This window comes from Corvus kubaryi, unplaced genomic scaffold (genome assembly GCF_017639235.1).
Source record: "Corvus kubaryi isolate FWS band 111438036 unplaced genomic scaffold, C.kubaryi_AGA036_p1.0 split3-37355, whole genome shotgun sequence".
NCBI classification, from domain to species: domain Eukaryota; kingdom Metazoa; phylum Chordata; class Aves; order Passeriformes; family Corvidae; genus Corvus; species Corvus kubaryi.
The window spans coordinates 516233-586708 of record NW_024582089.1 but is presented as its reverse complement, the minus strand read 5'-3'; the positions used below and the strand labels follow the sequence as shown (position 1 = coordinate 586708).

The following is a 70476-nucleotide window of genomic DNA, read 5'->3' as shown; positions in this document are numbered from 1 at the left end:
CCCTGTGCTCACTGCCATGCACTCGCTGCAATGCGCTCACGGCCATGCGCTCGCTGCCATGCGCTCGCTGCCATGGGCTCGCTGCCATGCGCTCACTGCCGTGTGCTCGCTGTCGTGTGCTCGCCTGTGCGGTGCAGCTCTGCCATGTACTCGCTGCCGTGTGCTCACTGCCATGTGCTCGCTATTGTGTGCTCGCCTGTGCGGTGCAGCTCTGCCATGTGCTCGCTGCCATGCGCTCGCTGCCATGTGCTCGCCTGTGAGGCGCAGCTCTGCCATGTGCTCACCGCTGTGGCTCGCTGCCATGCGCTCGCCGATGCCGCACGCTCGCTTTCCCCTCTGCCATATCTGCCGCCCCCACTGCACTCTCACAGAGGGCAAATGGAGAAGGAACACACTACCAGGAAAGGCCCCCCTGGCTCCAGCCGCTCGCCGTGACCAGGCTCCAGCTAATGCCGCGTGGCGCGGGGCGGCGCGAGCTCTTCTACGACACTGTCCGGCTCTCCTCCAGGGTCAAATGGGTCAGGGGACAAGGGGCCATCTTCTGGTTCTTCTCCCACAGCCCTGACAGACTTATGGTTTGCTGGCAGAGCAGAAGGGCTCGGCACAGCTGCCGCGGTGGCACAAGTGTCTTTCTTTGTCCGGTCTCTGGGTGCTGCATGCGCTGTGAGTGCCTTACACACTCTCCTCCACGGACACAAAAGCTTTGTCAGTACTGCTTCTAAAGCGTCCCATGACTGAGGATCAAAAATATTGGTACTATCTAAAGTTGAACCCCAGTTTTTTGCCCAGAACAAGAGTCTGTCCAAATCTGTAGACTCAACTTTCCTGCCGCGTTTCTTTAAAATCCGTTCCAACATCTCTGTGACGTTCTGTTTCTAGGATACACCATCCCCCATCGTCCCCCGTGGCTCACCTACAATTTGCAGGGATTAATCACTGGCCAGCTTTCCTGCTTCTTTCAGCAGCACTTCAAGTCCCAGGGGGCTCACTGACGGACGCACAGATAGATGTATAATAAATTCCTCACACGGGGCACCATTTGTCAGCGATTGAATCTCGGACCCAGACCGGCAGGGAATCGGAATCGTTTATTCAAAGCAGTGAGTTGGTTTCATACACTTTTCTAAGGCACAGTATTTCCCTGTATGGTGTGACCTGTCTCGTGTTGCCACAACAGCAACACACTTCGTAGGGGTCTGCCATGTGACACCTCCTCCCGCCAGGGCCCCTGGAGACAAGGGGCCCGCCGTGTGCTCTTTTGTGCTCTGTGCCACCGTGTGCTCCTTTGTGCTGCCATGTGCCTCTGCAGGCAGGTTTTACAGCTCACAGCTCAATTCTCTCTTATAATTCCCCACAAAAGGACCTCAAGGATCATCAGTTCCAACCCCTTGCCATGGGCAGGGACACCTTCCACGAGACCAGGTTGCTCCAAACAGGTGTCTGGGGGTATCACAGAGCATCTGAGGTTACGTGAGGAGTTTTCTGCCAGGATTTCCAGGAAGGAGGAGGCACAGGTAACTCAGGATGCCTGAGCTGCCTCTCCTGCAGGGAGCTGTGGAGCCAGCTCAGCTCAGCACGTTCCCCATGTTAATGGCCTGGGACTTCTCCAAACCCAGCAGAACAAACACCCAGGGGCCCAAACAGGCACCTGGAAAGGAAAGGAACCCACTCCTTGCTGGGCCTTGAATGCTGAAGGAAAGAGGCTGTCATGGTGCCAGCATCAGTATCTCTGCTTGTACCCACTCCTCTGCCTACTGTGATCCCAGGGGAGGGCAACAGGGTGGTGGCAACAGCCTGGGCATGGGCACCTCGTGTTCCTGGTGCTCCTGGGAAGGAGGAACAGCCCAGTGGCGCATCCATAAACATGGACAGAAATAGCCACAGTGCTCTCACATGGGTCTTGTCCCTGAAGCATCTTCCCAAAGGAAAGCTGGACACAACGACGACTTTGGCGTGGCTCCTCCTCAGGGCTTGGCCTTGGGCTGTGCCCCACTGGTGCTCCTGTGGCGAGCAGCCCAGCTCTGCACTGGAGATGTGGAGGAGCTGCCCTTGGACAACTCGTGGGCAGGCTGCATTCCCCTTTGGATAGTTCATGGAAGTGCCTGTGGCTCTGCTGCTGCCCCAATCACGGTCACCACCCTGTCCTTAGCATAGCCACGGGGCTGCAGGACAGTGCATGTGTCTCCTGCCACCATCTGCTCCTGTCCCCCAGCTCAGGTGGAGGGGAAAAGGGTCTTTCCCTCTGCCAAACCCCAGAAGATGTGTGGGACAAAGCCCCAGCCCTGGTTTCTGGGGATTGCACAGCCCCAGAAATGTGCTGGCACTTCCCCCTGCAGGGATGGTCCATGGCAGGAGGGTGGTGGCAGGGGACACTCATTGGGAAGATATTCCCACATCCCATGCTCTTGGCTCTGTCAGCACTGGGCTCTGCTTGACCTGTCCCAGGTAAAGGTAAGTAAAGGTGAGTAAAGGTATCTGCTCATCCCATCCCATCCCATCCCATCCCATCCCATCCCATCCCATCCCATCCCATCCCATCCCCTTCCTGAAGACCTGATAGCCACCATCAGCCTGTCCCTGCCTCAGTCGCTGGAGGAAAAGCTCGTCCATCCCTCCCCCCATCCATGCATCCATCCATGCATCCATCCATGCATCCATCCATGTATCCATGCATCCATCCATCCCTTCATCCATCCATCCCTTCATCCATCCATCCATCCATCCATCCATCCATCCATCCATCCATCCATGTATCCATGCATCCATCCCTCCATCCATCCCTCCATCCATCCCTCCATCCATTCCTCCAACCCTCCATCCATCCATCCCTTCATCCATCCATCCATCCCTTCATCCATCCATCCATCCATCCATCCATCCATCCATCCATCCATCCATCCATCCATTCCTCCCTCCCCGCCTCAGCCCATGGCTCCAGCCCATCCCATCGCAGTTCCCGGTGGTGGGGATGGTGCCTCTGAATCCCCCTCTCGTGCTCTGCCTGTTTTGGGAGCCTCTCCAGGCTCTCTCTGCCGCTTTCCCGCAGGGCGGGGCAGTGACTCAGCCCTGGCCGGGCTCAAGGTGGCTCTGCTCCTTTCCCACCATGCTGGCTGAGCCTGCAGAGGTGCTGCTGCTGCTCCCGGGAGCTTGGGGCAGGCTCGAGGGGCAGAGGGTACTGGGTGTGGGATTTGCTTGTGTACCAAAGAGCCGTCACTGCAAATACCACAAACACTCCCTGAGACATCTCCTCCTGCTCCCTCTGTCCTGGCTCCTCTTCTCCTGCTTCGGCGCCTCCTGTGGGAAATCATTTCTGTGTGACTTCTGGGTTACCCTTGGGAAAACAAAAGGAAAATATTTGGGATAGGCACAGCCAGTTTCTCATTGCACAGCCAAGAATGACAGAAGCCATTTAGGAGATGTGCTGCAGCCTGGGAAATCCAGGGTCCCACTGAAATCCTGCCAATGACCCTGCTCCAGTGATCCTTTCCAGTGTCTTTCCTCTCCTGGCTGCGTCTCCTCCCCTGGAAGGAAGCAGGAATTGATTTTCACCATGGGTAAAACGTGCTAAACAAAAGCTGAGGGTGGAACTCAAAGGCTCCCAGATAATCTGCAATTTTTCCCTTTACGTTTTTTGAGCATTTCTTTCAGCCCTGGGAAAATCAGTGGGACTGATTTTCCTGTTCTGCCAGGAGAGATCCCCGCTGATTGAAGCAGGAGTTACCGGTACTGGGAGAGAAAGGTAACTGGAGAAAGAGTAGAAAACATTGGGAAGAAAGCACTGAGATGCACAAAGCCAATCTCTGCTGCCCTTCATGGTACAGCACAGGCTGGGGCACCTCCCATGCTGAAACTTGGCCTGGGGAGCCAAAAGCAGTGACAGGGACTGCCTGAGCTCAGCTCTCTCAGTAAGATCCTTACCTTGTGAGGGTCTTTGTGGAGGCAAGTGTGGGGGTTCAGAGTGTGGCCATGGAGAACGGCTCTGTCTGGCGTGGGGCTTTGCGAGAGACGGGCGGGCCACGTTTGGCAGAGGCAAAAGAGCAGGAGGCGAAACAAGGAGCAGGATAGTTAACGGGAGATTGGGCGAGGAGATTGTAATCGGCGATGGTTGGACATGTAAAACATGTAACCTTAGAAAGTGAAGTTGTGTAGCTGCTGAACTGTTGGTTTGTAACGTATATAAAGATGTGCCTTGTACAATAAAATTTGGCTTTGCATGCACCCGGCGAAGTCCGTGCTCAATCACCGACAAGAAGCGCCAGGGAAAGGCAGGAGGAACTCTCCTTCCCTGGGAAAGTATTTGGTTTTGCAGTGCCAGAAACCTCCAATAGATTTATGACCTTTGAAAATTTCCACCTGTTCCTTTCCCATGGCATTCCCTGGGGAAGCCAGACCCACCTTGGACACGAGGGGGTTCTTCCCTGCTGCCCAGCCTGGGGGGGTTTGGCTGCTTTGCTCCTCATCTGCAGAAATGCAGCCAAGGCATGGCCCCTGCAGGCTCTGCACCCACACAATGCTGAGCTCTGGGACTGCTGCAGGAACTGCGCTCAGCTCCAGCCACCTCCCACCTTTGGGACACCCGAGATCTCATCCAGGACCTGAAATATTGATAAAAGTGTTGATCAAGACCAGATCTGCTTCCTAAAAATGCCTGTCAGCAGTTCCACCTTCCCAATGGCATTCCCTGGTGTCCTGCAAAGATTCCTGCAGTGCTCTTTTTGTGCTGAAACACTTTCTTGGTCTCCATCAGCTGGAATGAGGAGGCTGGGAGCACCAGGGATCTCATTTCTGCACCAGGGATCACATCTCATTCCTGCCACCGCATCCAGGAGGGGGTAAGAGGGAGGTAATTACACCACAATGTCAGGAAAATTAATCCACAAACACCAGAGGTTTATGTCCAAAGAGGAGACAGAGGAGTCCTGTTACTTTATTCGAATAAAGGGAGAGGCCATGGGGCATTCCCCCTGGGGTCTCTCAGATTTTTGGAGGGTACAGCCTCCTTTTAATCCGAATTTCCCGGCCGCATTTCCCTCTCTCTTTCCCCATTGGCTGAGGTACTTGAGAGGTACAGACTTCCCAGAATGCCTGATACCTAAGGTTCCCTTCTAAGGTATAACCCCCCTTTATTTTTAGTTCTTATTGAATTTTATGATTTTCCCATTGTTTCTTTCATCTCTCAATATCCAATTTCATTTATCAGCAGACCTACACATTGTTTGTAGAGACAAATCTCTTTCCATTCATCAATCAGTGGAACCCTTCTCATTGTTTCTTTTATGTCTCAGTACTAATTTCATCAACCAGCAGACCCAGAGCTTGTTTGTAGTCTCTCATTCCTTTCAACAACCTCTCATCAAAGCCTTTGCTGCATGAGAGGACCAAGCTGCAGAGAGTTGTGATGGGAGTCAGAGGAGCATTCCTGGGGCTCAGGAGTAGATGCCACATCCTGACAAACTGCTCTCAGTTTTCTTTATCTGGGAAATGTTGCTCTGGGTGTCACTGCTGCCCCCACCCTGATGGGAAGGTGCTGTGAAGGCTCAGGCAGAGCTGCAGCATTTTCTGCATCCCAGCAGTGCAGAGGAGAGGCTTCCTGGTGCTGGATGAGAGGGACACGGCCCTGTGCTTGGGCTGCCTCCTGGGGGTCCCTCAAAAAGCTCTCCTGAGACAAAGACAAGCTTAGGAAGCACTGAAAAAGGGGCCAAGAACACTCTGGGATCTGTAACAACTTCTGTGCAAGATGCAGCCTGCAAGGCCGGGTAACTGCGGGAGAGGTACCCCTGGGGGCTGTAGAGAGGAGCCCGAAGCCCTGCCCATTGCAGGGCAGGCAACAGGGAATGAGTCCCTGCGGGGCTGCTGCCTTGTCCCGAGCCAGCCCCACTCCCAGAGGAGCTGCCCTGGGGTGGGTGCTGGGGGGCTCTGGGTGCCAAACTCCTGTGCACTGGCACCTGTGGGGCAGGGCCTCCTGCCATGGGCTGCCATGTGTGCCCCACAGCGTGCCCTGTGGGGCTGTGGCACTGCCACTGTGTGTGGCCATGGGGCCACAGCAGAGCATGTGCTTGGGGTGATCCCACCCAGCACCCGGGAAACTGAGACAGAGGGACTTTGCTGAGCCAGCTTGTCCCAGCAGGAGCCTCATGTGTCCCTGCAGGAGGTGCTGGTGCTGTGGGGTCCTTGGGGCTGTTGAGGTTTCTGGCCTGGGCTTGGTGCTTCCTGCAGGTGCCCTGCACAGGTCAGGGTGGAATCTGGGCCATGGAATTCTCTTGGATGGGAAGTGGTGTGGCCTGGGAAAGTCGGGAAGTTCCGGTGCCTGGGACGTGTGGGACGGAATCCCATGGACCTGAATCCCATGGACCTCAAAATGAAGCGTGGGGGGTGCCCTGAAGTATCACAGGCAGAGCAAGAGGACTCAGACGTTGTGCTGTGGGATGGGAAGGGGCCGTGCCTGGGGCTGCCTGGCTGGTGGGATGAGGTTTTGCAGGTGGAGCCCTGTGGATTATTGCAGATCACAGGGGCTGTAAGACCTGTATGGTGTCCAAGGATTTAGTGCTTGCTCTCTTTGGGACAACGAGTGCTTCTGGGGGTGCTCTGCACCCTGTAGCACCCACTTTGTTCCCTTGAATCCTGCTGCAAGTCCCGTTACACCTGAGCTGAATCAGTGCATCTGTGAGTGTTGGAGCCGGGCTCTGGAGGGACACGTTCCACAGCACGGCTGAATCACACCTCAGTTGTCTTTTTCTTGCAACCTCCCCGTGGTCTTTGTGCATGTCCACAGAGCTCCCTATCCATAAATGGCTTTTGTCATGTGTCTACACACAGGATACAACCCCCAAAAGACCCAGTGGTTTCTTGGGATTCATTTCACCTCCGGCACACGGACAGAGACCCAAGCATGTGGTCGTCTGTTGGCTCCACTGGTGAGCAAGAATTCATTTCCCAGCTGGAGGTGTGTGCTGAGCCACAGTGCCACGTCCTGCCCTTCTCCAGTGTCCAGGGAGCTACTCAGGAATGGACAGGAGGACTCACCTGCATCCCTTGTAGACACTCCTGACTGGGTAGAAGGCAACTCACTCTTCCAGCCTGTCACTGATATGACCTTCCTTAGATGTGACTTCAGGTGGCATTCATGCCTGAAGAAGCTGCAGACTGGACATCCCCAGCTGGTGACGTTTGTGATGTCAAATTTAATCCTCCCAAGGACTGCTGGATGTGATGCTCCCTAAAGAGCTTTTATAAAACAATTACTGATGTACCACATTCAAAGCCAGTCACAAACACTCCTGCTGTGCCAGGGCCCAGGAGCAGTCTGAGGAAGGAGTGATCACAGCTGAAATGCAGTTAGGTTTTGAAGGGCTGTTGGGTCCACCCAAAGCTGGTTTAGACATTTGAGCTTGGGTGCTTTGCCTTTGTGCTTAATCCTTTAGCGCTCACCCACCCTTCAGCAGCCTGAGCAGAGCAGCAGAGGCTGCTCCTGGAAAGCAGCTCTGAGCCACGTGCAGGGGGTGGCCCCTGTCCCTTGTCCCTTGCACGGGCTCACAGACCATGCCCAGCCTGTCTGATGGGCTGCAGATCCTCTGTTCATGAGATCCTGGCAGTGGTACAGGATGATTCCTCAGCCTTGCCTCGAGTAAATACCAAACACAGCTCAGAGCTGAGCTCATTCCCCTTTGCCAGGTGTGTGCTTTGAAGAGTCTTCTGAAGGAGATCAAGTGGTGCTGCTTCCTTAATCCCTCTGTGAGGCTGCTGCAGTGCTTGCACACCCCAGTGTTCCCCAGCACTGGGAATCCAAAGCCCTTTGTTCATCCTGCACTTCAGCTCTCCCCTGGGCTCCTGTTCCTGCAGGGTCTAATGGAGAGACCAAATCCTTTGATGTTGTCAACAGCAATTCCATGGAGCAGGCTGGGAGTCCCCACAGGGCGCAGATGCAGCCTCCAATTTGGTCCTGACTAGCAGAAAAGCCTGGGCTCAATAAAAGCCTTCATATCCACCACCACAGGCTCATCCTCCAAAACAGCAACTGAGACGCAGATGCTTTTAAAGGGAAAAGGAAAGGGAGAGTTGAAGTTTCCAGGCAATGTGGGCTGCATTCATCATCCTGAAGCCCAATCCCAGCACACCCCAGCAGTGAGGAATTCCCTGAGGAAGGGCAGAAGGCAGCTGGCCTGGGTAAGCAGCAGGAGGAAAAGGTACCAGCGGGTGGTTTTCAAACAGCTGTTTTTATTTCTTTTTTGAAGACTGTTGGGGAAGATGAAACAGAAAAGCATTGTAAATATGATTGCCTGACAAAAGATTTTGGGAATATGAAAACTACAGGCAACATCGAAATGAAAGCCACTTTTGAAATACCAGGTCTTAGTTACTGAACAACTGGAAAACAATGGTATGGCCACTGAAGATAATCCCCTCTTGATGGAACAATACCCTCTGCTTGCAAACAGGTCCAAGGGTCAGAGCAGACCCTACTAGCTCAGCAGAAGGGGTCCAAAGAGTAGTTTTTAGAAGTTAAGATGTAACACTCTATGGTAATATAAGAACTCTTATAGGCTGTATGTAAATGCTATAGGATTTGTATCTTGTATTAGATTGGTTAGTGACAATTAGAATATTCAGTACAGAAGATGATTTATTGTATTGTAACCAGGACTTCAGACACTTCATTCCTTTCCTTCCTTACTTCCACTCTTGCTCTTACACCCTCTCTCTCTCTCACCTGCTTACTCTCTTGGGCCTGCTCAGAGCTGAGTCAGGCAGCTCTGAGCAGTGCCCCTATACCCACGCCTTTACAATAAACCGACTGTGTCCCAAGACCTGCCTATAGAGATCTCTCCGTCTCCGTCCTGACCGAACCCGTCAGTAACCTACAGAAGACAAAAATAGGAAAGGCTTCACAACCTCTTCCAAGTTCAACATAAACTACACCAAAGCTGCCAAAAGCAGTTGAAGGAACAACCAGCTGGAGCCAGAAGAATGAGCCAAAAAGTCAGAGCATCTCCCAGTAGAGGGGAACAACCTGCCAGGAGACGGGGGGGTCACGGGGTATCGGAAGAAGGAGCACTCAGGAAGGAGCAGAGCAGACGAGCAGGTATTTGCCTTTTCCATTTTGTGATGCCTGTGAGAAAGGGGGAGGATTCCTACAAGCTCCTGTACCTGACACATCAGTGACATTCCTGAGGATGGAGGAATTTTGGGGAACTAGAGACCAGTAAGGAAAGGGAGATAAATGACAGACAAACATCAGCACAGTGAAATGTTAAGTGATACACATGGCGTGAAATAATCTTACCTTTTGTGAGATGGGCATAGAGGTGACTCCATGGACCATTCATGGACAGCCCATCCCAGTGACGGCTCAAAAAAGACTCCAAGGGAACATCAGGTATGGACAGGGATGGAGCAGAGATCAGGAAGGGCTGTGATGTCCCAGCACAAGCCCAGGCTCACACGCCCTCGGCCCTGTGCTGTTCTGGGCTCCTCAGCCCAGGAAGGAAATCATTCCATGGGGCAGGGGCCAGAGGAGGTCACTGAGGGTCATGAGCTGCTGGCTCCGTGTGAGGAACTTCTGCAACCTGGCCCAGAGAGAAGCTGGGGAGGATCCCCTCGCCCTCACCACACCTCTGAAATAGCAGAACCAGGGAGCTTCAAACACAGCTCAGGTGGGGCAGGTCCGGAAGAAACGGGGGGGTTTTTGTAGGAACCCAGAGTGCCGAGAATATTTCTCTGCCTGTTTTTAAGGGTTCTTACCCCCCTGAACAACACTGTTTTAGCCTCCAACCTCGGAAAAAATTACCAACGATCAGACAAGAACTAGAAAATACAGTGGTGTGAATTAGGTGATAGACTGCTATGTAAGATTGTCACAGGATGAAAAATTTAGAGGTTTTGGGCTTCTCTTTGTAGTACATAGATAAGAGTAAAAAATATCAAAATGGAGGATTGTTGTTGTTCTCTAAACCTTCTTCTCCTTCTTCTACCACTCCACGTTCTGCAGTAAAAGTAGTTTGGAATGATTGGATAGAGAATTCCACAGTTCCTGCCCGTGTTACTGAATAATTGGTAGGAAAGTGAAAATAATGTACGTTTTTAGAAACCATTAGTTAAATTATCTTTAAAAGGCCATGTAAATCTTGATAATGAGAGCCCTCACTCCTGCCTTCTGTGCTCTATGCTGTACCTGGGTCACGCTGGTGGCTCTGTTCCTCTGATAAAACTTAATAAACAACTATCTGGCAGCATTGAAACTCCGGGAAAAGTCTCAGTTTATCTTTGAAACTCCTTGCAAGGACTTGTAGAAAATTCTCTCCCATCAGGAGGGATTTGATTTATGGCACGGTTCAGTGTCAGTTTTCCCTGCCACAGCCTTTGGATCCCTTCAGCAGTGACACAAATGACAGCAATGGTAATTAACTTCTTCATGGACTGAAGTGATGGCTGGGAAAGCTGCTGGGAGAGAAACCCACCGAGGACAAAATCATGGAGTCACAGAAGATCCTGGGCTGAAAGGGACCCACAGGGATCACTGATCCAAGCCCTGGCCCTGCCCAGACACCCCAGCAACCCCACCCTGGGCATCCCTGGGAGCGCTGTCCTGGGAGCGCCATCCTGGGAGCTCCTGGAGCTCTGGCAGCCTCGGGGCTGTGCCCATTCGTTCCCTGGTGAGCCTGGGCAGTGCCCAGCTGGAGGAAATGGGATTTACAGCTTCCTTACTCCTGTTGGATAAGGCAGAGCAGTCCAAGCTGATTCCTGCTGCAGGGTAACAGGGTTTTTTCAGACCTTTCAGACCTTTCTTATTTCCTACCACTGGCAAAACAACCAAAATAAAATCATCCAAACCAGGAAGCTTGAAGAAATTCCAGCAATTTTTATTGATTTCAGCTTTTCCAATGAAGCAAATACATACAGTGCAGCCAAAACAAAACTCTGAGACGTTTTTCTCACATACCTATATCTTACAGAATACACTGTAGAGCTACAGACTGGTAAGGCTGAGTTGGTCTCACAGTGGTGTGTGTTCAGAGAGGAATAAAACTGCCTTCGACTCATCCATGAGGCTTCTGAAATGCCAGGGTGGGATTGTACACACACAGAATAAACAAAGCATTTGTAAGAAAATAGACCAAAAAAGCTCTGCTGCACCCAGGACAATGAGGGTGGTGTTTATTTACACGGCTGGGTGTCCCATTGCTCCTGTTCCTGCTGCTGCTGGCGACGCTCCTTCTTCCCCCTCAGGAATTCTCCATCCCTGTGCCACAGACCTGCCCTGTCCCTGTCCTGGGGGTGTGCCCTACCCTGGCTCTTCAAGGAGCAAGGAACAGGAAACCAGCTCATCAGAGAGGATGGCACAGTTAAAATCACGCCTTAAAAAAAATACCTCCCCAGAATGCAAAAAAAATTATACTGGAGGTGAAAACAGCATTAATTTATGTTGGAGGGAACCTCACTGAGCTCCCAGAATTGCTGGTTATGAGCAACACCACTTATTCCAGTAAGTCTGATTTTCCCTTCGCTTCTCACAGCTGGGCATCAAAGCCACTTCACTGACTTGAGTGGAGTCTGGTGTCCAGATTTTAAAGAGAGACTGAGAGGAAAATAGAGGCTGCCAGAGAACTTCCCAGGGAAGATGCAGCTGCAGAACAGCCCTGGGATGGCAGAATGGTTGTGGTTCCTGCAGCCCACAGGTCTCCTGAGTGAGCTCTGCCGTGAGGTTTGCAAGCAGTGACAAACAGCATCCTAAAAACAGCTCCATGGGAGGAACCTCTGAGCTCAGGGCAGGGACAACATCCCAGCCAGGTGAGATTGCTCAGGGCTGTGCCCAGTCACGTTTGGAAGAGCTCTGAGCATGGAGACAGATTTTATTTTTATCATTTTGTTAGCTTTGAAAAAAAAAACTGTAATAAAAACAACTGTAACAATGGTTTTTGTAATAAAATTTATGTGAATGATGGATCTGTCTCCTGGAGTCCAATACTCACTAATGAAATCTCCAGTATCTGTAAATTTAATTGTGAGCAGATGATCATAAAGCTACGGCTCTTTGTGCCTTGTACCGTGACTCAGTAACTGCACTGGGGGTGAAAGCAGCTGCAGTGTTTTAAAATACAGCCTAAATCACAGCCAATTAGAGTGAATTTCCTAAACATTCCGTCATTCCATTTTGTAGTTGTTTCCCCGATTAGTTTTCCAGGGAAAAGCATTCGCTCCCAGGACTTGTGCTGGACGTGCCATTACAAAACAAACCTGAATGCAAAATTGCACCGAGCACTTCACACCCAAACGGAGCCAACCCTGTGGATGCTGCAGCCCTGGGGGACATCCACAGATGGGTCCTGCCCAAAGCACTTGGAACATTTTGCATCTGGGAATCCACATCCAGCAAGGGAACTGCTGGGGGGTGGAAGGGCTCTGCCCACGGGCTGGGGCTCTTTGCTCTGTTTAAATCCTCCTGAAACACTTCTGTGCTACTGGATTCTCCTGGTTCTGCCTCTCCACTTCAAAGGGGCTTTTTCCCCCTCTCTCATTTGGCTGCAGCTCAGCACAGAGAGCTCCCGACTGAACATGGGCAAAGAGTGGCTGCTCATTAAAGTGCAAAGGATGAAGCCACCCTTTGTAGCCCAAGAGGAAAAACAGCTGGAAATGATCTCCCTCTGTGGGCAGAGCTCCCTGTGCTCCAAATGGGGACCAACAAGGGCAACCTGGAGCTGCAGCAGAGCAAACCCGAACTTCACAGGCGGTTCTTTAGTGGGCACAAATCACCCCATGGATGTGAACTGAACATCCTGAGTCCCACCAATTTAGGAGCCTGACACTTGAAGTGAGACTGCTTTTCCATTTCCAGGCTCATAATCCATCCTTCCCAAGCACCTCCTTAACCCCCAATGTTTGAAAAACGGCCCTGTGCCCCTGCCCCCTTTGAGGAATAATAACCAGCACAACAATCCTGTGTATGGGACAGGCAGCAAACACAGCCTCAGCTGCTCCCTCCCCATGAGTCTGAGCTGTGTCCCCTCCACGGGGAGGATATTTTTCTTCTGGAGAGAAGAAGGTTGTAAGAATTGAGCTGCCCTGAAATGAGCTCAGCAGGCCCTCATCACAGCCTCAGCATCACAGGCAGATTAATGCAATTCAAGATCCCGAGAAATAAAACATTTCCAAACCTGACATCACACAAGTGCTCACATTCCTTTGCACATTAATACCAGTTCTTTACATTGATCAGTAAAAACAAAATAGGATTAAAGAGGCCACATCCCCCCTTCTTTCATTCCTGTGGCAGTCAATGATTCCAGTGGAAAAGCACTTGGCTTGTCCTGCTCAGCTTCTCAAATGCCACCTCTGTCCAGGTACAGTCAGGAACTGGAATTGTTCTGGTGCTCAGAATGGATCAGAACCTGGGAATGTTCGAGCTCTGCAGCTGTGTCCCGACTGTACCCTCACAAAGAGCTTCAGGGAAGGGTGACCGAGGCCTGGGAGAGAATCTGCAGGTGTCAATTTGCTTCTTGAGATAAAGAGTTCATGTGACAGGAAAGAAAATGCTAACAATTATCAGAGAAAAATCCTAAGCAGAGAAGAAGCCCTTGTTCATAACTGTTAGGAATAACCAGCCTTGGAAAGAAGAGCATCCTTGTGTGTAACTGTTAATTATGGCCAGATGCAAAGGGGCAACTTGACCTAAAATTGACTTTTTCTTGTGTTTGTGCATAAAAATATGCTGTGACAAATTTTTAGCATGGCAGTGTTTGATGCATGGATAGGGTGGAATTGGAATAAAACCCTGCAAGGGGTTAAACTGCACAATCACCCCAACTTTGGGTGGAAAACAGGGGACTAAGCTGGAGGAAGATCCTGCTCCTCACGTGTGCTCTGTATGTGCTGCCTGCACACACCTCCACATCACACCCAGAGTTACACAGACACACTCTTGGCAAAAAAATAATTATTGACATCGAGAAAGTATATCAAAGTCCCTTCTCCCCCCTAAAAAGAAGAAAATGCTTAAAAATATCAGTGTCATCCACATGAAATCCACGTGTTTGGTTTGCTTTACAGTTGAGTTGAACTCAGAAACTCTCTACATGTTTAACATCCTAAGGAATCGTGGAAGGGTTGTTCTTCCTGGACATGAACCAACTCCAAATTCTGAAATGGGAAAAAAAAAATAAAACAAAGAAAAAGCAACCCCCCAGATAATTAAAGCATTCAAGAGATCTTTTCATTACAGCAAACCCCAGCTTTTAATCTTTTCTCCAAGCCTGGCTGCAGTTTCTTGGGTGCCCACAGCTTTTCACCCTGGACTTCCATGCTCCTCGGAGTCCCAGTGAAAACATCCCAACAGAGCAGGAAGTGAAATCCATTCCTGGGCAGAGGGGAGGAAGCGGCTTTGGCACTGTTTCCTCTTGGTTTGATCAGAAGGCCCATGCTGGGGAAGGGAGCAAATCATTCCCTCTGCATAATCTCAGACACCACCCACAAGACCCCTGGTATTTGCAAAGTGTTTAAAGCTTTTCCCTTCAGTGGGAATCTTGAGTGAAAAGTGCCTGATGGCTTCAATCCTCATTTCACGCTGAATATAAACCCATAACGATGCCCTGGAAATTCTGCCCATGGTTCCTCTTCCCTGGATTCTCTATTGGAATTTTCAGTTGACAGAATGTGGTTCTCAATTCTGACCTGAGGCTGACAGCTGGATTAAGGGCTCAACCAATTGCTAAGGCTAATGGCTGAAGGCATGGCTGTGCTGGGGTTCACTGCAACACTACTGGCACTGTCTGGATAACGCCACTCAAAGTTCAGGAAAGAGGGCACTGCCAGGGAGAATCCCAGGAAGAGCCTCACCTCTGAGGGTTTGGAAAAATGCACTGAATCAGTGATTGCTTGGCAAAGGAAGTGAGAGGCACAGCCAAGCCCAGCAGCTTTGTCTGTCCTGTGCCATCTGTGCTGAGCATCTCCAAAATGCACAGCTGGGCAGTGGGGGCAACATCTGCCCTGGGCCTGGGGACAGCACAGCCCCCAACCTCTCTCAGATTGGGCTGGGAAGATTTGGGATGAAAATCTCACAAACACACTTTTGGGGTGATCAAAAGTAGCAACAATCTCAAAGGATTCCTGTGCCCCAAATCCACCACGAGGGCCATGTTCTCACCTGCAGCCTGAACGTGCACGGAGAGGCTCTAAAATCTGGAGGAGAGGGTCCTGAAGGTCGTTCCAGCTAAAGATCCCATCATGTTCTTATCAAACCCTTGCTGAAAAAGCAGAAACACAGGAAGTGCAGTGAGTGCATATCAGTTTCTACACTGAGAGCAGTTACTGAGCAAAGTGTGCTTCACTCTCAGCCAACCTCCTCTGTCAGCCCTCTGGGTGCCTTTGTCACCCTTGTTGATGAACTTCATAGAAACATAGAACCACGGAATGGTTTGGGTTAAAGGGACCTTAAAGCTCATCTCATTCCCCTCTCCCCTGCCATGTCCCCAGGGGACACCTTCCACTAGCCCAGGTTGCCTTTCCTTGCATTGCTTTCCATCAACCCAGAGCTGGACTCCAGGTTTTTGGAGGGAACTTTTATTTAATCATTTGCTGAGTATTGTTTCATTTAGCTCCTCATCCTGAAACAGGAGCAGAAGTCTTTGCATGCTGGATGTGCCCCTGCAGACTGCCACCCTCCTCCCCTGATGTTTAGCTATGCAATAAGCCTGTGTGTGAACGCCAGAGTGACTGAGTCACACCAAAATGAGCTGGCACAGGCTGTGAGCAGAGCCTGGCACAAAACTGCCCCAGCTCCTGTGCAGAGAGTCCCTCACTGTTAATATGGGAACAGTTTGGATGCTCTGCTCCTGCCCCCAGGTGCTCCCCTTTGTAGGCATTCCTCCTTCTCTTTAATTTGGCCCTTTACTCTCTGCAGGTGCTGCTGCTCTTGAGTTGGAAAAACCCAGCTTGTTCAAAGAAAGCCACTGGGAGAAGGAGCTGGGAGTTGGGAGTGGGAGCTGGAGTTGGGAGCTGGAGCTGGCTCAGTGCCTGTCTGGCTCTGCACTTTCCCAGCTTCTGTTGCAGGGAGCAAAACAAATCCCAGCTACTCCTCCTCTTGGTTTGAAAGCTTACCCTGACTGCAGGGGGGCTGTAACCACAGGGCAGGGCCGTGGACACAGAAGAAAATGGGGAGAAAGAGAGGAGGGACCTTGACAGGCACCTGTTGGGACCTGATGGACTGCAATGAAGGGAATCCCCTAAAGGAGGGGGAGACGCCCAGTGTGTCCCAGCCCCGAGCAAGGGCTGTGCTGGGGAGCATTCCAGCACCATCCCCAGTGAGGAAGGTGCCTGACACAGGCACGTCACCATCTGCTCCATCCCCACAGCGAGTCCCAGCAGCGACCCCCTGCCACTGCTCAGATCCCAGGCGGGTCCCCAAGTGCCCCGGGCTCCTCCTGGGCCCTGCCCTACTCAGGGCCTTTACCAGCTCCCCACTTCAGCAAGTGAGCAGCCCGGGGCTGTTCCTGACTCCCAGAAGCAGGAGTGTTGTCCTCACCTGCTTGAGCACACTCTGGAGCTCCCTGTTGGACCAAAGGTCTGTCAGGAGGAGTCGAGCAGCTTCGGCCGCTTTTGGACAGGAGCTGGGAAGATGAAAGCAACAGGAGGATTATGGCAGGAGCAGAGCAGCACCCCATGGACACTGCTGACCGCCTGGACAAACCCAGCTCCAGCTGGGAGCCTGGCCAGCCACGAGCAGGACTGTCAGTGACACCCTCCCTGCTCTCTCAGCAATATTGTGGGACAACAACTGTGACCAGAGCAGGGCAAATGAAGGAGAGGGGAGGATCTGAGTGGGAAAATGAGCTGAATGAAATGAAACTGAGCTGAGTGTGAAATTTGAGAGAGGGAAAGAGAAGGAAAATGGTGCCAACCCTTCGCTGGAGTCTGCAGGGACAGCGTGGGTGGATCTCCTGGGAGAGGGCAGAGGAGCGGGCTCGGAGCTGCCTGGAGAGGACAAGGGATGGGAGCCTTTGCAATAACAACATCTGCAAGCAGCCCAGAGCCCTTACTCAGCACAAGGGAACAGATACCTGCTCATGTAACAGCTCGAAACCGTGAGTCATCGCAGGACCTTTTATAATTTTGGAACATTTCATACCCAGATATCCCCTCCCTGCTGGCTCCCATCGCTGCTCCCGATCTCCTGGGCCTCCTCCTGGCTGTGGGAGACTCCTGCTCTGGGTTCAGGGCAGCAGCCCCAGCCTGTCCCACCCAGGGTGATGGAGAGGAACAGGACCAAGCTCATGACCCTCCCTGTCTAATACAGCTCTACAAAACCTCATGTCCTCAAAAATAGTCCCCAAAACATTCCTCAAAACAGTCCCCAAAAGCCTACAAGAAATGGGACCAATAGGTCGTGAGAAACCTGGGACATCAACTCCGCACTTTGAGTGTGGCAGGACAGGGATGGAACCACATCCAGTAAATTTTGGGGCATTTTTCTGACATACACAGCAGCTGTTACCAAAGAAATGATCGAGTTTAACTTGGTCATAAACTTCAAAGGGGTTGTGCAGCTCCTGGCTGGAGGAGAGCCAGAAATTCCTGAGCAATGCTTTGGGACAGAAAAAACAGGTTTTATTGCCCAATCTCTTCTCTAGTTATAACCACCCCACGCTCTGTCACCAGAATGACAATGCTGTAAAACATTTTTTGGCTGAAATGTTGTCTGTGGCTGAAAAGCCATTCAAGCCCTACAAACCCAAGGGTAGCTGTGACCAGACAGGCAGAACATGAACTGGACTCTCTCTTTCAAGGATTTGTAGTTTCAAGTTGTTTCTCTCTTTCTAAACTAGAGTAATTTTCTCTTATTTTAGAAATAATTTACTTCTAATGATGCTAAATATGTACTTTTTGTGACTGTCTCCAGAAAACACCTCAGAAGTTTTGTATTTTCAAGCCAAAATTACCAGCATTGGTACCTGAGTCATTTATGAATTCAGGCAGAATTTCTAAACTCTTCATTTGAAGGACTGGCACTGACTGTTTCATACAGCATTGACTGCTAGAAATTAGGTATAAAAAGCTCATTATGAACTGGTGGAGCTGTGATGCCAACTTCAGTAGGCAAACAGCATATCCCAAACAAAATAGTGTGAATATAGCAGTGGATAACACGGAGCAGAATATCAAGGACAGCTGATTTGGGGAAAAAATTCCTTAACAATAAATTGCCTGAAAATTAAAGTTGATTTTAAGGACAGTCTGTTTTTTACAAACAGAATTATTCATGAAAAAATGTGGAAAGGCAATGAGGGAGATGTCCCCTTGGTGGCAGTGGGAGGAGTCATCCAAAAAGCTACAGACTCAACAAAAACAAGACACAATCAGAAGGAGATGGTGGGGAATGGGGAGAAACAGAATGGCGGCAAGAAAGACAAGAATTTTGTCCATAAATATCAAATAATGGGGAGAAAGAATCCTTCCTCAAAGGACAAAAGTACAAAGAACTTTATGTGTGTCACAGAGAATGCCAAGGAGTTCCCAGAACGAGGATTTCTTCAGGATGTGAGAAAATTATAAGATTGATATCAAGGTGCAGTCTTCAGAAGAAATGGGAAATTGGAAATGTGTGGATGAGAAGAACCCTCTGGCACAGGGAATAATCAAAGGAAGACCTGAGTTTCTCGAAAGATTAATTTTGGTGAAATGCTGTGGTGGAATTCAACTGCAAAATAAAACTGCAATAGCAAAGGTGTGAAAAGTGAAGGAACAAAGAGAAACAGCAATAAATCCACGGTAAAGGGATGAACTCCAAATGTGATGCTCTAAATACAGGGAGAGGTTTTGGACAAAGCTTTGCGTGCAGTCAGTAGAATTAATGAGGAGAATTTAAATTTAATTAGTGAAATAATGTTGCTTGAAAATGAGCAGAGAAACGTTTTTCAGACAGTTGGAGAAGAAAAATGAAAAGGAAACCAAACACCCCAATAAATCAGGTCCAGTGGCTTGATTTTCAGAAACACCACCAAAATTTGAAGGAAATATTCAATATTTTGGCAACTTGGATTAAAAATAATGAAGAGTGAAGGAACCCCACATGACCATGAACCCCATACCATAGATGGGAGCATCTGCAGGAGACACAATTACTGAATTGGGATGCTCCAGGAAGAAGAAGAAACCACATCCATCAGATAAACTGCTGAACCCTTTCTGCCTCTCAGTCAGAATCCAGCTTTGAGAAACATGAGGAGAAAGAAACCTGGGAAGAGAGGAGGACATGGGAAAGGGTAAGATCCATAACTCACTGGTCTGGAACCTGGAGTCTCTTTCTAAGCTATGACTCTACAGCTGTTTGAGCAGGTTGAGCTCCTGGTTTGCTCCTGGTAACGCAGTGAGAGCCCAGCTCAGAAACACAGGGCAGGATCTGTGGGGGGCAGAGGAGACACGGGGAGGGAGCCCCAGACACCAACCCCAGCCTGGGGGCCAGGGAACGTCCACAGGGAACTGAGGCAGATTCAGAGAGAAAACTGCAAAATCCTGACAGGGTGCAGGGTGTCCCTGTGTCCTCCCTGGTGACTGGGTCACCCCTGAGCCCCCGTCCCCCCTCTCTCTGCTGCCTGCGGTGCTGAGGAAGAGGAGGAGGTTGATGATGTGGGACTCACCACATGCAGAACCCCAGTGGGGACCTGGGGGCCTCAGCCAGCCCCCAGGAGAGGTGGGGTACTTATTGATTTGCTAACTGGGGAGGGGGGAGGCTCCTTCTGATGTAGGACTGGACAAATCCCACCCTCATTTTTCTTGTTTATCTTCACAGGCAACACGTGACAGTGGGAAAATTTCACCTTGTGACCCAGCAAGAGTCCAAAGTCTCTCCAACATCTGCTCTACTGGAACAGCCTGAAATACTACAGCTTGAACAAGTAAGATTAGTCCTGGGTGGAAATTGTTCTCTTTTCTTTTTTCCTAAGAACTGAACAGCATAAAAATCTTCTGGGACAAAAATGAATAATGAAGGAAAAGGAACAACTCAAGTTTTGGACTTTGTAGGAACTGGGGAGTTTCTCGGGAGGACTTTGTGATCCAGGCAGGACTGGAGACATCTCCAGAGTTTGGTAACTCCTGACAGCTCAGTGAGTCACTTCCAACAAAGCTCATCCCCAGCAGCCAAGGCAATTAAAGTGTTCCCAGCCTGGGTTGTGCAAGGCTGTGCTGGAGCAGCAAATTACTGAGCACTGCTCTGAGGGAGCCACAGTGGGACTTCAGCACGAGTAAATGCCATTCAAAACAACGAGGGCTTAGGACAGGGCTGGGTTTCATGGTAATTGGGCTCGTTGAAGAGTGGAAGCAAATAAAAGCAGCAAATAGAGTGATGCTCCTTGGCCCAGGCCCAAACTAAACAAGGAGGCCCCGTGTAATGACTGAGAGTGTCTCTGCCATGGAACAAGAGGTGGATTGGAAGAACTTTATCAAAGGATGATGAAGGCATGCAAATGGCTTTTCACAACAGAAAACAATGGGTTACTTGTCTAAGGCATTTTAAAACAAAGACAGATGGCAGGAGAGATGAAAGCCTAGGAAGGACAGAACATGGTCAAAGATAATGGAAGTATAACACCAGTTTGGCCAGAAATGAACGCAGAACTTGGCAAGGCTTGACAGGCTTGTGCTGCAGGGAATATGGATAACAAACAGGACAGAATTCCTACCACCAAACCCCAAACCAAGTCCTAAAATAGAAAGTGGTAAAATATGATGAGATTGCTCAGCTGGTGTAAAATACAGGAGTAGACCAGGGAGGTACTTAAAATAATTCCTGTGTATGTTCCCTCAGAGCTGCGTCTTGAGGAGGATGATTCAACAAAAAGAGTAAGAGATTTGCACATAAAAGTTAAGGACAATCCTTGTGTACCTGCAGTGCTGAACCTCAGACCTGACCTTCATGACAAGGTTTGAGGGAAGCCCAGGAGCCAGGAAGTCACTGACATCCCCTGTTCTGAGGGCTGGAATTTTTCATAGATCACAGAATCCCAGAGTGGTTTGGGCTGGAAGGGACCTTAAAGCTCATCCAGTCCTACCCCCTGCCACGGGCAGGGACACCTTCTACTAGCCCAGGTTGCTCCAAGTCCCATCCAACCTGGCCTTGGACACTTCCAGGCATGGGACAGCCACAGCTTCTCTGGGTACCCTGTGCCAGGGCCTCTCCACCCTCACAGGGAAGAATTTATTCCTCATATCCAGTATAAATCTCTCCTCTTTTCGTTTGAAACCATTCCCCCTTGTCCTGTCACTATCTGCTTGTGTAAAAAGTCACTCCTCCTCTTTTTTATAACCTCTATAAGTACTATTTTTAAAAGACTTTAAGATATTGCTGCTTAAGTTCTTTTTAGAATTTCCTAAAATTCAATCAGAAAATTTCCAGAGGCCCCTTTGCAAATCCCACCCTGGATGGCTCCTGCCTGTTTCCAAGAAACCAATGCTGAGGATTTCTGCCCACCACCATGCCCAGTTCCTTTATTAGGAAGGAATAATGCTCTACTCTGGCTCCAAAGGGTGTTGGGAAGGCTCTGAGGTCAGTCTGTCGCTGCCCCTGCCTCATGCCCCACACTCACCCGTTCCGGCACAGGCTCACTACATTATTTAGCAAGTTGCTGGACAGGTAAGACTTTCCCAGGTGAGGGTTGGACATGATGAGGTTCCTCAGAGTGTAACAAGCTGATGTCATGATCTCCCCATAGCTGCTGGTGTTTCCAGACTGGAACGACAGGAGACGGGACACATCTGGGAGCACCTGGTGAGCTAAAGAGGTGGAGGAATGTTCCAATCAACAATCAAACACAATCTGGCACAAGTGAACGATGCTATTTGTGTTAACAGCAAGCAGAGTTATCTCTGCAGGGAGGCATCCAAGTGTTGGACAGCAATGGCATCAATGTCATCAGTGGGTTTTTCCAAGACAAAACGAGGACTGCAGGCCTTTGGAAGGGCAGTGCTGCTGGCCATGTGCACTCAAGTCCAACTCAGTTCCCAAAACACTGCCACCCTCGAGGTCCTGCAGGTTTGTCACTGTCTGTAAAGCATGGCCCGTGTCACACAGCACTGGGGACTGTCCTTGGGGCCAGAGGAAATGACACTGCTCTGCCCAGTTCTGGAGCTTGGCTAAGTCTCCTTATGGGGCTTACAAAGCGAGCTGGGCAGACCCCACAAAGCTGAAAGCTGGGATCCAGCATGGGGGAAGGACTTACCCATGGTTTTGTGGAGCACAGGATGCCTGGACATGTTGCTCAGCAGGGAGGCCCCGGACCGGACAACCTCGGAGCTGTTGGACTGGAGCAGCCGAGCGATGCGGGGCAACCCCTTCTCCTTCAGCCCAATCAACTGGCTCATGGCATTGGACATCTGAGGGAGAGCAGAGATGTCCATGACCTCCAGTGCCAGCGGGAAACAGCTGGGATGATGGTGAGGGCTGGAGGAATGTGACTATACCATAAAATGAGCACTGTACAATCCTTTCTCCTGCTGCCACAATCCCACTTTGTCAGTTTTACCTCTCTTCCCCACACTTACGGGAGCCTGGAGCAAAGGAGGCTCAGGAAGCACCTTCTGGCTCTCCTCAACTCCCTGACAGGAGGGTGCAGCCAGCAGGGGGTCAGGCTCTGCTCCCAGGGAACAAGGGACAGGACATGGGGAAATGGCCTCAAGCTGCCCCAGGGAAGGTTTAGATTGGATATTGGGGAAAATTCTTCACCAAAGCAGTTGCCGAGCAGTGGCACAGCTGTCCAGGGCAGCGGTGGAGTCACCATCCCTGGGAATGTTCCAAAAATACGTGGATGGGGCACTTGGGGACATGGATTAGTGGTGAACATGGGTGAACAGTTGGACTCAGTGATCTTAGAGGGCTTTTCCAAGCTTAATGATTCCATGATTCTGTGACATTTGAAAAGTCAGCCTCTCATCTGCTGTGATGCAGCTGGTTCTGCTGTCCTTTGGAGCCCCAGTGGAGCAGCTGATCACTCAACTGACATTCCAAAAGCTGGAGAAGTTTTGCTTTCATGTCCACGTTGCCCTCACCCTTCACAACCCCCTGGCAGCTCCCTGCCCTGGCCCTTCACAGCTCCCTGCCATGCCGCAGTGGGCTTTTGGGGAGCAGGAACAGACAATGGATGCCTTTAAAAAACAATCTGAGGACTAAAAATACTCATCTTGGATGTGATCTCATGCCTGTAAATGTAGAAAGTCCCAGGATGCAGCCAGGGCAGATGTTCAAGCACAGAGTTCAAGCACATCCCCTGAATAAACTGCCCTTATTGACAGAGCTTGAACTGAACTTCTCAGCTACTGCCCAGCAGAAAGGCTGCTGGAGACACATGTCCAGCAACAGTGACATGGGAATGGAGAGAAGGGGCTGGAATGTGCCCTGTTCCATGTTGACACCAGCAGGACTGGGGTGTGTAAAGTGAAGCTGAAGGACATTCAGAGCCATCCTCTAGAGCTAAAGGATCACAGCAAGCTCCTTAAGTTCTTCCCCAGATTCCCCTTCCATCAAATGACAGCAAACCCAGCAACTCCAGCTCCAGCTCTGAGCTGGAATGAGACCCTTGAAGGGAGGAGCCACTTCTGCACATCCAAATTTCAGCCATTCCATTCCAGGAGGCTGAATTAAGTTGTTCCAGCACTGTCAGAGCTGGGTTTGGTTGTTTTTCTCTTGTGCAATGTTGATTGCTGAAATTTTCTTTTCCCTGGAGCACAAAACTCCAGCCCCATTTCTCTGACCAGCTCTACCCATACGTGACAGCCTCTCTCCACCTTCTGGTTTGTGGCACTGCTTAGTTAAATTGCCAAAAGTCAAGGTGCACAATTATTTAGCATGGAAATCGTTGTGACAAAAGGAGATCAGAGCTGGCAGGTTAATGCCATCCCAGCAGGGAAGGCTCTGTGTGAGTCACCTGTGTCTCTGGGTGGGACACTCCCCACACGTGACACGCCTCTCCTACCTCTGGAATCGCTTTATCTCCCCATCCATCTTATTTAAATTGGGATTGATGGAGCTGGGCACAAACAGACAAGTCAGGGGCTGTCCCAGTGGAGGCAGCCTGCGAGGACCTGCCCAGGGCAGCAACGTGGGCCCACGGGGCCGTGGTTGTGACGTGTCCCTCACGGTGCCACAGCATCACCCAGCCCCTGGCACCGCCACACTGCCATGCCCACGGGTCAGGACATCTGTCACAGCTATTTTACAGGCAGCTCTGGGGTGTGGACAAGCCACAATCCACAGCACAACCCACCCTGTCATTAGAGCCACCTCCCCTTGGAGCACACGCACAGGCAGTGGCTCAGCCCTTCTCCCGCCTCTCATCACATCTGGCTACGGGTGCACATCTGGGTTCACCCTCACTGCTGCCCTGGGGAAGGGCGACCAACAGACTGAGGGAACTTGGAAACCCAACAAACTTGGAGCTTGGAAGTGTATGGGTCTGGAACAGATCCTTGGGATGCTGATTATAGTCCCCCAGGAGACCCTGAGTTTGGAGTTAATAAACACCCCACTGGATCAAACACTGCGGAAAGACTGGCTGTGGTGCCCTGAGGTTTAAGAAGGACATTTTCCTTTTTCATGGCTGAGAAGTGATGATGATCAGCGACCTTAGAGGTCTTCCCAACCTTACTGACTCTCTGATTCATGGAAGTGCTGACACATTTGGGTGCACACATGTGGAGGGGAGGGAAGCTCTTACCAGCCCTCGGCTCGCAGTGAGGTTCTGCAGAGCTCCAGCACAAGCTTCCAGGGTGGCATCCTTCTTGCTCTGATCCATCAGGGACAGGTACGTGCGGATGGCATCTGAGTGGTAGAGCCAGCTGGGGCCTTTGGGTTTGAAATCCTCCTCGGGAAGGGGGACCCCGTACTCATCATTCTACAAAGACATGAGAAACGGGGAGCTCAGATCCTGCTCTTCCCTTGCAGCCCCTGCGTGGGGCAGAGCATCCCATTCCCAATCCCTCTGTGGCACATCCTACCTCCATTTTCCCACTCCTGCTGTTGAAGCAGCCCGTGAGAGTTTTGTCCATGTAAACGCTCCGGGCCATGTGGTTGAGCTGGGTGTATCTGTTGGGAACTTCAGCATCCAGGCGGTAGGAGAGGTTGTGCAGGATGCAGATGCAGTTCTCCACAGACTGCATCACCCCCAGAAGAAAAACACAAACATCACATTAGGCAGAAAACTATGGAGCAGTACCAGAGAGGACATGGACTGGGCCATAATCAGCTTTTTTAGCACCACAGATGCTCCTGAGCCTGGTTCAGGGAGCGAGGGATGGGAGGGGAGGAGCTGGAATAGGTGTGAAGGAAGGGTCTCAGTGAGCTGCTGACCCAGAGAACTTTGGGAGGTCTCACTGCCACAGACAAGCTGGCGAACAGGAAAAGAGAGAGTGGTTGCATCAAATGATGAAATTCCAAATCTTGAAATCCCCCTCTTGCCAGAGTCAACTTCCAGTGACTCTGAGTCACAGGTACAGATCAGGTGACACTTTGCACCAAGAAGAGGCCTTAAGCCTCCTTTCCCTGGATGTCAGAGTGCCCAATGGGAAAAGCAAGGGAGAATTTTGGCTGGATACCCATAACCAACACCAGAACCTGTGGTTACATTTCCAAAGAGCTGTGTTGTGTGTGTGCTGCTGGAAAGGGGCTTCCTGCAAAAGCCATTCCCGAAAGAGGGTTTGCTCAATCCGGAGAGAATTCAAAATAACTTTGGTAGCTTTGAAGGTGTTGAACTCCCCAAAAGGTGTCTACAAACACTATTTTGTCAGTTCTGTTCACACACAGCCATCAGTCACAGTCAGGGGACTGGCAGAGAGATGCCAGCTCCTGGCTTCCTGCTGAACATGGTGCCAAGCTGGGGATTGTACACTTGAGTCCTGCCAGATGAGGAGATGTGGGGGGTAAAGAGCAAGAGATGGAGATTAGGATGCTGGAATGTTCCAGGGAAGGGAAGGGAAGGGAAGGGAAGGGAAGGGAAGGGAAGGGAAGGGAAGGGAAGGGAAGGGAAGGGAAGTATCCTGGGGACTCAGGAGCCAAAGTATTTTACTGTTCCTCTGTGTTTGTTACAGGGAAATTGTAAAGCCCAGCTCTACTTCAGGCCCAGAGCCCCAGGGACTTGCAACCTTCCAACAGATCCCACTGGGGCTTGGAAGGGCAAGAGCAGCCAGAGAGTGCAGCCCCCTCTTGTGTTTGTTGGAAAGGGATTTCGAGGTATTCCCAGGGTTGCAGTTGTTAACTGTGGGGCTGGACAGCCCAGGGCAGCAGCTGGTACCTTGTCATCGGGGCGGCTGGAGGCCACGCAGTTCTGGGCATAAGTCATGACAGAGTCGATCAGGCCGGGGTAATTCCTCATGGTCTGGCGCCCCATGTCTGCAGAGCTCAGGTTCCTGAGGAAGCCGTCGAGGAGCATGACAGGGGACAAGGAGGAGAGAGGGTGAGTTGGGCTCTGTTCTGGCTATGGTTGTCACTGAATTCAGGGATTTTTTGGCAGGTTCAGCAAGGCTGAAGAACTGCTCCCATTCTGGAGGCCTTTGGTGGGACTGCACCAGTGCACAGCTCTCTTGTTGCTCTTTAGGACTGGTTTCACCTGGAACATGTCCTGTAAGGAGCTCTGCATAGAAGACACCCTCCTAGGGACAGTCACCAGCAGGAGGTTGCCTCAGAGGCTCTGCATGTGCCGCTAGACAGACTCTGTCTCCTGAGAGGAGTTTCCAAAGGGAACACTGGCCAAAGACCATCTGGGGTTGTTGTGATCATCAGGAAGGTGCACAGGGCTGTAAGCACAGACCTAGCCATGGTCAGCAGCAATGTCTGTGTGGGAAACGGGGTGGAGAGGCTGGAGAGGAGCAGTGGCTCTGACCAGAGGGACTGACCCATCTGTGAGGCTGAAATGGGTTCCTGGACACCGGCGGCTGCCAGGACAGGGGAGTTTTTCCAGTAACAGGATATGGGGTTTGTTGTTTTGTTCTGATTTTTTTTTCTTCCCTATTTTATTGCCTTATAGCTTGCAAATGAAAAACAAAGAGAGGTTGGCAGTGGTTGTGAGATATTCACTGCAGGCGTTCCAGAACTGGATCTGATGTTCACTGTGATTTGCAGCCTCCTCATTAACATGGATTCATCTGCAATCCAGAAATGCTTGAGCAGCAATGGCTCGGGCCCAGGGCAAACCCAGGGCTGTTCTCATCCCTGTGTTCTGATGTGGCAGGGCAGTGACTCAGAGCAGTCCTGGCTCAGCCCTTGGAGCCGGGGCTCCGGATCCATCTCCCAGCTTCGCTCACTCTGCCTGCTCCCCAGTCCTGCTCCCTCGCTGATCTGCAGCTCGCACTCTTCTTGGGGGTGTTGGGCACTGCTGCCACAGGCTGGGATCAGTCTCAGGAGGCAGAACCTACTTTCAGTTAAACTCCACAGCGTTTTTACAAGCTGTTGCCATTGTCTTTCCCTCATTTTAATGGGATATTTTATGGTGTTGGTAGGTTGGGATGGCCTTAAAGCAGAGCACTCATACCCGCTGTACCCCACACATCCCTGCCTTCCAGGACAGGGAAGGAGGGAGCAGCACTCCCTATCTCCCAGACACGGTTCCCAGCCACTGAAGCTGATGGTATCAGGTCTCCAAAGGCCCTGCCATGATCAGCCTCTCGTTTCATAAGCAGCCCCAGCTCCTGCGAGCTGCATGTCTGGGAAGGGCGCGGCCGGCGCTGCCTCCCTCAGGGAGAGCTTCCCTTGATGAAAGTACCTCATTATACAGGGCAGGTTTTTGGCCCCACTTGTTTCCATTGAGACAAGGAGCTCACATCCAAGTGGAGGAGGAAGGTAGCAGAAACAGCAAGTCAGGACGAAGATCCTCTACAAAAGGGCTCTGGTTTCCCGTGAACAAAATAAACTACTCTGGGCTCAGCTGCACCTCCTGTTTTGTAGCTGAGTCTCCTGATGAAGTGAGCCAGGAAAAGTCCAGGACAATGGGACTGCTCTGTGCTAAAACAGTTATCAAAAGAAGTGGGAAAATGCTTGTTTTCCCCACACAGAGAAGTCTGTCTTTTTGTCACCTAGACCCTAAACCAGTTTGTTTTCTCTGGAAGCCTCAAAACTCTAAAGGCAAAATCTGTCCAGTTTCCTGGTCTGAGCTTAACACTGATGGGTTTCAGTGGTGCACAAAACAACTTACATATTATCTGAGAAGAGACTTAGCAAGAATAAAATTATTAAAAATAAAAAGCTACTAGAAAAGTATTTTACATGTAATTTTTTTCTGCACCTTCTCTTAGTCAGGAAAACTTTCTTAAGGAGAATTTTTCATTAACACAATTGTAATGAGCATGAATTCAGCTCATTGTAAGAGGATTTAGATGGCTTCAGCTTTTGCCCACAGACACAAGTTGCAGTCAGTCCCTCCCTGGTGACTCACCTCAAACACCCTGTGGCATTGAAGAACACTTCTGGGTCGATAATTTCTCGTGTCCTGTTGCAACTGCCATCAGACCAGCCCGAGAAAGGGATGATAACACAGTCTGTCAGCACAGGCAGAGCCTCCTGTATCAACTCTTCTTTTAGTTCATCAGTGGAGGAGAGGTTCCAGAGCAGTCCTAGGAAGGAGGTGGGAAACAAGCTCAAGCACAGGGTCATGTGCATGAGGGACTTTGTTTAGGTCGGGGTGATTCCTGCACCAAAATCCTCCTTCCCTTCACCCCTCTCAGCTGAGGGTGCAGAGACTGCCTGAAACCCCAGTCCCTGTCCACCCCTATGGGAGACAGGTAGGATGGGTCCATGTGGAGGTGAGCATTTAAGCATCCTCCTTCCTCCCAAAATTGCTGTTTATTGCCCTTGTTTATTGGCATCTCTCCAGGGATCTTGGAAAGGCTTGCACATAAAACCCGGGACACAGCTGAGGGTGACCTGCACCAAAAACCTCCCATCGATTCCTCAGGCAAAGGTGAGGCACCAATGAGAGAACCCAGCTCACCCTACTGGGGTTGGCAGCTCCCCTGGCCCTCCCTGGGGACAGCACGGGGGCCAGGGTGCAGGGAGGCGTGGGAATGGCAGGGTGACCATAACTGGGGGGGGACCTGGGGCAGGGGCTTCCCCAGCGGGCACTTAGGAAGTGAGGAACCCTTATGCAACATGGAAGGGCCAGGACCCCTCTGCCTTCTGATTTAGGTGCAAGAGGAGCATAAACCCCCCTCTCTGTGCTAGGCAATCACCAGGGCTACGGACCCCAGGCAAGGGGAGCCCGGGCCCTGCCGGGGCTGAGCAGGCTCCGGGTACCTGTGAGCTGTTTCTGAATCTCAGTGTTCCCCGTCCTGCGGAGGAGGCTCACGCACTCCCTGATCCCGTTCTGCCGCCGGGTTTCGATCTTGTTGGTGGGGTTCTTGAACACCAGGTTCCGGAGGGCTCCGGCTGCTGCCCGCTGCACGTTCTGGTTCTGGCTGCGGAGCAGCTCCACGAGCTTGGCAATGCCCCCCAGCCGATAGACCTGGCCAGGAGAGACATGGGAGAGACACGGGACATGAGCATGGAGCACCTGGAGAGACACAGGACAGACAGGGGACAGACAGGGGACAGACAGGGGACAGACAGGGGACAGACACCTGCCACAAGCACGGCACCAGGACAGACATGTACCATCAGCACAGGGCACAGGGCACTGCTGGGACAGGGACACTCAGAACTGCCCCAGCAGTGCCAGGGGTCAGACAGTCCATCCTGGGGGAGCTGGAGAAGCAGAGCTGCCAGGGAATGATGGCCAGAGATGACAAGTCTGGCTCAGGCCATAGGTCACGAGCACAAATGACCTGAGGCCTGAACCAGAACCTCCTTCTGGCCTGGAGGTTGGAGCCAAAAGCTTAAACAGCAGGAGTGGCTGCCCGTGAATAATGGCCATGGACAGAGTCCTTTGCTGATGGAAATGTGCTCCTGCAAACTTTCACCCACCTCCACAGTTTGCACCAGGTGGAAATGTTGCCCTGCCTATGTGCAGAGGTCATTTATATCCACCTAGTGACATGCTGTGGTCATTTATCTGCACCCTGAGATCACAGGCTGAGCTCAGAGGGATGGTCATGGCCAGTATCACCACCCTCGAGGTCAGCCAGAGGCAGTGGAGGGAGCCCAGACCTGCAGGACAGCACACACAGCACACGGAGCCTTGAAGGCAAATCCCTGCAGCTGGGCTCTCCAAATGCTGAGTGTTCCTGCTGTGGGACGTGCTCTGCACCGGCCGTGATCCCGCCCCGAGCCCATCTTGGCACAAACACCCCCTCGGCTGAGGTTTGCTGACAATGGACAATGAATGAGCAGCTTTCAGGAGGGAAGGAAAACAAGCGTGTGCTGGGATGAGTCACAGAACTGCTCTGGCACATCCTTCTGGGAAGGATGGGACAGCCCAGTGCTCAGAGAGGGCTTGCAACGGTAACAAAGGGTGTGGCCACCCCACAGTTGGCCACGTGAACGTGGGCTGGGCACCTGCACTCATCCAGGCGCAGCCAGGGCACAGGGACACAGCCCCACACCGGGCCAGCACTTCCAGCTCCACTGTTGTGTCAGGACAGGGAAAGCCACCTCCAAAGGGTTGGCATCTCAATAAATCCAGGGTGGGGATAAACTTTGGTGACATCCTTGCTGCAGCAGATCCTTCAGGCTGCCTCCTTTGCTGCATGTTGGCAAAGGAGCTGAGGAGTAAGAGCATCAGAAGAATAACCTGTGCTGTAAGAAGGGCTTCTCTGTGATCAAGCATCACAGGATCACAGAATGGTTTGGGTTGGAAGAGACCTTAAAACTCATCCTGTACCCCCCCCCCTGCCATGGGCAGGGACACCTTCCACTAGCCCAGGTTACTCCAAGCCCCGTCCAATCTGGCCTCGGACACTTCCAGGATGGGGCAGCCACTACTATAGATGTGCAAAATCATCTTAGTACATGATCATTAATTGACCCACTGGTTCAGGTGGCTGAAACAGTCTGGAAAAGGGCTGTGAAAAAGGCTGGCAAAGGGCTGCAGAGTCACCGAGCAATGCCCCACAAAGCTCACAGTGGGACTTGAGGCAGCTTTGTCTGGCTCTGACTCTGCAGCTCTGAGATAGTGAAAGATTGATGTGGAACTGGGTGCAGTTGCCCCCCAGGAGAGGACACTGGATGGCAGCTTCCACACTGCCAAACCCCATCACCCTGTGCCACGGCAGCTCGTGGTGACAACAGGAACACTCTCTCTGCTAGCCAGAAATTATTCAGGTGTTAAATCCTGACCAACTGCTGCTGTGAGAAAGTGGCCATTAATAGCTGAAAAATCTACTTAATTAATACTTGAGCCTGACTAATGAGGTATAAATCACCCTCATGAAAACCAAGGGAATGTATGGATCCCTGGCACTTAGGAAAACCAGTCCCACCCCTCTCTTGTGCCATCAGGTGTGGCAGCAGAGCACTGGAGGAGTCTCCTCACCTCCTGCTTGGCAGACTCATCCTGGAAGCAGGTGTGCTGCAGGTAGTAAGCCCCCATGGCCTGGTACTTGTCATCAGAGGAGCACAGGAGCTGGATGGCCTTCTGGATGGTCATGGTGCCAGCGTCAATCTCGTCACCACAGATCCTGTGTCAAAGAGAAATATGGAACTGGGTGACTGCTCAGCCAAAACAGCTGTGTCAGGACTGAGAGTCACTGCGGAGGAATCAATGACGAAACATAAACTATTATCACATTGCCACATAGAGCACACACAGTGCACCTCTAGTGGATCTCTCTGCCTCAAAAAAAGAGATGGTAAATGATGGAAAAGACACAGTGAAGAGCACTAAGGGTAATAAATTCCAGATCCAGTCTATTCACAAGCAAAGGAGACAGAAAATGAAAGCTGGGTTGGGGTGGTGGATGTCTGGTCATGTCCAAAGGGGAAGTTTAATGAACAGAGACCCAGTTCACTTTTCCCCAAATAAAGGAGTGAATGGACAGGAGTGAAACCATCTGCCAGGTCATGAAGACAAGGTAACACAGGCAGGTGATTTTCTCACAGCATGGGATCCTTTGATGTGAGAGGTGCTGGAAGCAGAAATGTGAGAGCAGTTGATGGTCTCGGGAAGCTCCAGCAGATCCCACAGGAAAAGGCCTGTCTGGAGTGATGGGATGGACAAACAGGCAGTTTATGACATGCTAATAATAGCTCTGAGACATCCTGCTCCCAGGGGGTGTTCACACTGGCTGTCTCCAAGCTCTTATAAAAGCTGACCACTGTCATCATCCCTGTTAGAGGTAAAGAATGTGCCTGCAACTCCAGAGGAAGGATATGAATTCCTCTGGCTTGGGGCAGGACTCCTCAGGAGAAATACAAACATCTGAAGGTTCTTCCACTTGTTTAGAAACGTGAAGGTCCTGCTCTTTTTGGCTTGTTCTTATTCAGTACCATCTGTGATGTTTTAACCACATAAAATTAGAAAAGGATCCAAACTTTCAGACTGATGAAGGGGGTCTGAACTGCAAAGCTTGTCTGTGCTTCCAGTTATAGAAATTAATGTAATTGGAAGTTCCTGTCTCCTCCCAGCACCCTTGCAGCTGAATCCTGCAGAGGCTGCATGGGGATCTCAGCTCACAGCAGTGGTGGCTGCATTAATTTGCAAAGTCCAGGACTGAGAGTCAAACGCAAGCTCCTGTTTGGTTTTACTGTCAGCAGTGACGGGATACAAATGGGAAAGGCTTCATCAGCAGTGGATGGAATCCAAAAGTGTGAGGGCTTTCCCAGGTCATGGCTATGCCTGGCTGATGTTATCCCCTGGGACTGACAAGGAGTTTTACCTGGAGATCAGGAAATCAGTCCCTGATTGAACCACATTTATTTATACACATTTTTGCTACATGTCACACCAGGGAGTGACTCTGTAGAAGGGCTGCTCATCTTCAGACAATGCCACAGGCCAACAGCATAGTGATTTTTAATAAGTTCTTTAAATGAACCCACTACATTTGAAGTGTTAAATATCACCACAGGACAGTAGCACTTCCAGGCATGGGATGGACAGAGTTGCTTTGACTGTGCCAAAGAAATGTAAAGAATAAAGGTCTTGAAAGGACACTTGGTCACCACCAGCAGCACTTACAGTGACATAAAACATTCATCCTTATGAACCCAAGGGTTCCCCTCCACACAGCACAGAGCAGTGAATAATCTGCACAGTTCCACAGGGAATTTCACACAAAAGGCAGCATGAAGGACTCTGGTCTCCACTGCCCTCACCGGCATAAAGTTACACCCAGTCTGCATCACTCATCCAAGCACCTGTGGAGTCAGTGGAGAGAAATCAGTGCTTCCAAAAACCACCTTGCCTTTTGTGTCTTGGACATTTTTCCTAGGAAAGGAAGCCCTGCCCTCTGGAGACACTTCTGCCTCTCTTGGTATGCAGGAATGAGAGACAACAGTCTGGGGTTGGACCTTAAGCATTCCATGTCTAAGGCTGGGTGAACCTCATTCCACTTTTATTTCTACACTGCAATAAAACATCTCTTCCTCATAAGACTTTTCATCAGTTTGAACCTCTATCAAAACCTGGCACCAAGGAACTTCCATTAAACTTGCAACAAGGAGACATGAAACTGGAAAGACAAAGTAAACTAGAAATTATGGAGCCCCAGAAATCCTTGGGTTGGATCCAGGATGTGATTTTCTCTCAGGTCTTTTTCATGCTTCTGAGACATAACTGAGCTGAGACCTGATGATTCCCACACCAGGGAGAGGCTTCTCCTTTGGGAATTGGGACCTGGACTGGCAGTGTGGGGAGAGAGGCAGATTAGTAAAAATACCAGGTCAGTGGCTGTATGATCATAGTGATTTCTTTTTCTTTATAATTATTAAATCAGATGCACTTTTTCTGAGACAGAAGGATGTCCACTTGGTCCAGCAGCTCAAGGAAGGCAATTTTCTTCACAACCACTCCACAGAGGGCCAATCCCTCCTTCAGCTGGGAAAAACTGGGGATGTAGGTATAGTTCTGTGGGAGAAGATGGGGAAGGTTCCCTTTTCCCTGCTGTCTCCTCTGCAGAAGTTCACAGGCTCAGTCACACTGCCCAGGAAGCAGCAGGGATTTCTCCTACCTGAGAATAAAATCACCCTGGCAAAGCCCAGCAAAGGGGAGATTGTTCCTCAGTCAGGGATATTCCCGACCAGATCCACACAGTGGGAACAACAACCTGCTTCAAGACAAACTCTTGGACTGAGCCATCTCCAGCCTGGGCAATGTGCCTGGTAGGAAGAGCTCCAGAGGTTGTTGCTCCACAGGAAAGCAGCAGGGTAGGAAGAGACCTCAGCTAGAAATGATTCAATGGAGACAAAGATGATCAGATTCTGCAGTGGAAGGGAAACAAATACTGAAGATGATCAGTATCAGAGAAAGGCAAATTCCCTCACGTTTCATGAGCAGATTGTTTTGTGTTAATTCCCATCTAAGTTTCCATCCTGCTTGTTCCAAGTTCCAAGTTCCAAGAGAGGAGGGAGCGAGAAAACTCTTAACAAATTCTACTGTTCATTAATAGAATCAGAGTAAAGACTCTCAAAACAGTGTTCAGCACATCCCAGCATTTCATCCCAAATAAAAACAAACCAAAATGAAGGTGCCTTTCATCGTATTCGGCTCTGCTTTCACTGCATGGCTTAGCCCTGAAGAATTAATGTTTTGAGATTGATCACGTTTAATTATCCCAAAAGACAAGAGATAGATCAGAAAACACACCTGGTACCTTTCCTGACTATTTCAATAACTCCTCTCTTCTCTCTGTTTGCAGTACTTCCAGGGAAGCTGAGCTCAGGAGGGAATGGTTGTAGGGGACACGTTGTCCCTGAGCTTCAGCCACAGCACAGAGACTGCTGCAGCTCAGGGGCAGGGCAGTGCCACATGTGACACTGAGAAATCCCAAAGGGTTGCCCCAGTCTTTACTGCCCCCTCCACAGCTGCCAACTGAGGCATCCAAGACCTCTCTGAGAGCAACTCCGAGATGGTACGGATTCCCAGGTGCCTGGAGAGACACTCGCTTCCACGTGGTCTCTAATGAGGGGTTTCAGTCTCTTTCTCCACACACAGAGAACTCCAAAGGGAAGAGCATCCACATCTCCCAACGGGGCCAAAGGTAAGTGTGGGTTTGCAGGTGGCCATTAAAGGCTCCTGATCAGATCAGCAAACCCTCAGCCAGGGACTGTCTGCAGACACCCAGCTCCCCATTCCATGCTCCCGAAGGAGAACAGCCCCAATCCTTCTCCAGGGGTGGGATGAGTCTGGGCTCTCAGTCATGCCTCCAGCTCAGCCATCTGGGGTTCCCTGAGATCAGCAAGAGGTGTTGGCTTTGTTAGGGGGGAACTCAGGGACCTGTCTCCGAATTCAGCCCTGGTGGCCACTGGGCACCTCAGCTCAGAGAGAGGCATCCCCTGAAGTGGTGTGACCAGCTCAGGCCACTGCAGGGCCACAGACACCACGGCCACCACCTTGTCCAGCCCTGTCTGTCCCGTGTGGCACCTGAAGCACAAAGTACGACAGCTCTAAGCAGAACTAATACAATGTCAGTCCTTGGTGGACACAGCTTTCTTGTACCTCGGGTTCCAGTTGGAGGGGCACAAAACTCCAAATTTCCCAGGAGAATTAAACATCCCATTGTTTGTTACTGCTTCTCATCATCGCTCCCTGATGACCAAGCAGGATGTAGAAACTTTTATCCTGAGTGGGCATAAATAACACCAATAACAACACCAATAACATTGCAACATTAATTTAGCCAAAAGCTGCCTGCTCAGGGTGCTACCCTCTCACCTGGAGCATGCTGCAAGTGCCACCCAGCAGAGGAAACGGTTAAAAGTGGGAAAATATGGTAGTCTCCACCAGCTGCTGAAACCACTGGTGCTGCAGCTTCCAGGGTGAAATGCTGCAGCTCTGAGGGATGTCACAAGAGATCAGGAAGGAGAAGGGTTCTGTGGAGGAGAGGGAGTCCTGGACACCGAGAAGATTCCTCCAGCTCTACCAGACTCCAGAGAGCTGCATTTTGGCAAAACATGAGTGCTGCTTATCGAGAGCAGCCTTTGGGCAGGAGCCACTGAGACAACCCTGAACGTCTGAGCCCAGGCCAAAGGTGCTGAGCTTGGAAATGTTAATCCAGATATGACATAATGATTACCAAGGCTCAAGTCCCTGAGTGGTTTCAGAGAAGTATGTCTGGAATCCCAGAATCACTGAGGTTGGAAAAGACCTCTGAGACCATCGGGTCCACCTGTGGATCCTCACCTTGTCACCCAGCCCAGAGCACTCAGTGCCACATCCAGGTGCTCCTTGGGCACCTCCAGGGATGGGGACTCCACCACCCCCTGGGCAGCCCTCTCCAATGTTTAACAACCCCTTCTGTGAAGAAATTCTTCATGGAAGAACTGGAAGGGACATGAGAAGGTCGCTCACTGAGACATGCTCTCTGCTCACTGATCATGACAACAGGGTTAGGGAGGAGAATAAACTGCATGAGGAGTTTTCAATAGTGTTCAACCTCCTGATCTGGCAAACAGTGCAGAACTCAGATTTCATCACCAGAACCAACAGCATGGGGTGAGCAAACCCTTGCGTCATGATTTAGTTCATCAGGGAATCACAGAATGGCTTTTCCTGAGCAACAGTTCAGTGTTACACTGCTCATCAGGCAGAAAAGGGGCTTTGGTCAGAGTTGCTGCTGTAAGAGGGAGACTGTGAGGGATATCAGTTATCAGGGGCAGCTCTTCCCTGTCTCACACAGCCAAAGCCGGTTCAATAAATGGCAGCAATCACATGATCAAGAAGAGCTGCAGAAATTAAATAACTTTGTCACCAAATGCAGAGGGACTGCTCAGCGCAGACAGTTTGACAGTTCTTGCACACTCAGAATTTTGATACCTGCACACCACTTTCACCATCTGAGAACACCCAGTGACCCATTTTTCCTCTCACACCATCTGGGGAGATTAGATCCACAGCAGAGGAGGCCTGAGAAGCACTGCTCCTGAGCTGGTACTGACACTGTCCATGGGCATTTCAGAGTTTTGTACGACAGACAGACCCACTGGATCACAGGTCCCACTGCAATCCCTCTCACAGCAATGGAAATCACCCCATGGATCACCTCAGAAAGCATGGAAAGCATCCAGCCCTCCCCTGGCTCTTGCAGGCTGTTTGCAAACCTGCAGACAAGATATCCAGCACATCCCTAAACAGGAGATCTGCAGCACAAAAACTGAACACATAATTCTCCATGTCACAAAGGTACAAACTCCACCTGGAGAATGACCAGAATGGAAGAACAGAGCCCCAAACTGGGAACTGGCAGCAGCTGTGACCCAGCTGAGCCCTGTCCCTGCATGTGGAGGTTAATAATGGGGCACCTACAAGCAAAGCTCTCCTTACCCAACATCGGGGGAGCCAAGCGAAGATTGAGATCTCCAGGTGGAGAATCCTCCAGACACAACAGCCCTACACAGCAAGGAGAGCCCAGACTTGGTCCTGACACACCTCTGAAGCCCCTCCCCAACAAAAGCACACTGAGAGCAAGGCCAATGGTGCCCTGCAAGACACTTCTGAGGGCTTAGAGTCATCCAAAAGAGTCATTTTTCCAAAGAGGACAACTCCTTTGTACATCTCCAAAGCTTTAAGGACAGCTACTGTCAACCTTCTCCCCTCTGAGCAGAACTCCTGCACCAGGTGCCCCCTGCACCAGTCCAGCTCTGCAGAGCTTCAGGCAGAGCAGGGGCTGTGCCACAGCCACATCAGATTCACCCAGGGGACACAGCCCCAGCTGAGCCCACGACTCAAAGCCCAGCTTGGAGCCCGACTTTGAGCCCGACGTTTCCACAGCAGAACCAGTTCTGCCAGATGAGCCGTGCCCCAAGCCAGGAGTGTGTAAATGGAGCCACTCCCTAACCAAGGGCAGCCAGAGCTGGAGAGGATCCCTCTCACAACAGCAGCTCTCCTCTCAGAAAATGCCATCATTCTTCAAGTGACCTCTCCAAAGCCACGACCAAGCCCCTGACTGTGGCTTTGGCCAGAGCCTGCCAGGACTAATAGCTCCAAAGCTTTGTCCTCCCTAGGAGAAGGGCATTCTGCCATCCCTCCCACTGCACCTTTCTGCTCTTCAGTCAGAAATTCCCTAAGTCACTTCCAGTTTGTGTAATGTCTCTGGTTCCTGTTCCAGAGGATTTACAGAGCTGCTGACAGCAGCAAGCCAAGGCCACCAGTGCTCGAGGCTGGCCAGGGCTAGTTTGGCGCGTGTCAAACATGGAGTAACTGGGCTCATGGGCAGCCAAGGGGTCATGGTAACATTCTAATGGGGCACTGACATTTCTTGGCATCCACGCTCTGGGACACACCCTCCTGCTCAATCCTAAAGGAGGGAGGCTTAGCCAGAGTAACCTGGGACATTCAGATGTGGAAAAGGGCATGGTTTGGCTCACACTGCTGACAGGGAAGGGGATTTTCTCAGTATCTCCATCATTCCTTGGGGAAACAGCTCAACAGTTTCAGGCCTTTGGTGGGAGTTTGACAAAGTCTATGAGTCCTGGTAAACAGCCTCACACTTATCCTGCAGTGTGAAATTTTTCCTTGGGAACAGAGACCACCAGGAATGAGTTTGGGAGCTTTTAGGGTTTGTGTGACAAAATTCCCCCTCTCTCAGGGAGTTGTGAGAGCTTCTGGGCTAGTGTAGAGCAAGTCCTGCGTGATGGTGATGCAGCATGGGAAGTGCAGCAGTCCTGGGGACTCTTGTGGAAGCTGCAGCCCCTCCTTCTTCAGCTTTCACTGCAATAGGTTCTGCAGTTCAAAACATGCAAAACATGGTCTTCCAAGGCTTCCAGGACTGTGATTTGTGCAGACCAAGTCTCTCCCAAGACTGCAGCAGAGCATGGTTGGTGCTTCAGAGCTGGAGGCAGCTTTCAGCCCCCACCCCTGTAACACCACCCAAACGAGGTGATTGTCAGTGGGAGCTCTGCTGCACTCACAGGTACGTCCTTGGGAGGCTCTGAGCTCACTGCTGTGTTTTACACGGCCTGTGCTTGTAGGCAACATCTACAAGAAGGGATCTGATGCTCAAACATGATGGACCATCCTCCACCCTTATATAATCCTACCCCAAATGGGACTGGATGCTCTGGACAGGAAGGAATTAAACACCTTCCACTGGCTTCTCTTTCCTGATTAGTCAGATTATTCCAATTAGGATATTTATTTCAATTTATGAGTCTGTTTTTTTCTGGAACCCAAATCAGACCTTTTGGGCAAACAGAGAAGGGGCTGGGTGGAGAGAAGAGAGGGAAACACCACTGCTCAGCAGGCTCTCAGCTCCACTCTGAGTCAGACCCTCAGGAACTGATTCCTTCCAAGACAGGTTTTTTTTGGGGTATGTTTTCTGCCAGACTGAAACAGCAGGACAGCCAGGAGAGACACCCTGACTGCACACCAGGCCTTCTGCTCTTCACCTCCCCACCCTCATATCACTGTGGGTTGATGCCACCACAGACACTGAGGGATTGTGTTGCCCAACATCACAGAGCTACAGCAGAGATATCTGCACCGAGTCAGCCCTATCAGTTCCCCTCCACAGCCCAGGAAAAGAAATAAAGCCCTTAAGAGTGACTCATCTGACCCACTTTGCTGCAGGATGCACCGGTAAGGGCTCTGCAGCGCCTCTAAGGCAGCTCAGGTGCCTGGCTCTGGTGGCCAGAGCTCCCCAGCACCGTCCACACTCCCTCAGGGGCAGAGCACTTACTTGGAGCTGGACTGGGCCTGTCCATAGACCCCGTCCTGCTTGCAGCTCATCATGGGCTGGGCATAGACCACGTCGGGCTTGTTGCTCGAGGGGCAGGACAGGGCCCGCGCTGGCATTTTTTTACTGGTCCTGCTGGTTCCCTGCTGGGTGCTGCAGCTGCTGTAGATGCTCTGGCGGTTGAGGGTGGCCTTGTGCTCGGCGCGGCCGCCGCCCTGGGCCTTGCGCAGGGTGCCGCGGGGCGGCTCGCAGTAGAGGTCGGGCTCGCTGCGGCTGCTCTTGATGTTCTGCACGAAGCAGTAGTCGCTGCCGGCGCGGGGGCTGCACACGGCCTTGCCGTGGGCCCGGCTGGCCCAGCCCTCCATCTGGCTGTAGGAGCTGTAGCGCCGGCTCTCCACGTCCCGCTTCAGCGTCCCGTTGTACAGCTGCAAACAGCAAACACAGCGGGTCAGGGCTGAGCTGCAGCTCGGCACCGCCAGGCCTGCCCTGGCTGGCTGTTACGGCCTTCCTGGGCCTCTCAGGCATTTTCGTGCCCAAAATTTATGGGAGGCTATCCAACCTGCAGCCCATACAAAGGAGCCAAACCCCACCTGGATATCAGGGATACTGAGGGATCAGGATGTGGGATCCAGGAGCTTTAAAGTAGAACTGAAAGCTCAAACGTGAGCTGGGCAATAGAGAAAGTGCTTTATTCCCAACACACGTGGTCTAACCCACCCTGTAACTACAGGAGCTCACTGCACATCTCTCACCATCGTGGAGCTTGATGCCCCATTCTGACCTTCCAGCAGTGCCTGCATTTATTTTTAATTTCCTTATGCTCTTTTCTTCCCCTCCCATCTATTAGTTTCTTAGAAAGGGAGTAAAGGGAGTGAAAAATGAGTAAGAAGGGATTCTGGAATCAAACTGTGCCAAGAAACAAGTGGAGACAATGCTTATGAGTTACAAGGTGTGTAGTATCTGCTCAGATAATGGGATGCTCTGGGAACAATGGGGAATGTGCAATAAAAACTGAGATGAGTAAGACAGGAAGTAAAAAAGAAAAGATAAAAGATGGTAAAATAAACCATCTACAATTAGCAAAACAAAAAGATGGCTTTAGCTGCCCTGCTGTCAGTTCAACATGCATTAACCACTCTACCAAAGTCCTCCAGATTTGCATCAAGTTTGCCACGCCAGAATTGAATTCGATCTTCTTCTGCAATGTTAAACCTTTGGGATGTCAGTGCTGGCCTGCAGGGTTATGTCCAAATGAGAGACAACTCACTCAGGTGTGTACTTCAGAAAGGAAAATAAATTACACTGTTTTAGTGCTGTTTGGCCCGTGGTGCTGAGTTTGTGCTCTGCATCCCCTCAGCAGTCTGGAAAAGAGAGCTCCAAGACATACAGCAAACAGGGATAAAAAGAACTAAGGAATAAAACTGTTTGCCCCATCCCCCTTTGGTTGTCCTGAAAAAGCTCATCCATGGTCTCCTGTTGGATCAAAGTGGGATTTTCTCATCTAACTCTAAGCACTGGCACTTTGGGTGCCGCTTTCTGCAAAGGCCACCCAAGGGTCCCTTTGGCTGGGAGACAAAAGTCAACACTGGCTCCTAATCATTTCCTTGGAAGTGTGAAAAGCCTGTGCCTGGTGTAATAGTTCATGTCACTAAAAAAAAATCCGTATTTCCTAACCTAGAAACACTCCATGACAGAGAAATGGGAATCCTCTGCCAGCTCACCCTGAGTCCCTCGGCTCTGCCCTAACTCCATCCCAGCCCCAGCACACTCAGCATCATTCCTGCCTCCAACACTCTGCAGAATTGTCATTATGTTAATTAATTAAGCCAAATATTTCCATTAACAAACTGATCTTCAGGAACGCAGGGAATCCTCTCGGCTGTGTCCCAGAGAGCTGCAGAGGTAACGGCTGAACCCCTTCCCAAGGGGCTGCCTGGCAGCACCTAGGTGGGACTAAACCCAGCTCTGCTGATGCCCAGATCACTGTTATTTGAGTAGTTTCCAGACCTTCAGGTGTGCACCTAGACAGGTGAATGGCTGCAAGGGGACAAAAGGGGAGCAAATTCTCTCTGTGTCTTCTCCAGAGGACACAGAACAAACCTGAGTGGGGCAGGGGCAGGTTTGGAGTCTCCTGCAGAGCTCCTGGGGTTTGGAAGGACAGGTTGCAGGTGAAAAGAAGAGCCAGGGTGAGGCACATCAGAGTGGAATGTGATGAGTCTCAGGGGCTCTCTGGCAGTGGGACAAGCCTTGTGCTGCCCAGGATAAAATCCAGGATGGCCACATACACAGGCTCTCTCCATCCCAGGTTTGCTTGGGATGCAGTGCACACTCAGCAGCAGCAAAGTGACCTTCCATGAAGTCATGATCTACCGTATATGTCCTTCTGAGGTGATATCATCCTCACTTCATTTTCCTGGGATCAGAAACCCTGGGGACAGTGAGGGACGGACAGGGCTGCAGTGGGAAGGTGCAGGGTGGACTTTGTGCTCAGTGGAGCTGCTGGCAGAGGCTGCAGGACAGAAAGCAGCTTGTTAGATGTGAGCCCTGCTGGTTTTCTTTATGAGTCAGTTTAAGCTGGGATTATTCTGTAGGGCTGTCAGAAGCTTGGCAGAGCTGTGGAGCCCCTGGGCATCTGCTGAAACTGACTCAGGGAAGCCTGGAAGAGGAACTTGTTTATCTAAAGCTGGGGTTTGCTCTGCAGTGCTCTCACCGAGGGGAGGGGGAGAGTGTCTCTGTTTACTGAAACAGAATCATCGGTTCTAGATTTCCTGCTGGGTTTTAGAGTGGCTGTAGCACTGTCCTCCTCCTTGGCAGCCCCGAGATGGGTGAAGCTGTTTGCAAAGACACCCTTCTGCAACACAGGAGCCCTGGGCTGCAAGTCCGAGCAGGTCCCGGCAGGGCGGGGGAGCCTTTTGCAAACTCATGGGAAAATCGTTCCCGTGTGATGTGAAGCTCATTACCAAAGGCAGTCCACAACTTTTATTGCTGATTCTACCAGATGCTTGGCTGAGCCCATTTTAATCTCTTTCAAGTGGCACGGACCTAATTGGTATCTCAGAATTCCTTTTTGCAGCAGGAGCCTGATCCAAAGGCTCCAGATCAATGAGGATCCTCCTGCCAGCTCCGGCAGATCTCAGACCTTGCCAAAGACTCTATGAATCCCTGCATGGCCAGGGCTGACCTGATCCCTTCCTGTTCCTGGCAAAGCGCCCTGTCTGTGCCACAGAGCAGCTTCCCCACACTAAAACCTAAATCCCTGTGTTGGATGCTGACCCAGCTAAGTCAGGGACCGTCACTTCTAGCACTGGAGCAAATGTGGCCAAGAGAATGGGACTCCCTGCAGCCATCAGTGAGATAGCATGCCCAGCAAGGAAGAAGGGAAGCACCCTCTGTCTGGAGAGATGCCATCTCTGAGGGTGAAGGTGATGCTGTCACACAGTCTATGGTTTAAAGTGCCACCTGACAACATCTCCCAACTTCTGCTGATGCCACTCCATGTGCAGGGAGTTCTCCCTGTGCAGAAGAGCAGCAGTGAAAGGAAAGAATCAATCTCTGGCCTTCAGACCTCATCAGTGCCCAGATTTCTGAATGCCCCGAATTGCCTCTGCCCACTGCCCGTGGGTGTGTGCATGGTGTGCCATCCACACCTCTGCCCTTTAGGAGTGTGGGCAAATGCTGGGAAAGACCGGGAAGTGCCTCAAAGTGCGGTGGAGACAGAAGGCAGTGATTCTCTCTGCACTGCAGGATCTGGGAAGCATTTTGAAGGGCTCAGACTGTCACTGAGGCTTCTCCCCACAAGAGCTGAGAAGCCAGGGCAGCTTGGAAGGTGTTTCTTTCCAGCACACGGCTCCTTGGCAACGTGCACTGGCAGCCCAGAAACCCATCCGTGTCCTGGGCTCATCCCCCAGCATGGGCTGCAGGGAGGGAGGGGATTCTCCCATCTCCTCTGCTCTTGTGACACCCCACCTGGAATACTCTGCACAGTTCTGGTGCTCCAAACATAAGGAGGACATGGAACTGTTGGAGCAAATCCAGAGGAAGCCACCAAGCTGATAAGGGGGCTGGAGCACCTCCCCAGTGGAGGCAGGCTGGGAGAGCTGGGAATGTTTATCCTGGAGAAGAGAAGATTGTGTGGAGACCTCAGAGCCCCTTCCAGGACCTTAAGGGGCTACAGAGAAGATAGAGAGGGACCCTTCATCAGGAACTGGAGTGCCAGGACAAGGGGAATGGCTTCCCACTGCCAGAGGGCAGGGATAGATGGGATATTGGGGAGAAGTTCCTTCCTGGGAGGGGGGAGAGGCCCTGGCTCAGGGTGCCCAGAGAAGCTGTGGCTGCCCCATCCCTGGAAGTGTCCACAGTCAGGAACACCCTGGGCTAGTGGAAGATGTCCCTGCCCATGGCAGGGGGTGGAATGAGATCTGTAGGGTCCCTTCCAACCCAAACCCTTCTGCAATCCTATGATTCTGATTCCAGCCATCCCATCAGGCCCTGGCAGTCCCCTGTGGCTTTAGGATGCAGGAAGATGCTCAGGTGCAGCCAGGCCACCTCACATACTGATTTTAGCCTGAACTTCTCCTCCCCACTGTGCAATGAGTCTGTGTGAGGCCAGGCTCCGGGAGCTGTTCATTCATACTCAGACAGGGAAGGCAGGGAGGGAGGAAAGGCACTGGAGATGGGCACTGGTGGCACTGGTGCTCCTGTCAGAGATAAGCACTGGTGGCACTGGTGCTGCTGTCAGGCCCAGGGAGGAAGTGTTTCCCTCCCTGGCAGTACAGACCTCCCTTTAAATTAATGAGCATTTGTGGATCTCCAGTTCTCAGCCTGCAATATGTTCTAGGAACAACAAGAGGAATATCCAACACACAAGACAGGTAAACAGACACCTTTAACCTCTTATTTCAGCTGCAATAAAACTGGTTCTAGAGAGAAAGTCAAAATGGCATTTTCCCAGCCATCAGCCATGAGTCCTTTTCTGGTTTTTTCTTCCATAAACCCTTTTGCTTGGCAGGAAAAGTCTCTGTGCTGCCCCTGCTTTCCAGAGAAGCAGAAGCACGGAGCAAGGTGCACCAGCCCGGGAATGGTGCCTGGATCCAGCTCTGCCTTCCCACGTCAGAGCCCTCCCAGAGAACTGGGTGGTTCTGATTCTGCATCTGAGGACGCCATCAGTTCATTACCTGCTGGATTTTTTTCCCTTGCAATTTGTTTGTTTCTAGAGCAGCAGACAGAGAAGTGAGGGCTCCGTATAAACACGTCAGGAGCAGGTTTCTCCCAGGCTGGAGGGCAAAGCACAGGAGATGCAACCTGAGCAGGTCCCACCCTGAGTGCTGGGTGGGGAGAACACCTCAAGCTCCTTGCGAAACCCTCCGACTGCTGCTCCCTCCATGGCAGCGAGAAAAATTGCAAAACCAGCAAATACGTTGTTTATCTATTTCTGAAATGCTCCTTCCCACCTCTCCCAGGAGCTGCCTTTCCCTATGATTTTTCATCTGTTTTTTTTTCATTCTGCTGAGATTTAGGTCTTGCTGGTTCAGTTTGTTCTGGCCAAGGAAGGCAATGTCCAACTTGCTGTTCCAAAGCCTAAAGCCTCGTGCAAACCTCCCAGGGACACCAGGCTCTGACCAAGCAATGATGTGCAGTGACTCTAAACCTTTGTTTTCTTTGGCACGATTATCCAAACCACTCTCTTTTGGGGTTCTTTTAAGCTTGGATAGGTCATCACAACAAATGACAAATTTTGACCTGAAATCCTTATGAACAAAGCTCCCATTGACAACGAGAGGTTTTGTCCAAAGAGGCAAAGACAGGCAGGGACAGCAGCGATCACCTCTTGTTCAGGTAACGCTCTTGGGAGAGAAAGCTCTGACACTTCCTCCCACAGAGGACTTTTGGTTAAAAATTTTCCTACAGTCTCTGGTGCAGAGGGATCACCGGTGTGTGTTTCTCATTAGTGCCATAACGGATGTAATTACTGCAGGTAACTGCTTCAATCCAGCACCACCAGCCCAGCCAAATATTCCTTGGTCTGGGAGCACAGCTGCTCCCAGGGGCATTGTTAAAGTAAAACCTGGGCCCCCCCAGAAGAGAGACATTGAGAGGCTGGAGCGTGTCCAGGGAAGGGAATGGAGCTGGGGAAGGGGCTGGAGCAGCAGGAGCAGCTGAGGGAGCTGGGAAAGGGGCTCAGCCTGGACAAAAGGAGGCTCAGGGGGGCCCTTGTGGCTCTGCACAAGTCCCTGACAGGAGGATGGAGCTAGGTGGGGGTCGGGCTCTGCTCCCAGGAACAGGGACAGGACAAGAGGAAGTGGCTTCAAGCTGTGCCAGAGGAGGGTCAGGTTGGACATCAGGAGGAATTTCTTCATGCAAAAGGTTGTTAAACACTGGAATGGTCTGCCCAGGGCAGTAGTGGAGTCACTGTCCCTGGACGTGTGCAAGAAATGACTGGACCTGGCACTCCGTGGTGATGGGTCAAAGGCTGGACTCGATGATCTCAGAGGCCTTTTCCAACCTCAATGATCCCATGATTCTGTGGAAGCCCCAGCTCAGCTCTGTGGGGATGAGGATCTGCTGGAGACAGGACACATCTGAGATTCCCTCCCCAGCACATCCAGGGTTTGTTTGCTCTCGCTGGGGGCAGTGCTGGGGGGACACGCTGTGGACAGACCCATGTCATGTGGGGGATTTCCTTCTTGTGGAAGCAGCAGCACGGAGAGCCAGGTGGGTTCTGCACCTTGTCCTGGTCCTGCCTCATCTTGGTCATGCTGTGGGACCTGGGAATGCCCCAACCCCCAGGCAGCGCTGGACCTGCCAACCCATGACCCAGGCAAGAGCAGGGTGGGAATTGAACCTCGGAGGTCTTTGCTGGTGGCACCCCAAGTGCTGCCCTCTGTGTGTGGGATTTGGTTGTGCCTCTCCAAAGCTGTGCCTGCAGTTGGGGTGAGCACCACAGTCCCTGCAGCCCATGGACCACCTGACTGTGGCTGTGGCTTTGCGACGCTGCTGGAGAGACCCCATTTTGGGGATGGAACTGAGCTGTCAGAGACAAGGGTGCAGCTCATGCTGAGGCTTCTGCCATGACTGCACTGCTCTAGGTGCCCAGTCCAGCTTCCTTAACTCTTCCCCAGGTTTGTCTGTGTAAATCGTGGTCACCACGGACCCTCCTGTGGGACCTGAGCTGTTGCTCATACCAGGACACAGTTCCTGAGGCTGGAGGGCTTTGGGAACTGCTGGCCACTCATAGCTCACAGTGGCAGTAGGGTGACAAGTGTCTCTAAGGCTCCACAGCACCTGGGCTGAGGTATCACCCTGACACAGAGGGCTTTGCAGTCACAGATCCTCCTGTTACTGCATCCCAGTGTGGTATCTGAGCAAAGGAATTCCCGAAGGCTGAACATCCTGGAGGGCTGAGCCAGCCCGTGACACACGAGCCAAGGAAATGCTGCAGCCAAGAGCAAACCCACTGCCCTCCAAGTGCCTCCAAGTTTCTGGGGTGGCCCTGCTGGCTCAGTGTTCCTTGCACTGGCAGTGAGAAGGTGCTCACTGGGGACAGCGAGGGTGCAAACGAGGCACCCCACAAGGGGAATTCATAGAAAATAATCTGTAGTAATGGGTGAATCAAAGGGTTTAATCCAAAGTGTTAGAAACAAAGAATCATGGAATCATTAAATTAGAAAAGCCCTCTAAGATCAAAGAGTCCAACCATTAACCCAACACTGCCACGTTCACCCAAAACCATATCCTCAAGAGCCACATCCACAAGTTTTTGAACACTTCCAGGGATGGGGACTCCACCACTGCCCTGGGCAGGCAGCCTGTTCCAAATTGACTGATCCAGAAAGAGCTCTTCCTTCAGATCCATCATTTCTCTTGCTCTAATATTTGAACATCAGTCTCACAAAGTTGGAAAGAAAACACAGAAATGAGAAGTTTGAAATTTCCAGGAAGACACAGAACAGGACAAAAGGAGGAAGTCAGGGACAGCAGCTTTTAGGAGCTGTGGGTGGAACAGGACACCTTTAGGGTCACCATCTGAGGCAGTGCCTTAGATTAAGGTGCTTCAAGAGCAGTGTCTCAGGTGCAGGTGCTGTGGAGCAACACCCTGGACATGGATTCCCTGCTGCACCTTTTTAACTCCAGGGGGACTGGGAGTCAGCCATGCCCCTCAATATTACACTGGGTCACTTCCCTGAAGTATCTGAGTTTGCCTGTGCACCTCAAAGGACTTTGCCACTTTCCAGACACATTCACAGCACGAGCTCCAGCTGGAAATAAGTTCAGCAACTTTGCCTTCAAAAGCAGATTTGCTTTATCTTTGGTTTCTTGTCTTACAACCCAGGAATTACAAACAGGAAACATTTTTTAGGAAGCCTGGAATCTGCACAGACTTCAAACAGGTCTGCAGACAAAAGCTGAAGTTATCCCAAGCTGGAGGCTGGTGGTGGATGTGTGGAACCTTTAACACTGTCTGGAAGAGGCAGAACGGAGGAGGCTGCTCAGTGTGGTTGGGGTGTCTGCTGTCTGTTGAGCTTGTTAAGCACATTTAGGCTTGAGGTTATGTGTTCCGAAGTGCCAGTGGCACCTGGGCCTGCTCGCCCCTGAGTGCAGTCATCTCCCTGTGCACTCATCCCCCTGCTCCATCCAGCTCCAGTGGCAGGAGATAGGGATCCAGGGGGGCTGATTCATCCTGACCTGACAGATGTCCCAGATAGAGGAGATGAATCACCTCCCCTACCTCTGTCTTTGCTGGCCAGGGGAGGAGTCAACAACTTGTCAGGACTAAATGGCTGATTCTCAGATAGACTCAGTTAGGTAACACAAATTTTACTGTGAATCCTTCACATGTCCCAGTCCTTTTTGCTAAAGTAACCCATGATCCTGAAGACCTTTACAAAAAATATTTAGAATTAAAGGCTTGCATGACACTTAAATTTGGAGGAAGACCTTCCCTTCTCAGTAAGTGCAGAGGAGTCTCTCAGAGAACAGACAGAGCTGCCTAAATCCCCGCTGAGCCAGAAGGGTCTGAACTGTTGTGTCCACAGGACTCTGGTGTCTAATGGAGGTCCTGACCTTCATCACCTTCATCACCACCTTCCAGCTGTTCCCCAGAACACCGACGCTGCTGACTGGAACCCCCAGCAGCCAGTGGCAGTCCCACCTAGCCAGCATTTGTCCAGCTGCCACAATGGTTTGGAACAAGATCAGGAATTAACAAGAGGAAGCAATAACTCTCACACCAGCAACAGGAGCTGCAGTAGCACCTTGCCAGCATGAGCAGAGCTGGGCCTTGGCTTCCTCCCTCTTTAACAAAAAAACCCATCTACAAACCCTTGGAATGGCTGAAACAGAGCAATTTTGCTTGGACAAAGCACAACAAACTCCATTCAGGAATCACAGTAGGCAAACAGCAATATATCATCAAAACAAAACATCCCAATTGTTTGACTTGTGAAGCTCAGATGCTCTGCCTCTGCTTCAGGAGCTGCCTCAGTTGTACTTTTCTGGTGGCCACGAAAACCCTGCCTTGTTACCGTGGCTGGACGCTCTGCAGGGCTCCACCACTGTCTTAGGGACGGAGACAGGACACCTGGATGGATGGAGCTGTGCTCTGACCCGTCACAGAATCCCAGAATGGTCTGGGTTGGAAGGGACCTTAAAGCCCATCCTGTTCCACCCCCTGCCATGGGCAGGGACACCTTCCACTGTCCCAGGCTGCTCCAAGCCCCATCCAACCTGGCCTTGGACACTGCCAGGGATGGGGCAGCCACAGCTGCTCTGGGCACCCTGTGCCAGGGCCTCCCCACCCTCACAGGGAAGAATTTCTTCCATCCCTCACAGGGAAGAATATCCCATCTATCCGTGCCCTCTGGCAGTGGGAAGCTGTTCCCCCTTCTCCTGTCACTCCACCCCTTGAAAATAATCTCTCTTCATCTTTCCTGTACCTCCTTCAGGTACTGCAAGGCCACAGTACAGTCACCCCAAAGCTTCTCTTCTCCAGGCTGAACAGTCCCAGCTCTCCCAGTCTTTCCTCACAGCAGAACTCTCCATCCCCCTGATCAACTTGGTGCCTCCTCTGGACTCGCTTTTCCCTTCTGGTGACAGAAGCCCCCTTGGCTGGGGTTTAACCAGCACAGCAAAGGACACTGAAATGGGCCAACAGACAGGCTGGAAATAAACATCTCAAAGACACTCCAGTGCTCCCAGTTTTCCTACTGAACACCCAGTGATGCAAACCCAGCAAGTGACACCACTGCCTTGAAGCCATCATGCTACAACAAAGCCATTAGGAAAGACCCAGATAAATCCTTCTGAAGCTGAGGAATGCTGGTGCTCTGAACAGGCAGAGGATCTGGCCACCATCAGGAAAAGCTGCAGCCCTGTCTGTGTGCTTGGAGCCACTAAAACCTTTCCTGGTTCAAGCCTTTGATGGCTGACACGGAGCTGCTTTGCAGTCCCAGAGTTGTTGAAAGGAGCCCTTTGCTTTTCTCATATTCAAATCCCAGATCTGTGAATTGCTCCTTTCTACTTTAGAGCTGATGAAAAGCAGGGAAGAGCAGAACACAGGTCTGAAGTGGAGGGGCAACATGAGCACAAGTTGTCCCAGTGGACTGTGGAGTGGTTTGGAGCGATTCCCTGGGTCCCAGGGGTCTGTCACCAAGGACCAGGAGCTCTGTGGGATGTCCAGACTCACAATGCACAAAGACAAGTACCATCTCACCTGTGCTTTTTCTGGAAATGTGCAATAATTTCTCTGGAAATCACTGTGGAAGAACTGGATCCTCTTTTTTGTGAGCATGGATTATATCTGGGAAGGGTCTGCAGTAGCACTGAGATTGGGAACAGCAGCACAGTTCTGATGCAAATCCCCTGATCCACATTCCCCAGCCACATTCGTGTCACTCACAGCCATGTTTTGGTGCACAGGAACAAAGATGGGAACTCCTCCAGGTGAGCACTGATGTGCTCCAGGCTTGAACTGAGCTCTGATAGTCTGAACCCAACTCTGATCCGTTGGGCAGCTTCCAAACTCTTGTGCCATTGGATATCAACCCACAAATCCAAACTAAATCTTGCCCACTCTAAAATCCCCACATGAAACAGCTGTGGGGCCCTCGATCCTCCTCCTCCACTGCACTGAATCCCTTGCTAAGAGAGCCAAGATCTCTCTTGGGCGAGTTTTTGAAGTACTGTGACCTCCCTGTGTGACTGTGAGAGGTTCTTCCTGTCCAGGTCACCTCAGACCATGCACAATTCCCAGATAAAGGAGTGTCTTACCGGGTATCCCCAGTTGCTGTTCCCTGTCTGGGTTTTGGTGTAGTAGCTGCCCCGGGATGTCCCGTAGCCATAACCATCAGCTAAACCATCATACATGGAACCTGCAAATGGAAAAGGCATGGTCAGCATGAGAAAGCATTCCCAGGAGAAAGCATTTGCAGAAGAAAGCATTCCCAGGAGAAAGCATTCCCAGCAGGCCCCTTTCAGAGCACAGAGCTCTTTTTTAACAGCAAGTTTAGTTATGGAAAAGTGTCAGAGTTCTAAATCTCAACAGGAACACAGGGAACACAGGCAGCAAGGGGAGCCCTTGTCACTGCTGGGAACTCCAGCCCTCAGACCACAGAGCCCCCAAACCACCCAAAGGTTTGCAGCACAAAAGACCAAGTGCCATAAAACCCAAAGCAGAGGAGCAGAAAGGGCCAGAGATGGGGCCAGTGTCTGAGGTCATGGAATCACAGAAGCCCAGAATGGTTTGGGGTGGAATGGACCTTAAAGCTCATCCTGTTCACACCTTCCACTAGCCCAGGTTGCTCCAAGCCCCGTCCAACCTGGCCTTGGACACTTCCAGGGATCCAGGGGCAGCCACAGCTTCTCTGGGCACCTTGTGCCAGGGCCTCGGCACGCTCACAGGGAAGAATTCCTTCCCAATATCCCATTTACCCCTGCTCTCTGGCAGTGGGAAGCCATTCCCTGTGTCCTGTCCCTCCAGGCCCTTGTAAATAATCTCTCCCCATGTTTCCTGTCAGTTCCTTCAGGTACTGGAAGGCCACAATTAGGTCACCCTGAGCTTCTCTTCTCCAGTCTGAGCAATCCCAGTTCTCTCAGCCTTTCCTCACAGGTGAGGGGTTCCTTTCCCCTGATTAACTTGATGGCCTCCTCGCTGTTGTACCAAAGAACCTGAGGGTATTTTGTGCTGCATGTCCCAGAATGTCTGGCCATGGAAGACTTGCAGTAAATAGAATTTCCCTCTCTGAAGGCAGAACCCACCCCAGCCCTTTCACCAGTCCACTCCATGACTGAATCCCACCAATCCCATCAGCACGAGCAGCCTGAGCAAGGCTTGCTAAACTCAATCAACAGTCACTGACAACCACCACGGACAAAGGACGATCCAGTCTATTTAACACCTGGGGATCTAAACCAGTCAAACTCCACAAAACCTCATCACACTCTTTGAATTCCGATCTTGTCTCTAAAAGATCACTTCGTGTGTCTATACTTTCTTTTCCTGAAAATGTATTGATCTCCATCATTATTTTGGGGATGCTGGAGGAATAAGTGAGACTGGCTCTCAGGTATGTTTTTTAAAGATGCAAATATCTTGGATCAGGAGGAACCCATCAGCCATTTTTCCTATTTCTCAGTGCTTTAACCACAGTTTGGATTTACCTATCCCAGCCCTTCCAAGAGCTCTCCCCGCAGTCTCTGGCACTGCAACATTTGGATCCCTCCTAAAAGTATTTTACTCAATGCCACGTTCATCACTACAAGACAAATGGAGTGAATCATTCTCTTTCCACAGTGGAATTCCCTTAACCCCCTTTGGATGGTCCAAAGGAGTTAAGGGTGATTCCAGTTTCATTTTCAGAAGTGCTCAATAATTGTGGCATCCCAGGTCCCGTTATGAGGAAGTGCAAACCCTACACCCCAATTAACTTCCAGGGGACACTCTGAATGTCTAACAAAGTACAAAATCAGGACTTACCTGTCCTAACTTATGCACCTAAACTGGTGGGTAATGTCAGAAATATCCTAATCCCTGTGATTGTTTGATAAGACTCATCTCTGAGATAAACTGGATAAGCTCGACCACAAAGGCCCCGGAGCCACTCAGGTCTCCTCCAGCCACTGATCCTTGGAATAAACCTAATTTATTGCCCTGCCTGAGGCACCCAGAACCTGTTATGGTGATTTGGTTTGTGGCTAAAAATTCTTGCATTTTCTCAGGAAGATGATTCCCGTGGATGTGGTGTAAATAATGAGATTTGCTTTCTATTGTCAGCGGGAGAGGAGTGGGACTGCACCTGGAGATCATCTCTGGATGGAGAACAGGCAACAGCCAGGCCAGCTCCCAGCCCTGCACCTGTGCAGGAAACCACAGGAGCTCCTTCTCTGTAGTCTGGAGACTCGGGGGGCACTGCTCCTCATCCTGATCTCCCCAGCCCCGAGTGCCTCATGCACATAAAGTTGCACAGAACTTGCTGATAAGGCAAGGAAGTGGCCATGGAAATGCAACAGGAGATTCAGCCATGTCCTTCACCCTGTGCTCCCTCTCCACCCTGGTGCCTCCCTTCAGCTCCACATCAGTGCTGGGCCTCAGCAGCAGCAAGGCAGTGCTGGAAGTGGCGAGTTTGGGCCAGGTGATTCCCCAGGACACAGAGTTATCTGATAACCATATATCTGAGCACGAAGGTAAAGCCATTCCATGGTAATTTCCTGGGAATTCCTTCTTCGAATCAGCCTCTTGTTCTCTGTAAACATCCTGTAACTGCAGGTGGGAGCACCTGGAGCATTTTCCTGGGTGAGCAGCTGTAAAAAGGGGTTCTGTGGCTGACTCACAGGTCCCTCTCACCAGTCCTGCCTGGGGACCACACTCTTCCTTTCAGGATCTGTTCCTGCCATGCACTCCACACTTTGGGGTTAGAGCAAAGAGACACCCAAAATACGCCAGTTTAGGCACATCTGTAATTTTCTTCGATAAATTCACCGCTAAGTGGCCAAATTCAGGGGATTAAGCAGTTGGTTCAAGTTTATGTTCTCCAGCTGTGGAAGGGTTGCCTTCACCTCCCAGAACTTGTACACAAGAGCTTATAAACACATAATTACACAGAACCTCAAATGTTCAAGGCATTTTGAAGTCGCCCTGCTGGTTGGAGAAGATGCTTCTCCTGCCACCACACAACTGGGATTTATTGCTTGGAGAGCTCAGTCTTGAGGCCAGGAAGAACCTGGGGACTTTCTGGTGAAGGTGGCTGAAGAAAACCTGATCTTTATTTGTACAGGTTTGGACACTTCTCTGCCTGGTTCATCTTGACAGCCAGCTGGGAGCTGTATCCCCAGCCCTCACGGACAGAAAGGAGATCCTTCTTTTCAAGCACCTCAAGAGTAAAGACCACACAACCTGGTCACAGGTCCTTGGAATTCGGGATAAACCCAGAAAATCTCAAAAAACCATTTGGGCCAGGGTGGAAATGCTCTTAGTGGGAGATGCCGCCCTCGTGCTTTTTTCTGGCTATGTCCCCATGGCTGTGTCCCAGTTGCTGTCACCCAAGCAGCTGTTTAGGTCCCCGAAGGGCCCACGTGCACTTGGGCAAGCACAGAGCCAATTCAAATCACTGCACTCAGAGCAGATAACACAGAACCATGGAATCACAGAGTCACTGAGGTTGGAAAAGCCCTCTGAGATCAAAGAGTCCAACCATTCCCCCAGCACTGCCATGTTCACCACTAAGCCATGCCCGAGGTGCCACATCCACACATCTTTTGAACACTCCCAGGGATGGTGACTCCACCACTGCCCTGGGTGGCTGTGCCAGGGCCTGACCACCCTTTCCATGAAGGAATTTTCCCCAATATCCAACCTGCCCCTCCCCTGGCACAGCCTGAGGCCGTTCCCTCTCCTCCTGTCCCTGTTCCCTGGCAGCAGAGCCCGACCCCCCCGGCTGCCCCCTCCTGTCAGGGACTTGTGCAGAGCCACAAGGTCCCCCCTGAGCCTCCTTTGCTCCAGGCTGAGCCTCCCCAGCTCCCTCAGCTTTTTCTCATGACAGAGGACCTTCAACAGCTGGGAAAGAGCCAGAAAAATGTGGTAGAACCCCACAGAGGAGGTGCAGCCTCTCAGTGACCCTGTGGGCAGAGAACACCCCTGAAGGCTGCTCAGATTCCCCCCTCCCCAAATTATCATTCCCCCATGGCATCTCCTTTAAAACTTAGACACTTTAAAATCTCTTTTCTCTTCAGTGGGACAAATCATGAGGGTAAAATCCAATTACAGCAGATAAGAAGAGCCAGACCTTGCAGTGCATCTCTGTGAGCCCCCTACGCTGCTCCCACTGCCCTCATCCCCTTCTCCATCCCTGTTATCCATCATTGCAGAGCAAACTGAGGCTGCCACCGAACCCAGTGTAGCTGTTCTTGATGAGTTATTTCCTTTCCTCAAAGGCAACTCTCCTCTCTTGGAGCTGGCACTGATGGCAGGAGGAGAGCTGGCTTCAAAGCGCCATTTTCCCAAAGCCAGCCAGACACACAGAGCCAACGTGGAGATTGTGGAAAAGGATGCCTGTTAATAAATATTAATCTGTGGCAGGGAACGGCAAGACAAGAACCAGGCACCTGCAGTGCAGGCTTGGCAAGTTAAATCATAAACTATGCACGGCTTTAAACAATAAGGATGATTAAACATAGGAAAAACACAGGGAGAGCAGAGGCCTGTGGGAGGCACAAAGCAAAGCCTGGGTGCCTTCTAGGAGAGAAGTATCAGTGAAATCCCAGACACTGAGATTCCTGCAGGAATGACAAAACTCCAGTTCTGCCTTCCAGCCTATGAGCTAATGGGCTTGGGGATTTTTTTGTATCCCAATAATCTGAGGTTTGTGGAAGAGTGGAACCTTTCACTGAATCATCTCATGCTGGGGGAAGTTACAGAAGTCTTCAAAAGATTTTTCATCCCCCAAATCTCCTCTTCCTTTCACATCAGAGTCCTGATCCCCACCAAAGCCAGGTGGGATCCCACCAGAGCTTGGTGCAATTTCTCTCCTCTTAGCCACAGCCAGCACAGAAGCTTCTCAATCCCAGCTCAGCCATAGGACAGTTGGATCTGACACTCCTTGGATGTGTCTCCTCAGTGACAAATCACTGGCAGAACTTTCCTTTAGCCAGAGGACTTTGCAGAGCAGAGCTGTTGGCTATGAGGAGCTGGTTCAGCCTGGCCTGGCCTTTTCCTCTGCCATGCCACTGAAATTAATTTTCCCTGGAAATTTGCATTACTCACAAATTCAGGGGGAGGCATCTAGTTTGGTATTGCTGTGGGGAGAAGGACAGATAAGCCCAGCAGCAGAGCCCACAGACCCAACCCCCAAGGAGGACAGACCCCACAGACCCCACAGACCCCACAGATGCCAGACTCCAGTCACCCTTGGCAGCAGCTGAAGCTGCTGTGCTGAGCCAAGGCTGCACTGGGTGCAGGAGTATTGTGCTGGCAGCAGGTTTCTGCTCACTGTCCCAGCCCAGTGCACACCAGTTTGGGCCCAGATTGGCCACCTTGCCCTGGGGGACACCAGATCTCCAAAGTGGCCACAACACCTTGACCTGCTGGACTCCAAATCACCAGTCATTTATGGCTCCATCAATCCCTGGGACACTGAGGGAGTGTGTGCCAAGCCCCTAAAGGAACTCCAGTGATGGGATACAACACCCCCACCCTGCTGTGTGCATGAGGGCTCCGTGTCCATGTTCCCCATCCTACACACACCAGGACATGGTTTCTGCAGCTGGGGGAAGCTCTGGGCCCTGCTCCAGCTCCAGCTCAAACCACAGCTCCAAACACAGCAATAAACCTGGACACGGCCCAACCCCTGCCCAGCCCCACTGTGGGACTGTCTGGGAGCAGAGGGAACGAAGCACTCAGGCACTTGTCAGGGGGCTTTGGGAATTCCCCAGCTTGTGCTGCCTCTGAGGAGCATCCTGAGAAATCCCAGGGAATGCAGGGAGCTCAAGCTGGAGGAGGGTTTGGACAAGCAGAATCCACACAGCCTCTCTGTAGGAAGAACTAATTTTTCTCATCGGGGCTGCCCAGCTGATCTTTGGGCAAGAGCAGTAAAACCCAACACCTGAAAGCTGAGCCTGACTCTCTCCAACACCAAGCAGGAGACAACCCTGGGAACAAACAGCAACTTCTCACCCTCCTGGGATTCCATCCAGGAATGCACTGGGATGAATCAGCCCAGGCCAATCACCCCCCAGTGGGAACTGGGGGAGGGGGGCCCTGGGCCCTGTGCTTGGAGGCAACTCCTGGGAGTGGGATGTGACTCAGCTTCCCTGGGACACAGAAACCAGAGCTGCACATCTCCACGCAATTCCCATTCCCAGACATTCCCCAAAGTGTCTGGAGGAGGGGTTTAGCTTGCTGAGCAGAAACAGGCAGTTTGGGAATGTGCCTGTTTTTTTTCCCTTTTCCCTTTCCCCAGGTTTCGCCTGGGCTCCTCTCCAAGCAGGATAATCCCCCTCTGCCTCCCTTCCTTCCTGCGTATGGATCCCTCTGCCCGCTTCCCTCTCCGTCCAGAGCCCCTCAGCTCATCCTGCTGTGTATTTTATTTTGTCAGGTCTGGTACTGTGACACCTTAAGCAACAAACCCTCCAGAGGTGGGAAGAGATCCCCATCTTCCACTTTGGTGGCAGAGGAAAGCTCTCCTTGCCCCAGTCCCCCCTCACCCGTTGGAGTCTGTGTCCACAAAACCAGAGGAAGCAGGGATTTGTTCCTGGCAGAGCCCCCCTGCCCTTGCTGTGGAGCTGCTCCACTCTCTCTGTTCCAGCAACTGCAATTCCCAGAGCAGGGATGGCTCCCGTGGAGGCACCACCTCCACACTTCCCCCAGCAGCCTACAGCCACCCAGCCCCTCTTGGTAATCCAGCCCCAAACACGTCCCTGGACCATGGCACCTCACCAGCACAGGGTTCAGCTTCACAATCCAGCTTGAAGAGCTGCTGGACAAGGCACAGCTCCTGGAGGAGGTATCAGAGCCTGGCCCAGCTCACCCAGCACCCCTCTCCACGCTGCTCACTCCAGACTCTTCTGAATGCTCAGTCCCAGATCCAGCACCCCCATGACCCCCACAGCCTCGGGATTTCCTCTCCCTGGCGGACTCAGCCAGGCCAGAGGTCTGTGGCTGCTGGAGAAACCTCCAAGAGCCAGGAGGTTTTGCGCAGAGGTTGTCACAACCCTCTGGGTTTGCAGATTCCAGCTGGGGAAAGTTGGGCTTTACCTCCAGCCCAGATTTCTCCAGACACAAGGATGGCAGAGACAACCATTTGCCAAGCCTTGATCCAAAGAGGAAGGGGTTCCAGCGGGACACCAGGCTGCAGGGCTCAGCTGATTGCTCCTTTCCGTGGCACAGACTCAGTGCACAGAGGTGGAACGGCCGCCTGCACCCCAACAGTGGCAAAGTGGAGGGGGCTGTGAGACACCCCCACCAACCAACACCAGGGACACTTCTCCCAACTCATCTCCTTCCTACCACTCCCACCAGGCTCCCAGAGACTCCACACTTCTCAGCCTGCAAATGGGAGATGCGCTGGGATTCCAGAGGCAAGTCCCGAGCCGAGGTCTGTGTCCTGTGTGTGGGCACAGCCTCCTCCTCTGCAGCTGCCCACCGCTCAGGAGGCAGCAAAGCCCCAGCTCCAGCCCATGGCAGGGTGGAGGAGGAGCACTGCCAGCTTTGCCCATGCACGGGAGGGGGTGCTGGGGAATTCCAGCCATGGGGGCACTTGCAGAGGAAGGATCTGCAAAACCAGACAGCTACTCCAGCTTTAGAGCCAGGGAAAAATTGGTTATCGCACCACACTGAAATGTCCAAGTGCCTCAGGGATGTGGAGCAGAGCAGCACTCCCAGCGATCAGCTCCAGCCAGGAAGGAGTTGATGCATCCAGCTCTGTGTCCTGTCCTAAACCCTTCCATCCAGTGCAAGAGATCTTGGCACCGCCTGCCTGAGGTGACCCAGAAGAGAAGCAAAGCGGTCTGTCCCCTCCCCACAAACCCCACCACAGCACCCCAGAGCACCAACCCTGTCCCAGAGGGCCCCTCTCGCCGTGGGACTTTACCTCGGTTGGAGTGGCCCACGCTTGATGACACTGACGACTTTTGCTTCTGCCTCTTGACCGTCATCATCACCTGCTCCTGGACCCGCTGCTTCCCCGTGCCCTTGGTTTTCAGCTTGTGGTCCGAGGGCAGGGCCAGCGTGGAGCTGGCCTGGTCCTGGAAGCACTCGTAGGCCAGCGCGGTTTTCAGCGGGGAGTGGAGCATGGCTGGAGAGCGCGGGCACAGGGGCTGCACGTCACTCACACGGACAACACGAGGCCGCCAAACACCGTCTGTGCTGGGCTTAGTCCCCCAAACCCCTCCTTGCCATACGTCCCCTGGCCCAGGGTGTCTCAGGGCTGCTGCTCGCAGCTCGGCTCCCCGGCGTGTGAGCAGTCACACCCTCTGCCAGACTGGATATACAGCCCTGCCCGCACACACCCACGCGCTCCCCGCCAGCCCCGGCACCCCCGCGCCGCTGCGGGGCAGCTCCCGGACCTCCCCCAGCCCCTGCCCAGCCCCGCGGGGCCCGCGGCACGTGGAGGGGCCAGTGGGGAGTGGGCGAGGTGGGGGCTCGAGGGCTGGGCACGGACGTGGTCCCTGCGCAGGGTCCGGGGTGAGGCTCAGTGGGTCTGGGTAGGAAACGGTGCTCCCCGGCTGCCGGGGGGCTGGGGCATCTCCCACACGGCTCCTCTTGGGTTCCAGTCTTTCCCTCAGTCCAAACTGCACCAACCCCGTGTCACAGTGGCAAGAGGTGGCCCTGCCTGTAGGAGCAACACTGCCCACAGCACCCATTCCAGATCCCAGCTCTACCTGCACAGGTTGCAAATCCACCCCTCTGAGCCCAGGAATGCAGGATTCCTGCAGAACACCGGCTCTAGGGGTCAGGGAGGATCCTGATGAAGTGCCCTGGAGAGTCAAGGACCTCTCCCTAAAGGGTGTCCCACTCGTCTGAGGGACGGGCCTATGAAGAAATTGGGGCACAATCGGGGCAATCTTTGCATGCAGCTTGGGGTAGCAGGGAGGAAAAGAGGACATTTAGCAAGAGTAGGAGATAAAATGGCTGTGCAAGAAATGACACGCCAGGCTATGACTGCGAGCAGAGAGCTCTCCCTCTGCCAAGCCACACTGCAGCAACTCGTCTGCAGAGAACTGAGCACCTCGCTGCTGGTGTGACCAGTTTCAGGTCACAGCAAGTGCTGACAAAGCTCCTGCCAAGCCACAAGAGGCTGATACAGGAGAAAAGGAACAGTCCCCATCAGGAGGGTGGCCGAGGGGAAGATGCCCAGGGCAGAGGCTTCCTGAGTGTCCCAGGACCAGGAGCTGGGTGTTTGTGCCAACACTCAGCCAGAGGAGCAGAGCCCTTCGTGCTGCCAGATGGATCAGCTGTGGGAGAAAGGACGTGTGGAGTTTCTCTCCAGTGGGCATCAGCAGTGTCCAGGGTCTGGCTGCCTTCAGGCCTGGTGCTTTATTTCACTCCCATCCATCAGGTTTTGTGTTTCCCTGGTGATTTGTGTCCCCATTTCATGTTTTATAGGAACAAGAGCAGCATCAGAAAGCACAGAGCAGGGTCCTGGGAAAGATAAGCTTTGGCACTGTCCTTTTCCATGCTCCAGGATGCTCCTCCCATGAAACCCAGGAGTAGAAAGCCAGGTTTTGTCAGTAAGACACAGTAGAGCAACTGGAGGGTATTTATTTGCCTTTGGTCCCCTCTCCCCACCTTGACACCTCACCAAGGTGAGGCTTTACTCTGCTCCATCACCCAACCAGGCAGGACTTTTAGACCATGTCCAGGCAAGGCCAGCCTGGAGGAGGGTGGGTGCTGCCCAGGGCCGGGTGGGTGCTGCCCAGTGGGATGGAGTGGATGGAGCGAGTGGGTGCCCTCCTTTCCCGCTGCTCCTGAGCGTTTCACGAGGTGGGGATCAGGCCGTGCTCTCCCGGTGCGGGCAGGAGCAGCGCAGCCAAGCCCAGCTGTTGTTTTCCTCTGCCCCACTTGTTTCTCCTGAAAGCTCGATATCGATGCCAAGCGGTGTTTTCGCAAATCAATGACAGGCTGTCAGCGTCAGGTGGCTCCTGCACAACAAAGTGCCAGCTCTCGCAAACCTGTAATGTCACTTGGCCCGGGGCGAGGAACAGCCCTGTCCCTGTCCCCGCGAGGGAGAGCCGCGTGTTTATCGCATCCCGTCACTGCGCTCTGGCATCTCCCTGTTTCATAACTCGCCCAAAATGCTGAGCTGGGCTGCGGAGCTGCGGACAGGGAGCTTAGGGAGGCTTTCAGGAAACAATGGTTTCTTGGGGCGAGTTCGCACGGTTTAGCCCAAGGGAGGGAATCTCCCAGGATTCTTCAACAGATTCCAAACCCGCATCTGGAAGAGCAAAAGGTGCCCAAACAAAGGCTTTTATTGCAGTCCTGTGCAAACTGCGGTTCTGGTGTCGGGCTGGGGGTGTCTCTGAGCGGGGCACGGGGAACATCAGCCCAGCCAGCCCAGCGCAGCCCCGGCGCAGCAGCAGCAGCAGCAGCAGCAGAGCTTTCATCCAGCAGCGCCCCGAGCGAATTCCCTGTCTGCCTTTGTGTCTGGAGCTCACGGGCAGAGCGGGCAAGGCTGACAGGGACGCACCCCCCGTGCCGCACTCGGGGTGCGATGGGCAGAGATGGGAGGCTCGATGGAAGCGCTGCCATCGGGACGCGGGCGGTGCTCTGGGGGCTCGGGGGTCGCGGCGCTGCCCGAGAGCGGCCAGCAGCGCTGGCGAGGCTGTGACTCACGCTCCGCACCCACTCCGGGACACGCCCTGTGCATCTGGGCTCTTCAAAGCATTTTTGTGCGAGTTCCTGGGATTCCTGCCAGCTGCCTGATCGCAATCAAAGCGCTCGCTGGCCCAATGCTGCTCCCAGAGAGGCGCAGGTTCCCTGTTCAAACTTGTCGGGCGCTCCTGAGCTGAAGTGTCTGCGGAGCGCTCGAATTCTGCTGGGGGGAATGACTGCCCCCAGCCCTGCTGTCAGGAAGTCCAGCTCTTGGGGCCTATTTCAGCACTGAGGGTTGATCCTTCCTCCGGGCAGGTGGTCGCCAGGAGGGGCAGAGGTGCGGATGCTGGGAATTTCTTGTATTTCCCAGGATAATGCCATTTTCTGAGCAGTGATTCATCCTCGCCCCAGCACAGCTGAGACTTAACAGAGCCTGGCAAAGTTTCTCCAGGAGGAAACCTGCCCTTCAGATTTGCACACCTTGGTTTCACTCTGCCTGCCTTGAAAGTGTCTCTTTTGTGGGACCAGAAAGCACCACAGGAAGGGGGCAGATGGAGAGCTCAGATCCAACAGAGTAACAGGATCCAGCTGGAAGGGAACAGAGAGCTGCCATGGTGAGGAAAGCCAGGCAGAAGCCTGCTGAGACTTGTGGCCAGGTTGTTCTTGAGCAAAACCTCCCCTCCACTCCTTGCACACGTGTGGCACTGAGAGGTTTTTGGGGTGGTGCTGTGGGAGGACAAGAAGGCAACAGTGCCAGGCAGGTCATGGGCTGGCCCCTGGCAAAGCAGGGACACTTCTCCAGCCCCAGAGATCTCCCAGTGTGCATGGGAGCTTGGAAAGTAAGGAAATCCTTGATTTCTTCCCAAAACAGAAGGATGCCTCAGGCAGAGCAGCTACATCTGGCCAGCTGAAAGCCTGGGCTGTGCAGGGGAGATAAAAGACCCAGGAACATCACTGGGGTGTCCCCTGACAGAAACATGGAATGAGTGAGTTAGGAAGGGGCTGCCCCTCTGCCCAGCACAGGGCTGAACCAAGTTAGGGCCCAGTTGCTCCAGACCTTGTCCTGGGGAGGTTTGATGGACATTCCACAGCCTCTCAGGCCTCTCTCCCAGTATTTGACTGTCCTCATGGTGAGGACATGTCCTTTCAGGTATTGAAAAGGAATTTCCCATGTCCCAGCTTGTTCCAGTTGTCTCTCCTCTCCCCATGCACCTTGGAAGGTGTGACTCCATCATCAGAGAATCCCAGAATGGATTGATTGTCTTGGAAGGGACCTCAAAGCTCATCCTGTTCCACCCCCTTCCACTATCCCAGGCTGCTCCAAGCCCAGTCCAGCCTGGCCTTGGACACTCCCAGGGATGGGGCAGCCACAGCTGCTCTGGGCTCCCAGGAACAATTCCTTCCCAAAATCCCATCTAACCCTGCCCTCTGGCAGTGGGAAGCCATTCCCCCTTGGGAATGGTCCTGTCCCTCCAGGCCCTTGTCCCCTGTCCCTCTCCAGCTCTCTTGGGGCCCCTTTAGGCACTGGAAGGAGCTCTGAGGTGGAGCCTCCTCTTCTTCAGGTCTACATCCCCATCTCTCCCAGCCTGGCTCCAGACCAGAGGGGCTTCAGCCCTTGGGGTATCTCCATGGCCTCTTGCTCCATCTTCTCTGTCAACTCTGTTACTTGGCTGCAGAGAGCTGTAAGATCTCTCCAAACTTTCCCTTCTCCAATTTGAGCAAACCCAGCTCTCCTAGCCTTTCCTTTGTTTCCTGTTTTCCAGTCCTGACCACCTGGGGGCTGAAGGGCAGGCCAAGCCCTTGCCCTTGTCAGCTGGACCTCCATGGGCTCACATTCCTGGTTCCCTGCCTTTGCTGCCCCTTTTGGTGGCAAGTGTAGGGGACAGGGGGACACCAGGCAGGACAGGGTGGCTCTGGGTTGGAGAGCATCCTTAGAGCTCAGTGGTGAAAGGGCCTGACAGCAGCTCCAGACTCAGCACTGTCACAGCTGAGGACACAGATTGTCCCCTCTGCCCCTCCCTATGCTTGGACATCCCCTGACAAACAGGTCCCACCTCTGATGAGCAACAACATCACAACTCTGAACTGCTGAAAGCGCCAAGGGCTGTGCAGGCCTGACAGCAGGGAAAAAGGGATGTGGTCAGCAGGGAATAAAAAAAGATGTGGTCAGCAGGCAATAAAAAAGGATGTGGTCAGCAGGGAAAAAGGAACATGGTCAGCAGGTCACTCTGGAAACAGGCACCAGGAGTGGCCATGCAGCTGCCAGGGAAGGGCAGGCCCCAGGGAGGTGCCCTGGGAGGTGGGGATGGTGATGGAGCAGGAAGGATCTCTGCTTCCCCTCCAGGACAAGGCCAACCCACACAGTTTTCATCTCCTTGTGTCCCCATCTCACTTGAGGAGCCTCTCCAGAACAGGCCAAGGAGCTGCTGCTCTCTCCCATCTCTTCCCAGTCCTCTCTGCCTGGGCTGTGCACAGGTCAGGGGCAGCTGCCCCTGCTCTGTCTCCTGTCCCAGCTCTGGGAAGGAGCTGCCCCGGGAGGAGATGCTGCACACCCAGACTGGCCTGGGGACCCTGCTGGCAAAGCCCCTCCTTGCTACAGACCTGGCCCAGCAGCCCAAGGGCAAAGCCTGAGGTGGAATTTGAGTCTGGGAACAAAGACCCAGATTGAGCCCCAGGACACTGCACAGAGAGCCCAGCCCAGGATCCCTGGAGCTGGCCTGTCCCAGGGACTTCCTTGGTGCCAGTGACACCTCCGTGGCAGGGTGTGACATCCTCAGAGAGGACATGTGGGAGGGCATGGGTGCAAGGAGGAACTCGGTGTGCTCGTGGCACAGCCGGGGGTGCAGCCTGTGCTTGGGGCCGGGATTGCTGCAAGAGCCTTCCCTTGACAGTGGGCCCTGCTGGGAGGCTGCTCTGAGCACCTGGCTCAGACGCATGCCCTGTGCTGGCCCCCCTCAGGGCTGGGGTCTCGTGGCTGCCTGTGGGGACGTGCCAGCCCCTCAGCAGGGTTGTGTCCCCACAACAGGCTGCCAAGTGACACTGCCATGTTTGTCCTGTCACGGGGAGGAGCAGAGCATTGGGATCACAGCTTTGCAGCGATGCCATCTCCAGGCCTGGTCTCCTGCCCTCCTGAATCCAGGAGGATTTTTCTGCCACTGCTGACACAGGTGAGTCCTTTCCAGATGAAAATGTCGGGCTGACCCCATGCCCACCGTGTCCTGGCATCAGCACTGCCTGGCACTGCTGCCCACCGGGTCGTGCCATGGGAGACGAGTCACACTGAATCCATGGTCATCCCCTCCTCTGGAAAAGCAGCTGCTCCAGGATTTTGCCTCTCCATCCTCCTTGCTGTTTGCCCTGGGAATGCTCCGATTCCTGCACAGCACCTGTCCCTCCCTGGGGTGGGATACACCAGGCTACACTGATGGGGACCTTCCTCCCCCTGCGTGCATCCTGTGGCATCCCACTGCAATCCCTGAGAGCCTCTGCTGCCATGAGGAGCCCTGGGAAAAGGAGCAGGAGAGAAGATGGTTGAGAAGAGAGCACAGATAGATTCCCAAGGTACTCCCAGGACCAACTGAGCAGCACCAGACTTCCACCAGGGAAGGCTCTGGATGCCAAGGGCTGTGGCAGCACCACTCTGGGGACACTCAGTGGGTGGGACACACAGAGCAGGGCTGACCCATGGGGCTCATTCTCCACCCCACTCCACTCCAGAGGCCCAGGGCTCCTGTGGTGCCAGGAGCAAACCCAAGGAGGAGGGGATGAAGACAGCACTGGATGCCAAGTGTGGGACAGAGCTGCTTCTCCCTGGTTGTATTTACTCCCTTGGCACCCACTGAGGGCTGCAGGGAAGGACTTTGGTGGTAACAATCCCAGCAGGAAAGGATGAACAGGAAAACCTGGAAGCTCATTCTGTTTTCTAAATAACCATTGAAACCCTGTTAAATAAAAACTACTCTGAACCACTCCATAGGTTTATGCAAATGATGCTACTGACACGATTTCTGAAGGGTATCTTTTATTTTAACACTGAAACCCAACACCAGGGATTAGAGATCACATTTGAGGCCAATCAGCATGGCCTGCAGAGGTTCTCTGTTTCCTTCCTGCTTTCCAGGAACAGTCCATCCTGGATTGGCTTTGCAAGGTGGACAAGTATCCACATGTTCACCTTCAGACTGAACAGGGAAACACAGATTTTCCAAGAGAATTTATGACCTGGCACCTGAACCATCATCAGGGAACAGTGCTAGAGATGAGCAAGGAGCTTGCCTGACATCCAAGGGGATCTTCAAGCATCCACGTCATTCCTGCACAGTCCTGTCTCTGGGTGTGAGGGGAGGTGGGGGTGCTGTGGGAAGCTGAGCATTGCCAGGGCAGCCCCTCTCCCTGTGGCTGCACATCCCAGGGACTGAGCACGGACACCCCAGGCTGGGACAGCCTGACCGGGCTCCGACCTGCGGCCGCAGGGGCTCGGGGCAGGGCAGGTGTGACCTCCCCTTGGCCTCGCTTTAGGGATCGATTCCATCTCCCAGGTGCTTGGCTGAGCTCCTGCTCCACATCCCAGCAGCCCCAAGCACTGCAAAGGGAGCTGGTGGCACTCGCTGGCAAATCCAAAGTGGAGTCAGAAGCAGAAAAGGCATTTGCTCCTCAGGCAGGGTCTGATGTTTGACCATGGCACAAAGCCAAGGAGAACAAGAGGAGGCTCACGCTCCAGGAGCACATCCCTGCCCTCCTGCCACACATCTCTTGGAATGGAGAAGCCATTCCAAGTCATCTGTGCAGGAATGTCCCACCCAGCCTTGTCCTGGGGCAGGGAAAGCAGCTTCCAGGCAGCCAAAGCCAAGGAAGAATTGTCACTGCCAGGGGACATCTCCCTCTCTTGTGTCTCCTGCAGGATGCAAGGAGCTCCACATGTGGGAACTGCCAGTGCCCTTCAGGTCAGGGAAATCAGGAAAGGTCCTGGTCGGAAGGGCTCCAGGAGGTCCTGAGCCCCAGGTTGTGTTCAAAGCAGGGCTCAGTGCAAGGCCAGCTCAAGGGACTCCAGTCCTTGCCCTGGTGAGTTCTGAGAAGATCCCATCCTAAGGCTGCACAGCTCCCATGGGAAAGGCTTTTTCCTTATGGACAGATGGAATTGTCCCTCTTGCAGAGTCACTTGTCCTTTTCCAGAGCACCCTGAAAGGCTCTGGGCCTTCCCCAGAGGGACGAGGAAACCTCTGGGGAGTCTCTGGGGAACTTTTGGGGAACCTCTGCATCTCCAGGCTGGCATCACCTCCTCCCTCAGCCCTGGGTTTGGTTTCCCCTGGCACCAAAGGTCTCTCCTGAGAAGGGAAAAATGGAGGTTTAAGCAAATTAACCAACAACTCCATGCACTTAGAGAGAGTTTCTGTGCACAGACCAGGAGTGAACATCGTACAACCAAAATTGGCCAAGTAGAGCCATTTTAAACTCCAAACTCACAACATCCAGAGGACTGCAAACCTCCCTGTGAGAGGGGGGCATTGAGGGATCTGACAGCAAAACACAGCTGGTTCGGGGCTTATTGTGGTTTTTTTGCCATTTCTGAAAACTTGAGGCTCCTGCTGGGCAGTGGAAGCTGCCAAGGCTGCAGAGGAGCTTCACCCCCTCTGTGGCACCGAGGAGCAATTTCTCTGTGCTTTACAGACACTGCAGCTGCTGAGGGTGGAATACACAGGTAATTCCATTGAAATCAACTCCTTAGGGACTGCTCTGCTGCTTAGGGATGGCTGAAAAGGAAATCTTGCATTGCTTCTGTAGATCAAAGTGCCTCATGCTCCTCCTGTAACCACACCAGGCTGACATTTGTCCAATGTTTGCTCTGGAGAACCAGGGAGGTTTCAGGAGTGACTGAGTAGCAGCTATTCTGAATGATTTAAGTTGATTCGACAAAATACAATAAAATTTAGAGTCTTCTGGGCAGAAAAGGGGTTTAGCACAAGTTTTCCAGACACTTCTACTCCATATTCCACTTGAGGCCTCATGTCCTGGGAATTTCCTGCCCTTGTGGGGAACTGAACAGGAGAGGAAAGCAGCAGCTTTGGGAGGAGGGAACCTCCTGGGGAAGAGAAACTTCTTGTTCTTGGCACAGCACACAGCATCCAAAGCATTTGCCCCAGCTGTGGGAAGGCAAAGAGGACAAATTTTCAACTGGGACACTTTTTCAACATTGGCCAGGATGAGAAGTCCTGTCCCAGTGGCTGGGACAAGGAAACGCTGACCAAAGGGACCTCCACCCACCCATGGGTGTGCTGAGGGTCTGCCCTGCTCAGCAACATTGGAAGAGCCATCTCATCAAGAGGCACAGAGACTGCTCAGGGGTCCTTGGGACATCCACCATCCATCCATGGATGGGCTCCCAGCCCCCCTGCTTTGGGACATCCCTCCTCAGAGCAGGTTGTGTCCGTGCATCCTGCTCTCAGACCCTCCTGGTGGCCTGTGACATGATTATTGTTCTCAGAGGGGTTTTTCCTGTGTCAGAAATAACTGGAGGGAAGGTGAGGTGGGTTTTCACAGCACAAACCCCAGGCTTTGTCCTGGAGAGAGCTGGGTGGAACAGCTCAGAAAAAGCTGCAGAGGGAGCTGATGGTGGAGGAGCCTGGGCTGGGCTGGAGCTGCTCCCTGAACCCTCCCTGCAGCACAGGGACACCAGGACAGGGACGTCACACGCTCGAGGCACCCGCAGAGGATCGAGCGTGGGGCAGTTTTCTCCAAGGCCCCCAGAAAGCCCAAAAGCCCAAGGCAGCTGCTGGAACGGCCTGGGCAGCACCACAGCACCTTCCCTCAGTGCCTGACCCCACAGCACCGTCCCTCAGTGCCTGGCCCCACAGCACCTTCCCTCAGTGCCTGGCCCCACAGCGCCTTCCCTCAGTGCCGGACCCCACAGCACCGTCCCTCAGTGCCTGGCCCCACAGCGCCTTCCCTCAGTGCCTGGCCCCACAGCACCGTCCCTCAGTGCCTGGCCCCACAGCACCGTCCCTCGGTGCCTGACCCCACAGCGCCTTCCCTCAGTGCCTGGCCCCACAGCACCGTCCCTCAGTGCCTGACCCCACAGCGCCTTCCCTCAGTGCCTGGCCCCACAGCGCCTTCTCTCAGTGCCTGGCCCCACAGCACCTTCCCTCAGTGCCTGGCCCCACAGCACCGTCCCTCAGTGCCTGACCCCACAGCGCCTTCCCTCAGTGCCTGACCCCACAGCACCTTCCCTCAGTGCCTGGCCATTCCCACAGGGAACAGCGGTGTCCCACAGGCTCCCGGGGTTTCACAGCCCGTGTTGCCCTGTGGGCAGGAGGCTGCACCTGAACTCCCACCTGTCCTGGCTGCTGGGGGTGGTTCCTGGGGAGGACAATTCCTGGACTCTTCCTATCCCTGAAAAAGGGGGTCTGAAGGAGAAAAAAGGAGCCATTGATGATTTGAGGCAAGTGCCCCATGGAACTGCTGCACTGGAGCCTTCAAGGAGAAGACAGACCCCCCCCCCCCCTTTTGGGGGGGCACAGTATCCTGCACTGGGGCAGGGGAAGGACCCAGAGACCTTTTGTGCTTCCCTCCCACCCTGGACCATTCAAATCCTGCACTTCCTCAAGCACCAAGAGATTCCCTGCAGCACAGAGGGCCTGCAGCCAGGAGAGTGGCACCTCACAGCAGAGACAGGGGGTGACAGGGAAGCTCTGGACGCTGCCCTGTGACCAGTTTGGATGTGGCCAGCTGTGCCCTGTGGTCTGTGGTCCCTGCTGGCTCCTCACACGTGTCCAGGGCTCTGGGCTCAGCTCTCAGGGCAGGGAGGAACAGTCAGGTCAGGCACTGCCAGGCACTGCCCAGGCAGCAGCAGGTCAGTGCTGGCCACAATTCCTGCTGCCCACAGGTCCCAGGGCCATCGGCATGGGACTGACTCTCATTTGGGATTGTGCTAAAGGCAATGAGCTGCTCTCTGGGCACTTTTCCAGAAGGTGGCACAGGGAGGTGGTGCAGCCCTGCTGAGCCAGGTGCCCTCTCCTCAGCCTGGCTCCCTCTGGACAAGGCTCCAGCAGCTGGACTCCAGAGTTCCTGGCTGGACAAGTTCTAAAATCCAGCTCTCAGCTCCTTCTCCCAAACACGTGTCCCTGTAATAGAGGAGTTTATCCTCTGCTGGAATGAAGCAACTCAGCCCTCCCCTTGCATTGCTGAGCCTTTCAAGCATCCTTTGATAAGCAGTGGCAATCCCTGGGCATTGCCACATCTCCTGGCGTGCTCTGCCCTGCCAAAGCTGAGTTCCAAGCTGGTTATAAATTAGGCACCACGCTCGGCTTTCATCTGCTCCCCGAGCAGCGGGCGGGGGCAGAGGCCACGCCAGGGCAGAGGAGCAGGGCATGGGCAGGGGAGAGGCAGGACCAGCCTGGGGGAGAAGAACCCCCTCAGCCCCTGCAGCAAGCGGGGGGAAGTGGCTGCTGCAGCCAGCGAAGGGGCTGAGCTCTGGGGGACAACGACAGCAGAGAAATCTGGGGTTCCCTGAGCAGTGACAGCAGCAGGGGCAGCACCAGGCAAAGGGGGAGGAGAAGATGGGGAAGGGTCTGGAGGGGAAATCATGTGAGGAGTGACTGAGGGCACTTGGTTTGTTCAGCTGGAGAAAAAGAGCTGAGGTCAAACCTCAGCAGGGGCTGCAGCTCCGATCTCTGGTCTCTGTGAGCAGGGACAGGACCCAGGGAAGGGCTGGAGCTGTGTCAGGGCAGGGTCAGGCTGGAGATCAGGGAAAGGTTCTTCCCCCAGAGGGTGCTGGGCACTGCCCAGGCTCCCCAGGGAATGAATGGGCACAGCCCCGAGGCTGCCAGAGCTCCAGGAGCGTTTGGCCAAGGCTCCCAGGGATGCCCAGAGTGGGATTGTTGGGGTGTCTGTGCAGGGCCAGGGGCTGGCCTGGATGATCCTTGTGGGTCCCTTCCAGGTCAGGAGATTCCAAGATTCTC

General features: G+C 52.6%; 1 protein-coding gene across 1 annotated transcript; it reads right to left on the bottom strand.

The window, feature by feature from the left end:
* Window positions 1–10835: 10835 nt before the first annotated feature.
* PKP1 (plakophilin 1) lies at window positions 10836–59183 on the bottom strand. The gene is made up of 14 exons (XM_042015958.1): window positions 58803–59183; window positions 50992–51092; window positions 39730–40151; window positions 31431–31575; window positions 29258–29465; window positions 28401–28578; window positions 26265–26379; window positions 24973–25128; window positions 24693–24869; window positions 22203–22356; window positions 21570–21756; window positions 16511–16595; window positions 15134–15233; window positions 10836–14130 (listed from the first exon to the last, which is right to left on the bottom strand). Exons 1-13 carry the CDS (start codon window positions 59002–59004, stop codon window positions 15162–15164), a joined length of 2202 nt encoding a protein of 733 aa, XP_041871892.1. The 5' UTR covers window positions 59005–59183; the 3' UTR covers window positions 10836–14130; window positions 15134–15161.
* Window positions 59184–70476: the final 11293 nt, after the last annotated feature.

Bases quoted from the DNA above. Each gene is read 5' to 3' on its own strand.
- PKP1 (XM_042015958.1), bottom strand. From the start codon at position 59,004: ATGCTCCACTCCCCGCTGAAAACCGCGCTGGCCTACGAGTGCTTCCAG. The intron at 31,576-39,729 runs GTAAGTGCTCTG...TCTTTGACACAG, and splicing joins CAGGCCCAGTCCAGCTCCAA to GATCTGTGGTGACGAGATTG. The intron at 26,380-28,400 runs GTGAGTCACCAG...CGGCTTCCTCAG, and splicing joins AATGCCACAGGGTGTTTGAG to GAACCTGAGCTCTGCAGACA.